This window comes from Dreissena polymorpha, chromosome 3 (assembly GCF_020536995.1).
Source record: "Dreissena polymorpha isolate Duluth1 chromosome 3, UMN_Dpol_1.0, whole genome shotgun sequence".
NCBI lineage: Eukaryota > Metazoa > Mollusca > Bivalvia > Myida > Dreissenidae > Dreissena > Dreissena polymorpha.
In genome coordinates this window covers 10,249,764-10,321,852 of record NC_068357.1, presented here as the reverse complement: position 1 = coordinate 10,321,852, position 72,089 = coordinate 10,249,764, and the positions used below count along the sequence as shown (strand labels likewise).

The following is a 72,089-nucleotide window of genomic DNA, read 5'->3' as shown; positions in this document are numbered from 1 at the left end:
TCATGAAATTTGGTCAGAAGTTTGGTCTCAATGATATCTTAGACGAGCTGAAAATGGTTACGTTTGCTTGAAAAACATGGCTGCCAAAGGGCGGGGCATTTTTCCTTATATGGCTATATATGGCTATAGTAAAATCTTGTTAACACTCTTGAGGCCACATTTATTTTCCGATCTTCATGAAACTTGGTCAGAATATTCATCCCAAAAAATATCGTAGACAAGTTAAAAAATGATGCTGGTTGGTTGAAAAACATGTCCGCCAGGGGGTGGGGCATTTTACCTTATATGGCTATAGTAAAACTTTGTTAACACTCTATAGGCCACATTTATTTTCTTATCTTCATGAAACTTGGTCAGAAGATTTGTCCTAATGATATCTTGGATTAGTTCAAAAATAGTTTCGTTTGCTTAAAAAACATGGCCACCAGGGGGCGGGGCATTTTTCCTAATATGGTTATGTATCATGCTTTACTAAAACATTGTAAACACTCTGTAGGCCACATTTATTTTCCGATTATTATGAAACTTGGTCAGATGATTTGTCCTAATGATATCTTGGATGAGTTCAAAAATGGTTCTAGTTGGTGGAAAAACATGGCCACTAAGGGGGCGTGGTATTTTTCCTTATATGGCTAAAGTAAAACCCTGTTAAAACTCTAGAAGCCATATTTATTGTACGATCATCATGACACTTTGTCAGAAGATTTGTCCCAATGATATTTGGACAAGTTTGAAATTGGTTCCAGTTGCTAAGAAAAACATGGCCACCAGTGGGCGGGGCATTTTTCCTTATATGGACTTATGAATCTTCTTGAAACTTTGTCAGTATATTAGTTTAAATGATATCTTGGATGTGTTTTTCACGTTGACATTTGAAGCTTTAACTTTGTATGATTCTAAATATGTGTCAATGCTGTCAGTTGAATTTTGAAATATGAAGTTTTACATTTTTTGTAGATTAAATAATTTGTAAAATGTTGCAGTTTCGTCAATCAGTTTTATAAGATATTGAGCTTTAAATATGATGCAGATTGTAAGATTCTTAATATCTTTCAATATTGTGGATAAGTTTTTGAGATATCAAGCTTTGAGTTTTATGCAAATTGTATGATTTTAAAATGTTTTAATGGTGTTGATCAGTGTAATGAAGATTGCATAATTTTTATGTTTTAATTCTGTCTATTGGTTTTCAAAATGAAAGACTTTGATTTTGTAAGTGCACTTTTATCTCCTGAAAGATTCTTTTCTAGTGTTTAGTTTATATTTTAAGGCTGTTTGCAAACTCGAAGTGAAAACAGTTCTATTACAATTTGGTAAGGACATGACATTGCATATCTGATTTTAAAATGTACTTTGCTGGCAACGTGTAATTTTCTGAAATGTCTTAGTAAGACTGTTGTTTGCAATCAAAAGGTCTGTGCTTCAAATACAGGGTAATGCATGTTTTTTGTCCAAATTTATGGCGATTCAGACATTGTTCTATGTAAATTTGGGGTTTGCTTGAAGGTTCAGTCTATTTTTATGTCCCTCACTATAGTAGTGGGGGACATATTGTTTTTGTCCTGTCTGTTGGTTGGTTGGTTGATCTGTTTACGCCAACTTTAACATTTGCAATAACTTTTGCAATATTGAAGATAGCAACTTGATATTTGGCATGCATATGTATCTCATAGAGCTGCACATTTTAATTTTCTGAAAGGTCAAGGTCAGAGGTCAAATATATGTGGCCAAAATCGCTCATTTTATGAATACTTTTGCAATATTGAAGATAGCAACTTCATATTTGGCAAGCATGTGTATCTCATGGAGCTGCACATTTTGAGTGGTGAAAGGTCAAGGTCATAATTCAATGTCATAGGTCGAATATATGGCTTCAAAGCGGCGCAGTAAGGGGGATTGTGTTTTACGAACACAGCTCTTGTTGTTAACTGCCTTTTTAGTCCCTTACCAGTGTTTCACTAAAGTCCGTGTACTTTGGACTCATTTCAAGTTGACATTTGAAGCTTTAACTTTGTATGATTCTAAATATGTGTCAATGCTGTCGGTTGAATTTTGAAATATGAAGTTTTTCATTTTTTGTAGATTAAATAATTTGTAAAATGTTGCAGTTTAGTCAATCAGTTTTATAAGATATTGAGCTTTAGTTATGATGCAGATTGTAAGATTCTTAATATCTTTCAATATTGTGGATAAGTTTTTGAGATATCAAGCTTTGAATTTTATGCAAATTGTATGATTTAAAATGTTTTAATTTGTTGATCAGTGTACTGAAGATTGTATACTTTTTATATGTTATAATTCTGTCTATTGGTTTTCAAAATGAAAGACTTTGATTTTGTAAGTGCACTTTTATCTCATTATGCCCCCCTTCGAAGAAGAGGGGGTATATTGCTTTGCTCATGTCGGTCGGTCTGTCGGTATGTCAGTTTGTCGGTCCGTCCACCAGGTGGTTGTCAGACGATAACTCAAGAACGCTTGGGCCTAGGATCATGAAACTCCATAGGTACATTGATCATGACTCGCAGATGACCCCTATTGATTTTGAGGTCAAAGGTCAAGGTCACGGTGACCCAAAATAGTAAAATGGTTTCCGGATGATAACTCAAAAATTCATACGCCTAGGATCATGAAACTTCATGGCTAGATTGATCATGACTTGCAGATGACCCCTATTGATTTTGAGGTCACTAGGTCAAAGGTCAAGGTCACGGTGACCCGAAATAGTAAAATGGTTTTCAGATGATAACTCAAGAACGCATATGCCTAGGATCATGAAACTTCACAGGTAGATTGATCATGACTCACAGATGACCCTTATTGATTTTGAGGTCACAAGGTCAAGGTCACGGTGACCCGAAATAGTAAAATGATTTTCGGATGATAACTCAAGAACGCTTTTGCCTAGGATCATGACACTTCATAGGTACATTGATCGTGACTCACAGATGACCCCTATTGATTTTCAGGTCACTAGGTCAAAGGTCAAGGTCACAGTGACAAAAAACGTATTCACACAATGGCTGCCACTACAACGGACAGCCCATATGGGGGGCATGCTTGTTTTACAAACAGCCCTTGTTAAAGATTCTTTTCTAGTGTTTAGTTTATATTTTAAGGCTGTTTGCAAACTCGAAGTGAAAACAGCTCTAGTACAATTTGGTAAGGACATGACATTGCATATCTGATTTAAAAATGTACTTTGCTGGCAACGTGTAATTTTCAGAAATGTCTTAGTAAGTAAGACTGTTGTTTGCAATCAAAAGGTCTGTGCTTCAAATCCAGGAAAATGCATGTTTTTTGTCCAAATTTATGTCAATTCAGACATTGTTCTGTGTAAATATGGGGTTTGCTTGTAGGATCAGTCTATTTTTATGTCCCCCACTATAGTAGTGGGGGACATGTTGTTTTTGCTCTGTCGGTCTGTTGATTGGTTGGTTGGTCTGTTTATGCCAACTTTAACATTTTGCAATATTGAAAGTAGCAACTTGATATTTGGCATGCAAATGCATCTCCTGAAGCTGCACATTATCATTGGTGAAAGGTCAAGGTCATCCTTCAAGGTCAGAGGTCAAATATATGTGGCCAAAATCGCTCATTTTATGAATTCTTTTGCAATATTGAAGATAGCAACTTGATATTTGCCAAGCATGTGTATCTCATTGAGCTGCACATTTTGAGTGGTGAAAGGTCAAGGTCATCCTTCAAGGTCAGAGGTCAAATATATGTGGCCCAAATCGCTTATTTTATTAATACTTTTGCAATATTGAAGATAGCAACTTGAAATTTGGCATGCATGTGTATCTCATGGAGCTGCAAATTTTGAGTGTTGAAAGGTCAAAGTCATCCTTCAAGGTCAGTTGTTAAATATATGTGGCCCAAATCGCTTATTTTATGAATACGTTTGCACTATTGAAGATAGCAACTTGATATTTGGCATGCATATGTATCTCATAGAGCTGCACATTTTGAGTGGTGAAAGGTCAAGGTCATCCTTCAAGGTCAAATATATGGGTCAAAATTGTTCATGTTATGTTACTTCTGCAATATTGAAGCTAGCAATTTTATATTTGACATGCATGTGTATCTCATGGAGCTGCACATTTTGAGTGGTGAAGGGTCAAGGTCATCCTTCAAGGTCAAACGTTATATACGGGGCATTGGGTTTCACAAACGCATCTTGTTGTGTATGTAATTAATTTTGCTTAATTTTTGTGATCCCCCGCCAACAGCGGAGGGATATTAATTTGGCATTGTCCGTCTTTCCGTCTGTCCGTCCGGCACTTTTGTGTCCGGAACCATATCTTGGAAGTGCTTTAGCAGATTTCATTGAAACTTGGTACGAGTATATATATATGGATAAGAGGATGATGCACGCCAAATGGCATTGTACATCCTTGATTAATAGCGGAGTTATGACCCTTTGTATTTGAAAAAAATGCTTTTTTTGTGTGTCCAGAGCCATAACTTGTATCCAGAAGTATAATGGCTGGGGATATCAATTCAACGAATTTGCTTGTTAAATCAGTTTTTATTTTCATGATAATCATTTAGTTCGTACTGCAACTTATGATGGATTGTTACTACTATCTCCAATTATTTGTTTGTCATGGGTCCGTCACCATTTATCTCTTATATAATACTTGAATTGAGCATTTCACAATCTGACAATCATGCATATCATTTATTAGTTTCATAATAAAACGTCTGACAAGGGTCAGATAATTTTAACATATATTGTTGTTATAATTTGTCATGTGTTGTATGAATAAATGACACTTCCATGATAGAGAAAATTTAAATATATTTTTAGAGACATTTGTAAAATGAAAATGAAATAACTATACATTTTACAGTGGCTAGTCGTACGGCTAGACAAGAGGCTAGCCGCACGGCCCCGTACGGGTAGACAATAGGTTTGCCGTACGGCTCTGTACGTATAGCCTTTCCTATGGATATTGTCTAAGTTAAAGACAACCATTTTCAGTGAACTGATATATTGCTTGTATGAAACCATATATTTATCCATTGTCTGAACGACAATTAAATTATTTGTGTGACTCCATTTCTGAGCAGTACCTTGGCCGTCATTGAATTTCATAATATCGATGCCGCAACTAATTAAAACAGTTTTCACTCCTTACATAGGAAAGTCGTCTTATCAAAGAATCAAATTAGAAACCGATTTAAATTGTGTGTAAGTCAATTTCTAGAACGTAACTTTGACGGCTGTCGTCATTAAATTTCAAAATATCGATGCCGCAACTCTTTAATACAGGTTTTTCACGCCTTAGGAACGTCGACTAATTAATGAATCAAATAAGCAACCGTATGACATGAAAGGAAGCCGTGAAAGATGAAGAATTTTTAAAGCGAGATTATACGATTTTTTCAAATATTTATTAATTTACATAAAATGTGTATAAAAAAAAAACAACTTATTAAACATATATTTGAACATAAACTTAAATAAAAGTTAAGAAGAACATGTGTCGATATATGCAAAATAAGCCAGATATTAAATTCTGAAATCGAAAATGTATGTACAGTCGAATTCGCCAGCATGTAAATCGTGCATGTACGATGTGAATCTAAATTTAGTTTAACGGTTCATTTTTAGTGTGAGCGTCAGCTAACGCTAATGTTTTTGCAAATCGGTATGTGCGTAGAAGCCTTAAATGGGCCTTTTCACAGATTTTGACATGTTTTTAAGTTTGTCATTAAATGCTTTATATTGATGAATGTAAACATTGGATTTTTAACGCTCCAGAAAAAAATCAAAAATAAAATTTAAAAATGGAAAAAAAGAAGCCCGTACAAGGGCTCGAACCAGTGACCCCCGGAATCCTGGAGTAAAAAACGCTTTAGCCTAATGAGCTATCCTGCCAAGCATACATGAGAGGTGTATTCTATACCTGATATAAGCAATCTTCGTAGTTTCACAAATTTAAACGATAACAACAGAACTCTCCAAATTATTCAATCGTTTCGCGTTGCAACGCTCTATAATTTTTAGGTTTTTAAATCGTGAAAAGATGCATATAATGGCTATATTAGACCATGGTGAATGTTCAGTAATACTGATTCCTCACAAATATCATAACTAAAACGAAAATTTGCGAATCTGAAACAACTATTTTCAATTTTGTCAATTTACCAAACCGTGAAAAGATCCCTTTAACTATGACATGGAAAGACAACCACTGTCCGTTGCAGCAGACTACACATTCTTCTAGCGTCTGCTAGGAAAGATAACCACCACATTTGCCTGTTTATAGTCCACCACTCACTGGTGCACTGCAGTTGGTGTATATGAGTAATAGAGTTTAACAGCTTGTAAGACGATATTGGCCAGTCTAGTGTTTATCATTGAAAATCTGCACATACTGGCTGCTTTCAGAGAAAACAGGGCTTAATGCATGTCAAATAAGATAAGCCTGTGCATACTGATTAGCTTGTGCAATGCAAACACGCTAAACAAGGACGACATGTCGTATTTTATAATGTTTAAAGGGTCTCTTGTACTGGGATGACAATTTATGCATAAGCATTTAGCCCTGTTTTCCCAAAACGAAGCTAAAAATTTATTTTTTATTAATGATTTAAAAAAAACCATCTGAACCTGTGCTTTAAGACACACTCTTTATAATTTTGAATGGATTGTGTCCATTCAAAACTTGCAATATAAAAAGCTATAACATAATTTTTTAAACTGATGTGCGTCTAAACTTATACAACAACGAACACCTACAGTGACGTCAGCGCTTTGATAAATTCCTGCAACCATTTATTCGCCACACGAACACTAACTAAAAATACGAATGCTTCAGTTATAGGCTACTATTCCATCTGTCCGCAACCGCATATCCGCATCCGCAAAAAATAAAACAAGTAGAAATGCACTGCACTTATTCCATTCATCCGTATCCGCACGCGAATAGGCGTCCGCAATAGAACGCTCAAGTGAGCATTCTTGGGCTACTATTCCATCTATCTGTAAATGTATCCTGTCCGCAAAATATACGGACGCTATATTCCATTTATCCGCATACGTCGAACGTATCTTTATTTTTGTATATGGATAAAACTAAAAATTATAATTATTGAGATAATTATAATGAAGGACAAGCTGCTAAGCGTGAATTTAAGTAGATATAAGGTACAAATCATCGTTCTGTCCGTAAAAGGATACAAATGGTAAATACCTGAAACATCTTCTTTTAGTGCCTTGGCTATGATTTTCCATACATTTAAACTTTAAAGTATAATCAGAGTCACGATATGCAGAACTGCGTTGGTTGTATAATTCCGGGTATTTTTTCACGAATTCGATAGATTTTCAGTTTATTTTTTAGATGACAGCTACTCTCATCGTGCTAAATGCCGTCCCTATCTCGTCCGCATCCGTTTGCGGATAAATGGAATATAGCGTCCGTATAACGATTTTGCGGATACTGACGCGGATACGGATGCGGATGCGGATTGGTGGAATACTAGCCTTATTTTAGGAAAATATGTACGAAATATCTTCGTCACAATCGGCTCGGGCGCTTATTTGTCTTTGCTGCATATTACTGATTAACAGCACTAAATGACAATTCTATACTTTATAAGCCGTACGGCTAGACAATCTCAATAGGAAAGGCTATAATACGTACAGCGCCGTAAGGCTAGCCTATTGTCTAGCCGTACGGGGCCGTACGGTTAGCCTCTTGTCTAGCCGTACGGGACTGTACGACTAGCCACTGCCTTTAGTTATTGGAGGTTCTTATGTATTATACCCAGTCGCAAGTGTTATAGGCTATACTCAAATCTTTTCGTCCGTCTGTTATTGGATACTGTGATGGGTTATGTATCACATTCAATGTTTTTTTTTTGTTTATAAGACAAAATCAGATTTTTTTTCAAAATACCTTCCTTTTAACTAATTTGAAAGCATTTTTACAGGTCCATTCTTGCGAAGCAATAATGCAAGTTAAAAAACTGGTTTTACAAGTCCCTATTCGATATTTATGACATAACTATGACTAAAATCTTCAGAATAGTTCAAAGCACGAAATGAATATCTTTCTGTTGGACATGAGGAAGTGGACCGAATATCGATGACTGGATCATTTTCCACGAAGGCACATAAAACTACAGTAAAGTTCCGCTACTTTCAGCTTGGTCTTAATAGCATGTCGGACTTCATAATTAACAGGGTATTTTGTTCTTTATTCAATACTTTGGGACCATGCAATCTTGAAAAATTGCAATTTACAGTGTTCAATGTGGTCTTAATAGCGGTACTCTTCTTGTACTAGGAATCGCTGCGTGTTTTAGTCATTATCTTTGAAATCCTTTTCGAAGCTATCATAAAAAACATTTATACTCGTGTCACGCCAGGGTGACATCACGTCAGGTTTAAACACAATAAGTAAATACATATTGTTATAACGTTTAAATATTCGTTTGACTTCTATTTTTCATTTCAATTTAATAATCCTATAAATGTTTTGTTTTTGGTTGTCATATCTATTTACCATTAACGATCCGCAACTGTTTTACCTTTACGTATCTTTGCAATGAAACTGTTATAGCGACAACTGTTTCATTATAGCTGCTTGCATCACACGGACACCACTGTTATATAATTCAATGATTTCTACAAGGATGATTCTATCCTACATTATCTCAATTGTTTAACCAAGGACATTGTGCTTTTAAAAGTTCCGGCGACTACAAAATCACGCAACAGGAGAAAATAACACGATACGTAGTCAAATAATGCAAAAATTCAAAAAAATATTAAAATAACATTAAACACATATTTAGTTCACCATTGTGTCATTCCCTCTGTAAAATGAATTCGACTCAAAATGTTATTAAATGTATTATGCAAGGAAACCATGCAGAGCGATTCATGCATAGGCCACACAAATACAAACAAATCTGATCGTGAGGATTTAATATATAAAGTTTGAGGTCGAGAAGATCTTAACCACAATTCTAATGCGAGTGTCGCAAGATATAACTATGCTCAAGGCCAACTCATTTTTTAGCAAACAATGTTTCGTATTTCAAGTGACACTATCTCAGGGACCCGGTATGTCGGTATAAAGTATCACAGAGTATACATATATAAAAAAATAATTGGGTCATGGGGACCCAGATACGAGGTTTAAAGTAAAAAAATGTATATGTTATTTGTCTGCAGAAATAACTAGATATATTAAGTTTTGAGTTATATATAGGTTGTTGAAGGTAATTCGCATAAAACACGCTATTTTTCAGTTGGATACTAGCATGGGAAAGGGAAGTACCCAACACTCCGGAAATATATCACAGACCCTATATTTAACCCAGTATGAGTATATATATATATATATATATATATATACATATATATATATATATATATATATATATATATATATATATATATATATATATATATATATATATATATATATATATATATATTTATATATATATATATATATATATATATATATATATACATTGTACTTCACTTAGTTATTTACTAAATACAATTAATGAAGCGCTAAACGTTCACGCACCATTAAAAATAAAAAGAATAAAATCTAATCGTCTATCCAGTTGGTTTACAGCGAAAATAAGACAAGAAATCAAAATTCGCGATTGGTTAAAAAAGCATCATAAAATAGATGAATACAAGAATAAGCGAAATCGTGTAACATTCCTAATAAGAAAAAGTAAAAGGCAGTTTGATAACCAATCGGTGAAGGATAATGCATTAGTTCAGCATCTATGGAATACTCTTAATGCTTTAACAAAACCACAAACTTCACTAACTCTTCCAAAAAAAATAAGGATAAATAATAAAGATATTGAAAATGTTGAAGATATTTTAGAAAAGTTTAACAATCATTTCATCAACATTTCCCATATAGTTTCGAAAAGAAAATATGACCCAAGCATTTATCAAACGTGAAAAACATTTTTGGACAAAAAAAATAGGAATTCATGTATTTGACATTCCTCAGATTACGATATTTGACGTTCGGAAAATAATAGACTCTCTCAAAATATCCAAAGCTTCCGGAATAGACAATATTGGCGCTAAATTTCTCAAATATTGTGGGGATACCATTGTAGGCCCGATTATTCTATTATTAATACTTGTATAATTGCTGGAATTTTTCCTGACCAGCTTAAAGATGCATATGTTTTGCCAATACATAAAGGTGCAGATAAAAGTGCTCTTAATAATTATAGACCAATTTCTATTGGGGGACCAATTTTTATTCTCCCAACAATTTCGAAGATATTTGAGAGACACATTACAAATCAACTTAAATCATATATTCAAAACTTAAATCATATATTCAAAAGCATGAACTACTCCACAGATACTAATCTGGTTTCCGCCAAAATCATTCCTGTCAAACATACTTGATTCGCCTTGTAGATTCTTTGTTACAGTTTATTGATTCTGGTCGCATGGTTGGATCAATTTTCCTGGATCTCAGAAAAGCATTCGATTTAGTAGATCATGACATTTTACTTGAAAAACTCAGCATGTACCATTTTTCTGACAATGCTCTTGCTTTGTATCTTATCTATACATATCTATACATATCTTGTATCTATACATATCTTATCTATACATATCTTGTACATATCTTATCTATACATATCTTGTATCTATACATATCTTATCTTTCTAATAAAAGACAGTGTATTAAAATAGGTTCCAGAAAATCGTCGTTTCAATATATCAAAACCGGTGTACCACAAGGCTCTATACTTGAGCCAATTTTATTTCTTATTTACATTAATGACATCACATCCTTCATTAAAACTCAACAATTGATCTTTACGAAGACGATTCAACATTACACGTATCGGATTATAACATTCATAATATACAATTACATTTGCAAAACGATTTGGACAGTATAGCAACATGGTGTTCCTTTAATAACATATCAATTCATCGAAACTAAACTAAACGTATGCTTTTATCAAAAGCTCGTAGTTCTACTGACAATCTTAGACTTAATATTAATGGCATTATCCTTGAACAAACCAAAGAATTTAATTTACTAGGAGTTACGATTGATGAGCATCTTACATGGTAATCTCACATAAACAGTGTAAGTCGTAAACATAACTTTAAACTGGCCTTATTACGAAACGAATAAACTATTTTATTAACTATGAAACAAAAAAACTATTTTACAACATATATATATATATATATTAACGACTATTGATTATTGTTGCGCATTATGGTGTTCAGCAACACAGTCACACTTACGTAAAATACATTCGATACAAAAACGAGCTGCTAAAATAATACTGAATAAACCATATTCAACTCCTTCAGCTCCCTTATTCAAAGAACTTGGTTTGTTGACATGGAATAACAGATGTACTTTCCTAATTGGATCTATTGTTCATAAGTTTTTTATAGGCGCAATGCCCTCTTATTTCAATAATGTTATACATATCTCAAATAACAATGTGTACGCTCCATCACACACACTGATATATCATCTATTCCGTTTAAAACAAATTATAGAAAACGAGCTTTTTCGTGTCGGTCACGAACCATATGGAATTCAATTCCAATAAGCATCCGACAAGTGTCTTCGAATACTACATTGAAAATGAAATTTAAAAAATACCTTCAAACAAACCATTGATATATATATATATATATATATATATATATATATATATATATATATATATATATATATATATATATATATATATATATATATATACTCATTTTTTTTAATTTAAATACTTTGTTGTGATGTGTCTGATGTGATTTATTTTGAAAGATTGATTTTTGAAAGATTGATTTTTGTATCAAATTTTGCATATTTTGCATTATCATAATTATCATCGTCATCTTTATCATCGTTGTCGTCATCTTCGTCGTCGTCGTCGGAATTGATAAGGAAGATATTATAACATTTAACTGTATAGTTAATTTTCTTCTTTCCCTTGTATGTTCGTATGCATGTTTCAATATGTATACTTGTGTTTTGTTACTGAAGACCACATTGTAAAAAAGAAATTATTTCTTAATGTGAATTCTTCATGAAATAAAGTTATTATTATTATATAAGGTTAATGTTAGATTTTGGGGTTTTGCATCCACCTTAAACTTATCTATAAGCCTAGTGATACTCGAATGAATGTGATGCACCGAAAATGAAAACGGGTATCATGCGGATGAGCATATAATTGGACTACACATATTTTTTAAAGCAAGTAAAAATTGACTAGCGGCCTCGATAGAATTTTTAAATTACATAACGCAATAAAAAAAAACGAATTGTATCAGGGTGTTTCACCCAAACCAATTGCGAATCAGTTGATGGACGGATAACAATACCAGTGAAACAAGTATAGTAATTACACGATAACGCGCGAGTTATGACTACCTACATTTAAAACAGGTTTGTTGAAGAACGCGCGTATTATTATTTAAAATATGTACGGATACTTTGCGTGTGGCCGGTTGACTCATGTGTTTAAATTTCACTTCCATTCTACTTTTGGTTTTCTGTTTTGTTTCTATAGATTAATGACCAGCAATATGTAATAATGTAAAATAAGCCGCGAAAACTCCGCGTAACATCCCGTACTGCGTGTGATGCAGCTAAGAACTGAATAGAAAAAGACATTCGCTATCTTCGATCTCATGCATTGAACTCTTTACCTCTACCTCTTTAGCTCCAACCACAATCAACGCCGTATATCTTTTTTACAAAGATATTTCTTGTTTCAATAATTCCATAATAAGTACTAGTTTTGATTAACCCATTTATGCCCAGTGTCAGAAAAAAGGCCTTGGCAAACAGCGTAGATCCAGATGAGACGCCGCATGATGCGGCGTCTCATCTGGGTCTACGCTGTTTGCTTAAAGGCATTTCTGTAAGAAATATTCTAAATATAGAAATAAATATACTAGACGTCCCTATTTTGGAAATACATTGATCCAATTTAGAAGGATGGGAGAGACCGCTAGGCATAAATGGGTTAATTTAATAAGAATTATTCCACCATAGCGACCAATTTATTAAGCATGAGCGCGATGATTCACGATACTATTAACAATCGAATCAAACAACTATGTCCGAAAAACCACTACAGCATGTCTGTTCGAAGAACGCGCGTATTAATATTTCAAATATATACGGTTGATTCGTGTATTGTTATTTAATTTCCATTATTCTTGTGTATTTCTGTTCTATATCTATTGATATATGGTCAATAATATCTAATAATGCGAAATAAGCCAAGGAATCTGGCGCAACGTAATTGATTTTGCATGTGATGCTGCTAAGAACTGCGCAGAAAAAGGCATTTGCTGTCTCATTGATATGACTCTTTATCTTTCATGAACCACAACCACAATCAACGCCGTATATCTTTTGTAAAAGATATTTCTTGTTAGTTTATAAATCACGCCGGTAATGCGAATACTTTGATAACGGATGGCACTTTGATAACATAGAACAACAATAACAACGCGCGAGAGGTTTACGCATTTATTTACTGTTGATTGGGTTTTCGGACTAGGAACATTGTTTGTCCGATTAATAGGGGTATTCCACTACGACCCTATTCCCCTCGATTTGTCCCGATTTCAAATATTTTGAGGTCGATTATATTCGTAGCTCAATCGGTGATTGTCCTAATTCATTCGTAGCTAGTCTTGGGCCGGTCGTAAGTGATTCCTGCAACTCGTGAGCTCCTGAACAATCGTGGCAAGGTCTTAATCGTGTTTACAATTTGGCAAGGACCTCCAAGACTGAATTTAATCGCAGTTGACTCGTAACAGCGTCGTAGTGCGTTGTTGGGCGTCGTATTGGTATCGTAGGTAATTCGCTACTCAATCGGGAAATCGATGATCACGTGATCTGTCTACGAATCAGCTACGACTTTATCAAGACTCTCACGAGTTCACCCCGAATGAGTTGCAAGCCCGCTAAGATTATCGCGATTTAGATCAAGACTTTCACGAGTTCACCACGAGTGAGTTGCGAGCCCGCTAAGATTCTCGCGATTTACATCAATATAAATAGATATTGGCGCCTAATTTATGGGTGCGTTTGGTGAGATCCTAGCTTAGTCGTTAATTACCGATCTGCATCGTTCATAGTAAAGTCGCAGTTGATTCTTACACATCGTCGTGAAGTCGCGACCCTATTCGCGAGACTTCAACCGAACTCCACGATTCGTCGTAACTCAATTGTATCAGTGTCGTAACTGAATCGTACAGTGTCACGAGTCTTCCCGATTCAATAAATGTGATAAATCGAAGCGAATCGTGGGCTTGTTTTCGTAGTGAAATAGGGCCATAAGGTATTAGCACTAATGAACATCGTGCAATATCGCCTTATTTTGACATATCCGTCAATCCGAACGCTATCCGACTATGTGCGGAAAACTACGGAATATCGCTATAAAATACTAAATCTAGGCCCCGCAAGCTGTATGAAATCAAAACAAAAATGGCTGACACTGTACGTGACAGGTTCGGTCGTTTTAAGAAAAGCGTTTTGCCATATCTTAAGAGAAAAATCGACGTAAGTGTTATTGTGGATCATAACTATGTGACAGGAAGAAAAAGTATAGCACATCGTAATGCGAAAAGAAATTCGGAAAACGATTGATTATATGAAAAAAGACAAATAAAATTCCAATGAAAATGAGCATAAAATTGCTGAAAAGTCCATTTTTCTAATTAATAAAAATACAACAAGTACGCGTTCGCTATTCGACGAGTTGACGCGTGACGTCACATGCACCTGCAAAGTTAAGACTCCGCCCACAGGTTGGCAAAAAGAGTTGCAATGCATATAGGTTACATTACCCCAAACCGGAACTCCTGTTTGCAGGGTTACATGCAGTCACCATGATACAAAGCACACATTGTTCAGTGCATGCTGCCTAGGATTTGTAAAATACATTGCAAATGGTACGTTTTGGTATCAAATTGAAGGATTATTTGTAAGCATTAAGAAAAAAAAGTCATTTTTGTGCTCTATTTTTTCTGTTGATGGTTCCCGGCTTTGAAAGTAGGTCATTTTATTTGAACCCAAAATTGCCGCCTCAACAGGTGTCAAAACCGTTGTGCCTATTCTTAGATGAATATTTTGAGTTACCGCGTATAGGATTTAATGACATGCATTTTTTTCTCAAAAGATTATGCATTTATCTTTCCAATGATGTATGATGATATAGTGACTATTCGCTTGATCAGCGTAAAAAATGATATCGAACTTCAACTATTTTATATGTAATATATATGGAAATTTATTGCGCATACGTAACCTTTAAGAACTGCCGACCAAGTTAGTCGTCTGACAGAATTTTGACAATTGACAATCGAAAAATCTCTGTATTGCAAAACATGACTGCCAGACGTCATTTTGACCCAATTTAGGCCTGTTTGCAATTGGGCTGTTGCACTTTGGGTCATAAGCGGGGTAAATGCTGGAAAATCACACCGAAACCTATTCCGGAGACATATTCTAAGACTACTTAAACACTCGGTATTGTTTTTCAGTGACATTTTGACATTAATTTGTATCAATCTCAATAATGAACCTAATGCATGTCGTTAGTTTATCTGTATTTATTACTATTGTTTACTTTTCGAGCCTTTTACTGTTAAAAATGTACGCCAATTTTGGACCGACACCGCTATCTGCCTTCGTTTTCAACCCCGTCAGGCAGATCTACTCAGAATAAAACTACTTTGCCTATTTTTCTTTTTCGGATATCTTGCTGAGTTCAATTAAAATCAAGTATTCAGCTGAAAACACAAAAATGATAAGAATATTATGCTTTCTTTCCTGGAAGAATGTTGTTGTGATAGACCCTGCGTGAAAAACACCAGGAAATCTGTTTTTAAGTGACCTCAATATTATTTCAAAACCAAATTGTGCATTTGTAGGCGGTATCGATATGGGTCTATAGCTCTGCCTGAACTGTCGTCCGATAGGTTTACAAGTCCGGCTGAAGTGACAGGCCATAAAAAACTGCACAGCATGACTGATTCGGAGACGGCCCTCAACATTCGCCCATTCGTGTCGAAAGGATCGGTGCCTTTGCAGGTTAGTACGCCGTTATTTTCAATGAAATCTAATTTAAAATGATTTCTTTGATATCCTGGCACACTTTTGTCACTAAAATTAGGAAAATTGAAGTTTTTATATTTACTGCAACTCTGAAACCACATTTTGTGGCATTAACTTTGCCAGTGTGCATGACACTGCGATGCCGGCGTGGTGACTCATCCATTTGCAGCAAATAAAGCAACAAAGGCTATTGAAAGCGTACTCTTATTGTATCTCACTTACATTAGTTGGCACCGCATTGGGTAAATGTGCACAAAAACCGTTTTTGTTTTCTCAGATTACACGGAATTGAGCACCCGGGCCAGACTGACACATTCCGGAGCCTGTCCGAGAAGAACTCGAGCCGAGGAATCAAAATTCCAGGTGTGACAGAAGACTTAAAGCTCACGTCTGACGATGAATTTTTTAGTCAGGAAGTCAAGTTTGTTGTTTTCCATGCAAACAATCCCTTTTGCTGAGTCAGATGACATCAGAAATGCTGCATCTATATGGATTTTACCTAAAATTTGCCAAAAAAAAATAAAAAAAGTTTGATCGAATCCTGTTCCTGTTCTTGATGCACAAATATTGCCATTCATGACTTTTTTCACTTATAACATCAGCTTTGTCGATTAAAATAGTAAGTGATGCCTTGTATGGAGTTTAAGTGCTGCATGTATGATGTAACAAAGTTCGGCTTTATTACCTTAATTCTTGACGCGAAACGCTGTGACGCGTGACGCTTTCAACTGCAATTTTCATGAATAAATCTGTGTGTCATTGTACGGGAACTTTGTGATCTTTCTCAAAACAGATTATAACTTTGGGAAAAACCCATTTAATTCAAATATAAAGGGGTTGGGTTCTCTTATAGGTTTCACAACCCCTAACCGGAACTCCTGTTTGCAGGGTTACATGCAGTCACCTTGATACTAAGCACACATTGTTCAGTGCATGCTGCCTAGGATTTCTAAAATACATTGCAAATGGTACGTTTTGGTATCAAATTGAAGGTATATTTGTAAGCAATAAGAAACAATAAATATCTTTAAAAAAAATATACGGTGTTGATTGTGGTTGGAGTTGGCGAAAAGTAAAGAGTTCAATGAATGAGATCAAAAATAGCGAATGTCTTTTTCTGTGCAGATCTTAGCTGCATCACACGCAATACGGGATGTTACGCGGAATTTTCGCGGCTCATTTTACATTATTACATATTGCTGGGCATAAACATATAGATACAAAACAGATCAAAGCGCTGAAGGCACTGAAGTTGTTCGCTATTGCATAATTTAAGACGCAATTCATTTTTCAAAATTAATCGCAAGTTTGAAATGAACACACGCCATTCAAATTTATAAAAAGAGTGTCATAACGCACGGGTCGAGCTTTGTTTGCACTTTTTATCATCCTATTTATTTCATAGAGATAGCGTAGACAAAATAACAACATCATGGTCCTTTTAGGACGTTCTGAAAGAAAAGAAAGTATGATGAAAATGGTAATGAGAACTGAATAAAAAAACAATTTGTAATCACAATCATATTAAATGAATATTGTTGGAATATCGAATACCTATTTCACTAAAATTATAATTTCATTGTGAAAATTTCCTGTACAAAACTTTTGATTTTTGACACCATATACAAATTCAAAATATACAATAAGATCATTGATGAAAATAAATAAAAAATAAATCTGCGAGCATTACTTTTTACTCACGAATAAGGTAGTCATCAAGGCAGCCCTGTTGACCCGTACATTGATCAACTAACAACACAGATTTGTCTTTTTGTCCACACCAAACACTAATATAATCGTTATGTTTGAATGTTTATTTTAATCGTGTACGTTGATCCGTCCTTCACCTTACGCTATTTATTCAACTTTTGGTTCCGCGCCTCAGAGTTACCGAAAAACTGAAACCGAGAACCGTATTTACCTTGAGCGTCTAATCAACATGGAGCTTGACCCGAAATTGCCGATAAACAAATCCCGATTTACAACGATTTCGACTTTATAACGCAAACAAAATAACAAATCTGTGTTGTAAGTTGATAAACTCGTATTTGTTTATTGTAGTAATGCGGATCATGTTCAGTAGCTGGGGTATTTCGATACTTTTACTCTTGTAAAAATCGGCACTGAACGTTCGGTCAGATCGAAGCCGACCTAGCATGTTTACGAGTTAGAGAAGTTTTTCTTGTAGTTTATGTAAGCAAGTAGCCGTTCGTGGTCATTTTTCGTCAAGAGGTATCCTTTCCCAACAAAATGGTACATAGTTTACGAAAAGCGACCGCCATTTAGGCACTTAATAGCTTAAACATGTTGATGTAGGTGATTTTCCTGTGTCAAGAGATATTAACCTTGTTTATATATATTACATCAGATTTTTTTTATTTATGAAAAAAGTTGTTTTATGACATATTGATAGTGTTAAAGTGACCAATACCTGTGTTTACGATGGATTATTATAATATTATGAATTTGAATAACAGAGTTTGGATATAAAACTGGAATGAAACTGGTGAGACTATATTTTCGATTTCGTTAAAATGTCGAATGTAATCGAATAACGCGATGTTTTGTTGAACAATTGATGGATTAAGTTTAAGAAAAGTGTCAGTGAATTGTTCTTTAACTTTTCGAAGGAAATCGATGTTGAATAAAAAGGGTAATTTCTAAATTCTTTGATGAATAAGTCGTTCCTTTGTCAGTCGATCAAAGAATGTCTATCCACATAGAATTGCCTGTTTACATCCAGTGCTTCAAAATGGAAAAGATGGATGGCGATGAAGAAATGTGTCCAGAATTTTAACTAGTCATGGGAGCAAATTAAACTTTACGAAAATATACATGTTTATTACACAAATTCGGTGAGTAGAACAATAATCAGTAGATGTTTTACTTTTTATGCTCCCCGAAATAAAATTTCGGCGAAGCATATAGTTGCCAGTGTGTCCTTCCTTACTTCTTTACTTCCTTCCGTCACTCTTTTGCTACCGTTTCTCATAGCACCTTCAATTCTTTACAAATTTGCTTCATATTTGGCATGTAGGTACCTTGCATGAACCTCTACCTTTTGATAAGGTTTGAGGTCACTGGGGTCAAGGTCAAGGTAAACGAGGCTAGTAATAGATTTTTCCGTCACACTTTTGTTACAGTTTCTCATAGCACCTTCAATTCTTTACCGATCTCTTTCATATTTGTCATGTAGGTACCTCGCATGGACCTCTACCTTTTGATGAGGTTTGAGGTCACTGGGCTCAAAGTCAAGGTCACCGAGGCTAATAATAGATTATTCCGTCACACTTTTGTTACAGTTTCTCATAGCACCTTGAATTCTTTACTGATCAATTTCATATTTGGCATGTAGGTACCTTGTATTGACTTCTACTTTTTGATGAGGATTGAGGTCACTGGGATCAAGGTCAAGGTCACCGAGGCTAAAAATAGATTTTTATGTCACACTTTAGTTACAGTTTCTCATAGCCCCTTTAATTCTTTACCGATCTATTTTATATTTAGCATGTAGGTACCTTGCATAGACCTTTACCTTTTGATGAGGTTTGAGATCACTGGGGTTAAGGTCAAGGTCACCAAGTCTAATAATAGATGTTTCCGTCACACGTTTGTTACAGTTTCTCATAGCACCTTCAATTCTTTACCGATCTCTTTCATATATGGCATGTACTTTCTAGGCATGGACCCCTACTATTTGATGAGGTTTGAGGTTACTGGGGTCAAGGTCATTGACGCTAATAATAGATTTTTCCGTCATACTTTTGTTACAAATTCTCATAGCACCTTCAATACTTCACCGATCTCTTTCATATTTGGCATGTACGTACCTTGCATGGACCTCTACCTTTTGATGAGGTTTGAGGTTACTGGGGTCAAGGTCACCGTGGCAAATACTAGATTTTTACGTCACACTTTTGTTACAGTTTCTCATAGCACCTTCAATGCTTTACCGATCTCTTTCATATTTGGCACGTAGGTACCTTGCTTAGACCTCTACCTTTTGATGAGGTTTGAGGTCACTGGGGTCAAGGTCACCGAGGCTAATAATATATTATTTTAGATGGTTATTAACACATAGATTGACAAAGCGCATCATCGGGGAGCTTCCATCAGTTTTACTGATATTCTTGTTTATTTCAGTTAGTAAAACGTGTGTAAAAAGAAGAGTTGTTTATAGACTAAAATTAACAATATCGGCGGGGAAATATGCTGAATCATGCTTCACGTAGCTGTTTCTACACATTTTGTAAATTTCAAGATGGCAGCCATTTTTGTTTTTTGGTATTGCACAGTGGTGAATCAAGAATTGTCTGTGTTCTACTTGAGTGTGTAACATTTGGAAAGCTGATTAAATTTGAATTGAGGCGTATTGTTACTCTTCTTTAGCGTGGAATTCTTAAGGCCTATTTCGAGTTCCGTAAACGGGAAAGATCACAATTGATATTACATCGCAATGTAAGATTCAGTTAATTTAATGTGTTTTTGCTTTTATTTTATCAATTAAAGACTACTGTTTTGGTTGCATCAGGAATAAATTAAATAACAAAAATATTTGTAGGATAAATAGAAAACTATGTTAGTGTGATTGTGTACTTAAATTTATCCCACTCGTCTCAGAAAGGCTTACATGGCTCGGAAAGCATCGCCATGTAAATCTTTCTTCACTCGTGGGATAAATTTAAGTACACAATCTTACTAACATAGTATTCTCTATATTTATTTGCAAACTTTATTTAAGAGTCAGCGTTTACGCCGACTACATTTTAAAAAGATATTTCATGTTATATTTAGTTGTTTTCGGTTTTTACGATTATAAAGCATTTTAAGGCTGTCTATGGTATGCAAGTAGTAATTGGTGAACACATGTCCATCGTTTATAAATTGAGAACTGTGAATATAAACAAGCTTAACCTTCTACTATTGCGTTGTTAGCACCCGTAAATACAAAAGATCGCCGCTACCGTTGAGAACAAAAAAGAACGTTTCCCAGAAATCCCCGCTATAGCAATGCCCGATAAACCACTAAAACAGTTTTGTTCGAAGAACGCGCGTATAGATATTTAAAATATGTACGGATACTAAGCGTGTGGCCGGTTGACTCATATGTTTACATTTCACTTCCATTCTTCTTTTGGTTTTTAGTTGGTCGCGTAGCGACCAGCTTATGTTGTCACTGAAAATTTCAAGTCGGTTCTGCTTATCTACGGAAAGTCTACTACCCGCCACACATGCCGTATCCGCGCGAGAAAGAGTTGTATATTTTATGCAAGAGGTTTGAGTTCTCCAAGTATATGCATTCACAAATGGAGACATTATATGAATATCGTGTTAAATGTAATAATTTCGAACGGAGCTTATATAGAAAAGAATCAATACACAATAATTTTATTATACGTGTCGCGGAGGAGATTGTTTATGAATGATTAAAATAGTCCACTTTCTGCTGCGTCTTAATGACGTAGAACAGGTCATTCATAATATGAGGATATTAATAGATTCGGGAAAACAACGCAATAGTATAAGGTTACGCTTGTTTATATTCTCAATTTATAAAACGTTGAACATGAGTTCAACAATAACTTCAGGGATACGATAGACAACAACAAAAATGCTTCCAAATCGCTAGAACCGAAGATAACAAAGTTGAACAACTAAATATAACACCAATGATCTGTTTCGTAACCTCGTTCATTTAACATATGTCTGGTCTAAAGAAAATTCCTGTTCACCTAGTTCACGGATAGCGTCTATATTATTTAACGATTATTTTACTGGCCGCGAACTGACCCTGATACCTTGCGCGTTGGAATGCAATTCATTAAAGTGAGGCTACGCTTCCACTGCTGGAACGACGGCTTGTTTAAAACTTTATACTTTTACATGTTTAATGTTCAATTTCGAAAACAATTTAAAATGGTTTTGCAAAAACGAATATCAGGATAGGGAAAAACGATATTTTTATAAACTTAAATATACTAGTTCACAGACAGAAATATGGAAGTAATTACTTAATATCAGAACATAGCCTTTAAGTACAAACGCTCTGGCAATCCTCTGAAAATAACAGGTGCCCGCACAAAAAGTATTGATGTCGAGAGTTGAGTGTAAAACTGTTCTATCTATCGAGCCTTTTCATTAGAGATAAAATTGTTTAATGCTGAACACGCAGGAAAACAGTGTAACAAAGACGCGGTCATGTTTCCAATATTCTAGTGGTATGCTGAAATCAGCCAATGGAGTAAATGAAGTGTATTCATTCGTGCCTAGCCGCGGAAAATTTTATTTGAATTTTATTGGACACTTACAAAGGTCAGGTAAGGTTAAAGTGACGTTAAACAGCTATGCCGAAAAAAGCCATTTTGTGCTCTACTTTTTCTGTTGATGGTTCCCTGCTTTGAAAGTAGGTCATACTATTTGAGCCCAAAATGGCCGCCTCCACAGTTGTCACAACCGGTGTGGCTATTCTAAGGTGAATATTTTGAGTTACAGCTTATATAATTTAATGACATGCATATTTTCAAAAGACTATGCATTTATCTTTCCAATGAAGTATGATGATATCGTGACTATTTGCTTGATCATGGTAAAAAATGATATCAAACTTCAACTATTTTATATGTAATATAGAAGGAAATTAATTGCGAATACGTAACCTATAGGCGTATGTAGAGAAAGTTTACACAATCATCGTTTTTAATGATAATCATGTACACTATCAAATATAATTTTACTAATTATGTCTGAATAAAACATAAACATGCAAGGAAATGCATATTTGAAACGATTATATTGTTGTTATTATTATTTGTTTTTACTAACAACGAACTCGGGAGTGGAACACAATCTAAGAGCTCAGTATGTGGTAACACAAAAATCTCTCTACTTGGCACTTCTTAGCGACCATTTTTAGTTAAAAGAAATATCAGAACTTGAAATTCTTTCAGAATTTATTAAATTTAATAAAAGAAAACAAATAAGGGTGAAAACAAAAACCAATAGGTTGATTTTATGTACGCGACATAGTGTAACTGATTTGAACCTTTATTTGTCTGAAAAAACTTACCTTCTTACACATTAAATAAATTATCTTGTTGAACGTCATTATTTTATGTAATTGTTCACACTAATTATGACACTCTGTGTTGCAGCATTTTTATCCCGGTGTTTAATTGCACCTTTGTTATTACAAACCGCTTATCTCGTTATGATCGGATATATACTGTCCAGACAACTACAAAGAAAACATGATGTCATAAACCCAGGGACCTATACTTGGGTCCCTGCATAAGCCACATGTTGCTGACGAGTATCTGGTCAGTAAACATAAGTTACGATACCTCCATGGCATCTATAAATTGGCATATTGAAGCAATCCTTTAAGTCAAATTTTAAAGCTAAAAATACTGATCAGTTGCTTCAATGAAATATTTTAACATTAGCAAAAATGAAGACATTTGTCGGAAATGGATAAACAGGAACTAATGTGTTCATGTATGAGCCAGTTTAATCTTAGTAATACATTGTTTAATAACAATACATTTTAAATATTGTGCAATTTTACGGCTCTATGAGAAGTGCCCCCTCGGAGAACTGCCCCCCAAAGATTTTTCACTGGGCGGAGAACTGCCCCCTCACTGTTTTTTATAGGGCGGAGAACTGCACCCTCACTGTTTTTTTTATAGGGCGGAGAACTGCCCCCCCTGCTGATTAATAAGGGGCGGAGAACTGCCCCCCCTGTCAGAATAGATGACCCGGAGAAGTGCCCCCTAATTAAAGAAATTTCGCGGCGATATATAAAGCGAGTATTATAATGACAATAACGCCAGTAACTTTCTTGCTATTATGTCTGGAAATTGAGTGAAATTTCAAAAGTAATATAAAGTTGTACAAGTAATAAAAGTTATAAAACGGCAAAAAAATACCTGCCTCGGCATGGACGTCGCCATCTTGATAATCACGTGATTTTCGTCTATGTGAACAAAGAAAAACAAATCACATTTTGCTAATAAAAAGTTTTCGCGGCTGAATTATTTGATATTTTCCCCGTAATTAAAACAAACAATTAGCATGCAATTTAATCCATCTTTATGCAAGCTGAAAACAATAATTTATTTGTTTGTTTTCGCCAATTACGGATTTGGACGTTTCAATATAATAAACCCGTATACGGCTTTATTCAAAGCTAACAAGTTCTTAACAATTAAGGTCGGTCCGGTTTACCAATTAAAAGATTAAAAGATCGCGGTGCTTATCGTTAACGGTAACAAGTTATCTGCCTGCCTAATTAGCTGCTAATTAAAGCAACTGTTACCGATTTTGATTGTTTGGCACGTCGACATGATCTGCTCAAAATGCAAACTGTTGCCGTAATGTGTGTATTAATGTGTGTTATTTTGTATATCACATGAATTAACTAAACAACATAAATAAATTGATTATAAATTCGACTTCACTTCACTTCACTTTTCTTCAGCTAAATTATTGCCTTTGCTTTGCCTATTAATTTACTTTTTTATACGTAAATTTACGTTTTTTTCCATGGGTCAATACTATTTTTATACTGTAAATTAATTCCGATGTAACTTTTCCTCCATAAGTACTGAGTTGCACGTCTATATTTAGTTGCGACACATGGCCAGTATTAACACGCACGCGTTTCCTGTGTGGATCTCGACTATGTTTCGCGTTCTTACTAAAACACGACTTTTACATGGCATTCATGTATAGTGAGTGGTGCAGATGCGTACCAAGGGCCTTACACAGTATTATCACATGCCTCTAGACAATTTGTGTTATTCACTTGTACTGAAATTAAATTGTTACTGGATAAAATGTGTACGGCGATAACGTAAAATTACCCGTAAGTATTGTTTTCACTACGTAACTAATATGACACCGGAGGGGGGGGGGGCAGTTCTCCGCCCCTACAGATTTGATGGGGGGGGGGGCAGATATCCGCCTACTATTGATTATAATTTATAATTGATGATAAATTCGACTTCACTTCACTTTTTTCTTCAAGTCAGCTAAATTATTGCCTTTGCTTTGCCTATTAATTTACTTTTTTATACGTAAATTTACGTTTTTTCCATGGGTCAATACTATCTTTATACTGTAAATTAATTCCGATGTAACTTTTCCTCCATAAGTACTGAGTTGCACGTCTATATTTAGTTGCGACACATGGCCAGTATTAACACGCACGCGTTTCCTGTGTGGATCTCGACTATGTTTCGCGCTCTTATTAAAACACGACTTTTACATGGCATTCATGTATAGTTAGTGGTGCAGATGCGTACCAAGGGCCTTACACAGTATTATCACATGCCTCTAGACAATTTGTGTTATTCACTTGTACTGAAATTAAATTGTTACCGGATAAAATGTGTACGGCGGCGATAACGTAAAATTACCCGTAAGTATTGTTTTCACTACGTAACTAATATGACACCGGGGGGGGGGCAGTTCTCCGCCCCTACAGATTTGATGGGGGGGGGGGGGCAGATATCCGCCTACTAAATTCTGACAGGGGGGCAGTTCTCCGCCCCTACCGATTTGATGGGGGGGGGGGGCACCTCTCCGCCACCTTTAAAATAAGGGGGCAGTTCTCCGGGGGGCAGTTCTCCGGGGGGGGGGGGCGCTTCTCCGGATACCCAATTTTACTTCTACGCAATTAGGTATCAGGGCAATCGCTCCTACGGACAATCGCTCCTACGCTCAATTTGACAGGGTGGACAGTCGCTCCTACGAGTTAATTAAGGTAAGTAAACAATCGGTTAGGTCATTTTTATCACATTTGACCCAATGATATATGACTCTGAACGATTTCTTAATCGGCATTTCTATGATTATTAAAATAGTGTGTTAAAGTGTTCGGCTCATGTTGAATCGGCTTACTGATAACAAGTTAGCAAATGCAATTGTCGGTAAATTATAGGTGTTAGACTTTGATCGGCGTATACTACGTTTTGCCGTGGATTCAAAATAATGTAGGAGCGACTGTCCGGGTTGACAAAATAATGAAGAAGCGATTGTCCGGGTTGGCAAAATAATGTAGTAGCGACGATAGGAACGATTGTCCGTAGGAGCAATTGCAATGGTTAGGTCAATCGTACAGTCGGATGCCACATTATTATGGACACTTATTTGGAAGATCATCTCAAATTCAATGGCACTTCTGTTCCCGATTACCCAACACTTTTTAACAGATATAATACACACTTTTTAGTGAACCAGAAATACAAAAATCGCCGTTGAATGCTGTTATAGAAAGAAGGTAATAATAAACAATTTATGGACTCGTACATTTAAAACGAATCACCGAAAATGTGCATCATTGTTCTAATCCCTTTGAAATATGAGCATCATTTTGTTTTTCATCGCATATTCAATTAAGACCACATCTCGGGGATTAAAATCTGACCATTATAGCGTGAAGTTTTAATTTATTTTCCTATTATTGATTGTAACGCTGAAGCTTATATATATTCCGCTCGATGTCTGCTTCTTTGGTACTACACCGGTACTCTCGCCGGTCTTTAACATATCAGAGTGCCAGATTTCTTAAAAGTCTCTATTACCAGACGTGTCCGTTATCAAAGTGTCTACAGCATCATGCATACCACACTTTAAACCATGGCCTGTCTTCGTTCATTTTTCATTAAACATTATTAAAATTTCAGTATTTTAGGAAAAAGTAATTAATCTACATGCTGGAATATCAAACACCTCGGCGAGAATGGTAACAATATAAATAAACGAATTTTAAGTTAAAGATAAAACTCGGATATCACAGTGGACACCCAGTAAACACATTACGTCGGATAGACGTCAGTTTACCGTCAGATTCTCGGTGCGACGTCGGCGATGAAAAACCAGACGTCTATCCCACTTCCTAACCTGACGTAAGTTAAACGTCGGAAAAAGTCGTCAGAATGACGTTGGTTTTTCAGCCGGTATTTGCAGATACTGTATATTCATTATCAATTATAAATAAAACTGGTATAAAACGAAACAAGAAATATCTTTTAAACAGATATACGACGTTGATGTTGTAATGTTTGCGACCAGTGAAAGGAGATGGAATGAAGCGACCATTATTTTAATGAAGGTAGTGAGTGATAATAAGATAATATATTTTACTGTATTAACAAATAAGAAATGAAGAACAAGAAGAAATGTGAAATTGTATGTTTTTTTGCCAATAAGTATTGTAATGACTAGGATTTCATAATTGACCGAGTAATACCTTAGTTTCAATAGGAAAAAACATATTCGCCACTGAAATTTATACTATGAACATAATGTTGGAATGAAATAAAAGAAAATGTGTTATAATGTGTAAAGATGTTAGTAGAATGTAAACATAAAAGACTCAATATTGCAAGCATCATAGTGATATGATTTTTTTGCAGAAAGACAGAACTTTATATAAAAAATGAACAAAACAAAGTACAAAGAAGCATTTACACTAATAAACGCAAATATGGATTAGAATAAATCAAAGACAGATATATTTCCAGCACTTATATATTTCCTTAGTATCGGGGGCAAACGCCCCCAAATCCCCTCTTTGTCGATGGTGGTAAACAACTGCGTACCGGTAAAGTGCAATCTAGCCTGTTTTTGTAGTGTTTAGTGTGACCGCTACCGCATGTAAACAATAGCTTCTTTTAATTGTAGAGACGTGATTAATGCTATACTGCTACGTAAACTAAGGAGACGCGTTTCAATATAATGTTCAGAGGATGTTTTGTATTATGACAGTTTTTTAACTATTGTAATTTACATGTAATTTACAATATATTCATATTTCAGTTCATGCATCCAATATTTACAGTGATTTTTGTATTATTAGCCAATTCACAATTCGGATTTATTCATTTCGGACCTATCATGAATGAAGGTCATCTAAGGTTAAGTGACGTTTAACAGCTATGCCGATAAATACTTAAATCATTGGTGCTATTTCAAAGTTACGGAAGGTAATGCAAACTACCGATTATGATCGCACGTACACAAAGTTACAGCTCTTATAATCTATTTTAAGAATATGTTTGCTCGCGCAATCGCAGACGTGCAAATATGCTTGCGCACGCGCACTTACGCTAGGGATTTCAAACAGGCGGCGACATATTGTTTCCAGACATTTTTAAATACAGCTCTTCACAATTTAAGCAAATACTACGTTTAACAGCAATGTTATACTATTTCAAATTAGGAACAGGTAAGCCGTAAATTAGATACTGAGTTGTGCAAGCATGAAAAGCTTGAAATGTTTTAATTTTAACCGCACGTCGATCGATTCCCAAGCCTTGTTGTTTCCCTTCCACCGAAATAAACAGCGCTCGGCCTTTGTCGTACTATTATATACAGTTGGCTAAATACTTTAGAAGATCGTAGGAACTTAAAGCACTATCCACTGGCAGGGAGTAGAAAAGTTAAATATGTAACCTTATTAAATTCGGTTATTGGTCATTTTCTGGCAAAACAAAGTCCATTTGTCACGATGTGAAAAAAGATGTTAAAAATTGAAATGATAAAAGCAATGGATGGATGTTTATTAATCTTGATTTTGAATGAACATGAAACACTGCCCATCGACAGACTACTGATGCGGATTTCTATATCTCTTATTCATATTCACCAGTCAATTCATTGCCCCGCCCCCTAACCCAAGAAAGGGGCGGAGTACTGCTTGTTGACCCCATGTTAATAGCTTTCTGATGTCCCCACACAATTTGCGTGCGAGGAGGGCACGGCTTTTAGGCTTTTGTTTGGATACCGGGACAATGTTCCCGTGTTTTTACATTTCAACATCCCCTGCACTGCCGTGCAACTGCGCGGGGGAAGGCTTATCTGTTTAAAAGTGAAAGTATTTTTTTTTAGAATTATGAAAGACAACTAAATGAGAATGCCATGTGGAATTTAATAATGTTTCTTAAAAACTTAATATGCTGATAATTTTTTTACTGCAAACACACTGGCTTGAAATATGTAAATATTCTTATGTCCTGTTGTTGCAATAGACATTGGCTTGAACGTCCCCGCACTGCCGCAGGGCGGGAGTATATCCCCGGGGTTTAACCATCCAAATGTGTGTGCAGGGCGGGGACTTTAATCGAATAAAGCTAGTCCGAAGGCTAGAAAAATGATGGAGCTATTAGATCCGCCTTTAGGCATGGATCCGTTGTTGCCCTTTAAAAAGCTTACTCTTTTCAATCTTTTTAGAGAATTTACTTCTACATGACCGAGCCAAAGTAATTATCTGGAACGCTGCTGTACACTGTTTGGTTAATAGTATATTGATATACATAAATCAAAACTAATCATCATGCATGCAAAATTGACAACCCTTAAATTGCATTTCAGATCACAATGACATACCTAAGGAAATGGAGGGATTGTCGCTCAGCAGTTCTTTCTATTGGTCAAATGTCACTTGCTTCAAGAAGTTCAGGCGATAATGATAGTGCAGAAGATAATATTGTGCATTATGAACATGAGCCTTCATAAACCTCAGTGAATTTAACAGATTCTTCAGGAATATCTGACTATGGTTTAAGTGAAGCAGTCTTTACATCAGACTCTGAATCATCAAGCAATAAAGATGAAGTTGAAGAAGGCAATCTGGAAGGTGAACTCCTAGAATGGCCTGTGGAAAGCAAGGTATCAAAGTCTAACATTGACAAGTTGCTAGCAATTCTTCGAAAAAAAAAATGCATGAAGGGTTACCAAAGAACAGTCGCACTCTGTTGCAAACTCCAAGAGAGATTCCGGTATTGATAAATGTGGTGGAAAGTATGTATACCTAGGAATAAAGGAAAGTCTTGAAATTATTATTAAGACAGATGCTGGAAAATTTAATGCAGAGTTAAACCTGGCATTTAACATAGATGGTGTTCCAGTTTTCAAGTCTTCTAATGCCCAGTTTTTGCCAATGCTGTTAAGTTGAGAATTGTTAACCGTTTATTGTGGCATTATTTAATGGTTCTTCCAAACCAACAAATATAGGAGAATTTCAAGAAGATTTTGCTAATGAAATTTCAGAGTTGATCGACACTGGAATAAGCATTAGAGATGTCGTCTACAGTGTCAAAATAAGGGCATTTGTGTGTAATAATTCTGCAAGGGCTTTTGTTAAAAATATCAAATCTCATACAGGTTATTATTCATGCGAACGTTGTGAATTTAAGGGATACTGGAAAAAATATAGGATAATTTTTCTTTCATACAATCAGATTTTGAAGAGACTTGATGACAACTTTTCCAACTTTGAATATGATTTGCACCAAACTGGATAAACACCTTTTATTTAGTGTGGAGTTCCCTGTGTAAAAGGTTTTCTTTTGGACTACATGCATTTGGTCTGCTCGGGTATGGTGAAACGACTCCTCTTTTCTGTTTAAAGAAAGGTCCACCATGCTGCAAACTTGCTTTCTCAAACATCGGAAGAATTGATGGATCTCCGAAAACTGCCATCTTAATTCGACAGACAACCAAGATCGTTAGTAATTATGGACAGGCGGAAAGCCAACGAATTCAGACAGTTTCTTCTGTACACTGCCTTGTTGTTTTAAGGAAAATTGTTTCAAAAGAAAAATATACGCACTTATTGTGGTGAAATATTTGTTGTGTACAATGTGCATAATAAAAAACATATTACTGATGACTCACGGTATTTTGGCTGTAGTTTGAATGGTATATCTGGCTTTCCTTTTGAAAATTATTTAAAAACAGTTTAGGGTTTGGTGCAAAATTCGAGAAATTTTATCAGTCAGCTAGCGAAGCGTTTGAAAGAAAGGGAAGTTATACACGTTTTTTTGCTGAAAAAAACTGACTTTATTTGTCGAGAGTCTCCGTTTTCCGACGTGCCCTTTATCAGGAATCGAAGTGTCTACAAAATAATGCATACCTCGTATATAATATGCTCTATCTTCGTTCATATTTCATTGAGTACTATCAACATTTCAGTATTGAAGCACAGTAATTACTCTACATGCTGGAATAGCAAAAACTGTATTGCGATATTTCTAAGTATGTTAATTTTGTTGAGATGGGTACTGATCATCCAGTTTATGCTGTTTTCCTGAAGTGTGTATGTTTTCGCTTATGTCACTGGCTTTATTTCTGATTTAAGCGTACATGCATTGCAAGATAATACAAGATAAGTTTTGATGCAAAGAATCAAAAGGTGTCGGGAATTTCAGTGTAAAAGGCACTCAATGAAGTTACATGGAACGATTTTTTCTTCTGTAAATATTAATCTATTGGCCGATTATTTTAAACAAAATAGAAAATGATACTGGTATAACCATTATCTATGATTTTGTGTTATAACTCCCAAATAACCATTATCTATGATGATGTGTTATAACCCCCAAATAACCATTATCTATGATTTTGTGTTGTAACCCCCAAATATTTCATAGTTCAGTTTATTTACATTTGTTTCCTTTTTTTACTGGCATCCGTGTGCAGTTTTCATTAATGGAACAGAACTGTGTAGGTTTTAAAAAATCTTGTTCATCTTGTAAGAGTAATTTCATATTTTTCTCAACTTCAATGGGAGATGATTATTAACTTATTCTTACGTTGCTCATTTACGATAGGGGTTGAGTACTCATTTATATGAAAACACTGTAAAAGTTTTAATGTGTTTACGACCCCCCCCACCCTCTCACACATATATTTTATGGGCATAATAAAGTTGGTTGCTAGGATAGTGGAACAAAGAACTTTTGTTTTTATACAAAACAAGAAAGTTACACCGGTTCGCGTATTTGCCTAGTCCCTGTGATCTTTTATTATTGCCCAGTCCCTGTGATCAGTTATAAATTAAAAGAATTAGCTTTGCATTATTGGCAATAAATGTTGTAGTAAATGTAATAGGCACAAATGCAGTACTTATTTACACCAATTTACACAAACAAATCAACACTATGCAAAATATTCTGACAACAAAACTTTATACATTGATCAGTAAAAGAACTTCTCCCATAAACGAAAAAAACGTATTACATACTAGTCGCCTCACTTCAGTGCGACGCCAATGACACGGCGAATCGGTATGTAACCATATTTGGCATCGCCGACTATAGTCTTGTATAGAGTTCATTATATATTCCATAAGTTACCGAGAGTAAATAGCTTGGTCTAATTAGGCTGGCATATGAACGAACGGTATCAGAAAAGGCTATTTTAGCGCGCGCTCTGATCTTACACGCTTGCTCTCAAATAAACAGTTATTTATTTGTTTCAGATACCATGGAACACTAAGCTTGAGGCTGCCGCTGCAAAAATTCAGAAACTATTTGGTCCGGTGTTTTTTTGTATCAGTTACTTTTTTAAACTTCTTTGTGTAATAAATAAGAATCATTGTTGCCGTTAGTTATATTAAAAACAGTTAAACAAAAGCCATGTTAACATGGCCATTCCCGCCGAAATGTGTTTGCTTTTATGAGAACATTTGTTTTAGAGAGTAGAATAATGTTTGTAAAACATGGCACTTGTGTCATCTGTGACAAAACGGATAGAAATTTACTATGAAATAAAATAAAGGGAGATCATTTAAAAACTACGACCGATAAAGTTATGGTTTATGTTCACTGCACTTCTCCTTGTTTCCATCTGCGTATATGTAATCCCTTCAGTACATTTAGAGCTATGCTCCGGACAAAAATTTACTTTGAAATTAAATAAAGGGAGATAATTCAAAAATAAAGGTAGATAGTGTTATGTCTCTTAGTTACTGCACTTCTCCTATTTGCCATCTGTTTATATTTTAAGTTTCAAGTAAATCCCTTAAGTAGATTAAGAGTTATGCTCCGGACAAAAATTTACTTTGAAAGTATATAAAGAGAGATAATTCAAAAACTAAGGTAGATAGAGTTATGGTTTTTGGTAACTGCAATTCTCCTAGTTGTCATCTGTTAATATTCTGAGTAGAAAGTCAATCCATTGAATAGATTTGGAGTTATGCTCTGAGCAAAGTTTCGGACGGAAGGACGGACGGCGACGGAGACTTTTACTATATCCTCTTCCGAAATTTCATTTCGGCGGGTATAAAAGAAAACTATTTGTGACATATTGCTTGTGGTAATTTCACTGGTGGTAAGCGTGTTCCTCTGATATTAATTAGTAAAAACATCATTTTGAATGAAAAATAACCAATTTATAGCGAAAACTCAACTTCTCTGAAAAAAGTTCACTTTAAAATAACAAGGTATTCAACTCAAATGACCCGAAAAAAATGTACATCGCTTTGCACAGCCATAACTTAATCAAGTGTGCAGCGATTTCCCACAGGAGGAAATCCCGTATTTTTGTGTATATATTCTAATATGATTATAGGTGCTACCTAATTTACGGGCAAAAGCTTTTTACTTTTTTTTGATAACCATGTATTTTTAATAAACATATGGACATGATTGTGTTCAAAATATTATAATTGTTGCAATAATTAAGTAATGCATCCAAAAAAAATCAATCTTAAAACGAGTAACATGTTCAAAGCTTAAAGATCTAGCATCTTAGTCACTGGGAGGTCTCTGTATTGATCCCTTAAGTGGGAGCATTCTTTAGATAACCCTAAAGACATACTATGGCAACCCATTTGGGTTGAAAGTCAAGAAGACCTACAGGTTAAAAAGAGAAATGTACGTCACGTACAATAATTGTACGTCAACATAAATATAAAATACACTTCGAAGTATATATTTGTACGTCAAAGTACAATTTGTACTCCGACACGCATGTGTGTACTTCTACGTACACATTTTCTCAAAATACTAGTCTCTTGAGCCACTTTTCCTTCAGATTCATTCATAATAAATGTTTAAAACCACTTTTAATTGAGGACTAAATGAATAAAAATATCAGAATGACAAAAAAAAAACACATAGAAGTTTCAAATATTTAATGCATTGAAATAGATAATATACAAATTTGAAGAAGATTCCATTGTAACCTTTTTAAAATTAAAATTATTCAGCATATTGTGAGTATTTACTGATCATGCGGGGCGGAGTATCACGACCGTCCAGCGCATTACTGTGTAGGAAATTCCCAACGGTAACCAAACAGTTACCAAGAATTAACGGGATAAATAATGTATTATAACCTCCCCGTTGGTCGTATTTTGTGATAACCATAACTCGCATAAGTCAGAGGTTAATTCCGTCACGCCAGGTCAATAAATACGCACAAAATCTATGAGCTAGCGGTCGATAGTCGCATAATTTGGTATAAATTATAATAATAATAATGTTTAATAAATACGCACAATATCTATGAGTAAGCGGTCGATAGTCGCATAATTCGGTATAAATAATAAAAATAATGTTCAATGTCAAATATCTCTAAAAGCATCAGACGTAAGGTGTCTTCTGATTGGCTAACACTCAAGGGTCAGTGAAAATTGTACGTCGAAGTACATTTCTCGTTCTACCTAGTAGGTCTTGTAGACTTTCGACGTCATGGTACGTCATATAGACATTAAGTACTGGTCCTACCCAGGAAACAGTTTGTTTCATCAAATGTCTCAATTCAACTTGACAGCTTGCTAAAGCAGTTGCATTTAGCATACAGTACACTGATTTAACATAATCAAAATCATGTGATGTGTCAAATCAATTTTGATTGACAAATTTGCCAGGATTTTTTTAATCCAATAAGTTTTAGACTATCAAATAACACACTACGTATTGAAAGTCATACCTGGAGCTTTCGTCTGTATATCACTGACTTCATCAGAAGAATGATTTCTACTCTTGGGAAATGTTAACACCACTAATTGTCTTCTTATTTATTATCAATGTATAATTATGTGTAACAGCATAACAACATACTTGTTTCGCAATTAAAATATTTAATAAATACAGGTATCTTGCAGGTTTCTAATTTTCTTTCGCAAACTATTGTAGAATAGTTTAAATTTTGTCGCCACTAAAAAACTAGCCATTTTGTAGCAATTCTAAAATCACAGTCTAAACTCCATACACTTAGCTCTATAGTTACAATTTGAATGCAAATATTAGAATGCAGCATGTTATATCATCCATATTTTTTTTTTAAACATTAAAATAACACAGAACATATATAAAAAGGTATGTGGTATTGTGTGGAGATACAAAACACTTCACATAATTTATTTGCACATAAAATAATAGTTACAAAATAAGTAAAACTTAAACACTGTCATCAACCTACATTTCAAGAATATTTACGTATATGAAATTACAAAGTGGTGTTATTGTATTACCTTTAACAAAATTAACATTGCTGGTTTTGTACTAGCCATAACACATTTATCATGGATTAACAAGTAACAACCAATTTATTAATTACACAATAGAAAGGAAATCATATTATTTGAATTATGCATTTACTAAACAAGCTATTTGCTACTGTTTAGAATTACACTATCTTACTAAAAATGATCACAGGTACTTAGAGTGCTTTTACTTACTTGTGGTAAGTTTTGTATTACTAGTTTGACAATTATCGGCAGACACTTGTCGATATACAGACAAAATTTGCATGGGAACTTTCATATTTTTTCAGCATAATTGCCTTCAAATTGTTAATTTAACAACCCTTTGACATTGTTTGCACATCTGATCTTATTATACCATAGCTAATTTTTGTTTATAGATAGACAGATATAGACTTTTCAAAGTTCTATAAAAGTTCACGCATGTTCCATCCAAGTAAACAAACAGAACCAATAAAGATCACCACAGATAATAAATGTGTGTATAGCTTGGAAATTTTGATAGTTCAGGAATCCCTCCTTTGTTGATTTCTGTAAACCAAAACTGTCAGTTTGTCATACTGTTGTATGATGCCCAGCTCTTGTCTTGGCAGAACAGCTTCTAAAAACGGAAAACCAACAAATATTTTAAAATTTGATCAATAATGCAGACAATTTATACATGTCTTTTTTGTTGATTTCGATTCTGGAAGATTTTTTACGTAAGATTGTGGTACGAAAATCCAACGGTATCGGATTTTGTGGTTTTAGGCCTAAACTAATTATAGTGATATGTAACCTTTAGGGATATCGGTCAAGTGCGAGCAGAAGAGGTGTAAATACGTAAAAAATTAAAGCTAAAAGACTAAAGAGTTAGATCGGAATATCTTTAAATTTTGTGAATAAATGTGTTTCTGGTGGATAACAACGACAACTTACCAGAATATTGCTCATGATCACACATAAAACTTCTTTCTGAGAGCGAATGGAAAATGCGTCACAAATTCTGACAAATAAACAGTAGGGTGTCGTTATTGAAATACCGCGAGAATACTGGAAGAATAGAGATGCCAACTTTTAATGTTTAAAACAAATATTTTTTTAATAAGCGTTTGTGATTTGTCAGGATAATAATATCAATAAGATATCGAAAAGATCAAAGCAAATCAATTCGACAGAAATCTGAGATTCGGCAATATATTAAAGACGGGTTATGTTCACGTAAATTGTGTTTGGTAAAGACTGTAACTATATGTAGTGAACCAGTCTTCGGCTTATACCCACTGAAGAAGAGCATTCAGGGGAGATAATTGAATAATGACTTAATTCTGGAACGGTTTCGAAGAAAAACAAATAATGCGAGAATATTTAGTGCGATTCGCTACACAATTATAATGTCATTGATATAACTTTTCCTGAGGTATGTATTTACATGTGATTTAGCATATGTCAAAGTGTTTTTGATTTGTTCAAGGTCATAAATAGCATCGCGAGAATATATGTCGCGTGGCAAATTTTTTTGAGACGTATCCATATGTGGTATTCTTATGTAATTTTATGTCTAAATTCCCATAAATATGAACGGTCAACGCCCGCTTCGCGGGCTTTTGCCCGTATTATAGAATATATACATTCAAAAATACGGGATTCCCTCCTGTGCGATTTCCATGAACTCGGTCTTATATAACGCAGAAATAAATTTCCTTTGTGGAAATGTACGTATCTTGCAATATGTTTACAAATGCTGGTACAATTTTTAGAAATATCACGATACACAAATTGCGTGACCTACTCGTCATCGAATTGACTTGATCCGAGACTGAAATCTTTACGTAGTAAAGGGCATTTTCCCTGCAAAGTTAACGGACCTCGGTACCATAATTCGACAAAACGCAGGAAAAAAAATTGTTACCGTTCTTGCCGTTACATTATGGATCAGAACTAACTGTCCAGGGCCGTTTGAAATTTCTTTTTACATACATTTCAACTGGTCAACATTTTAAACACACGAGTGATATTTGTTTTGGTCCAACGCGAAGGTGTGTCTTTACTCCTGAAGTTTTTTTATATACTTGAATCGGGTCTGATCGCTGACGGGTAGGTCACGCGAGTTGTGTATCGTGTTTTGTCTTAAAATTAATGATTTGTGAAAAATGTCAACAAACGATGTTCAGCATTACGCTCAATATTGTTGACCACAAATTTGCAGCTGAACGATAATGGTATATATCCCTAATAATTGAAACTACTTGCGTAATATAAGCATTTACATAAAAATATATATAATATAAAGAAGTGAAACTCCAGCTGCTGGAGCAGTATTGAATTTTCATTAAAAACAATTAGTTGGTCCTTTATTTAAGGCAAGTGACCGATTGCCCAAACAGTACAAAACAGCACAATACAGCACAATACAAACCAACATAAACACAAAATATGAATAAAGCTGGGGTCACCGCCTTGGAACGGTCAATGCAAAGCATTGGGGGTTTAAACCTGGTTATAGAGCGCTCAACCTCACACTTGGCCCAGCAATATTCATAATACATTCAAGTGTAAATAAAATTTAACGTCATAGCATTGTAACTCAAATTAAACAATAATAAAAGGGAATTAAAACGCATTCAATTTAATTACTATTTAATTACTCAATTGCATTGAAGATACAAGAGTAACAGAATTACAACTTTTTGACGAACGATCAAATAAAACTATTAACAATTGTCAACTACATTCCTTCTTTATAGAAAAGATTTGAGAATGGAGAATCATAGAGTTAATATCTCAGATAATCATCGCGCAAATACAGGAAGAAGCAGCAATAATGGGTGTAAAAATTCCATATTACATAGCTTGGTTGTTTATGTGACTGCTAAACAAATTAAAAATAATTAGCACATTTTTTCCTCTGTCCATCCACTTTTTGTTACGTACCTAATCTCTTGATGTCCAACTATTATTGAAAAATTAACATGCATTGATTTGATTGATTTGTGTCAAGCTGACGTCCATTACTTACATCTTCAGCAAAAAGTAAAACTTTATAGTAAACGCGATCTTATATTCACATAAATAAGTGATGTAACACTGGAAGACACGCTTAAAACAGGGTTGTTTAAAAAAGAATTTTTATTTTCCACTTTTAATAGTTATGTTTGGTACAAACTTTCTTTTAGTGTTATAAAAACCTAGACACAAATATTTATTATCACAAAATTAAGGAGTACACTGTTCTTTAGTGATGTAACTGGACCATTCACTAGTAAAAACACCTTTCCAACGTTTGGATCAATGATTTATTAACTAGTGTGCTTTTCTGATGGTGCTAGTAACATAGTGCTAGAGTAGATGGTATAAGCAAAGCCCAAATGCATAAATCATTGAGCAATACTAAATTGAAGCTTGGCAGGGTTAAGGATGTTTTTTTTTATTGTATTTTTGGTTGATCTTCATCCTGTTGTTAGAAAGAGTAAAACATCAGAGTGTTAGAATGTTATTTATCTCAGATATATATTTTTTAATATGATCAATGTCAAACTTTGTATGTTTTCAATTTATGAAGCTTTCTTGTTTTCATAATATTTCAACTTCATGGGATCATTCCACTCCCTTAATGTTTGGTATGTTCCTGTCCTCAAATCACTTATTTTAGCTATAATATGGTACTGTCCCTGAAACTCCCCTGGCTTCTCAGCCTCCAGCTTTCTTTTTCGGTAGTGCTTTGTAGATTTCGACAATTAGGTTCTATTGGGGCTGAAATTGACGAAGTAGGTGCAAGGCCAGGTCTTTATGCTTTATTTTTTTATCCCGTGGGAATTCATAAAATGTATTATCTACAGGAGTTGTATCTTAAGGAGCTTGTTATACATCCCCTGTATCTAAATATGTCGCTCTTGTTTAGTGCTATCATTTGTTGTTGATATGGTATAATATATATAAATATTATTTACTTTCGAACGTATTTTGGAGCAGGCTTACATAAGGTAATGTGCCTTGTTAAATTTTGGTTTTGTTTAAAGGTGTTTATCTAGTAACTTACCGTAATAGTCTGATGCTCGATTGTGTTGAATAAAAAAATAAACGTTACTTGTTTTGCTTTCATGCCTTTATTGAAGTGAAATTTACTTTCATATTATCTGCTATTTAAACCGCGCAAAATGCGGAGTGATGTTGTGGTGTTGTCCGTCCGTTCGTCTGGAGGCGGAGCTGTTTATCAGTAACTGCTGCATAAAATTTCAAAAAACTTAAAATAAATGTGTATCATCCTATTGCGGCGGTGCACGCGTAAATTATGTCGGGATCGACTCTAGAACTTCATATTGAAATTGAGAAATTTTATTCAAAGCTGTTTTCAGCCTGGAATTATCGCCTGCAATTTCACGAATCTTATTAATGTGTATTGTTATTCTGCAGTACAGTGGAAGTAGAGCAAGTTGAAGTTTTCACGAGTTTGTCTAGGCAATTTCAGAGTTATGGCCCTTAATTGATTGACATTTGTCCGTCCCGATATTTTTCTTAGAAAATTTTGTTTTAAACGAGATTATACGATTTTTATATGTGTTAAATTGTAATATATTGATAAAAATATGTTACAATAACACAAAATGGGAAAGAAAAATTAAACATTGAAGACCATCGAATTTCATAAAATGCAGCAAAGACAAACTAGCTCCGAGCCGATTGTGACGAAGATATTTCGTTCATATTTTCCTACAAAAACCGAAGCATTCGTCTTTTTATTAGGATCGGAGTTAGTGTTCGTGTGTCGTATGAATAGATATCGTTGCAGGAAATTAAAATGATCCGTAAAACTAAATTTAGATTCCCATCGTACATGCATGATATACATGCTGGCGAATTCAACTGTACATAATTTTTTTATTTCGCAAAATTTCATGTTGCGTGCAGCTTAACCGCGTTAATAAATGGCTGTACATAAACAACGAATTTTTGGCCAAGAACTCAGGCTTATTAAATCAAGTGATTCTATGTTTTTCACATTGCCATAAGCCGCTTTAAAAACTGTCTTTTATGCTTTAGTCGAAATTCTAAAGAAAAATTTGTTTTAAAAAAATTATTTAAAAAAAAAGCACCACTCACCGGTGTGTTTACATCAATTTACAACTATTTGTGAAACCAAATAAAGTCACGCGATCCTGTACCCTGGAGTTTATACCCTATCGCAACGCCGAAGGGTTTTGATACGTCTGATCATTTTCCTGACATACCGCAGGCGCAGGTGTAACAATACTTTGAAAGGCAGTGACTGCAATAAATTTACCAAACAGTAACGCAGCTTTGCATCATCGTGGGGTCATGAATACAGATTGTCCTTTACACCAGAAATAGATAATTGTCTAGACGCAGTGAAGTAGCTCTAGTAAGATGCGGTATATGTTTGTTTAGGTCACTTTTTGACTGTACTCTTTTTATGCACACGAACCATATTAAACTTGGTTTGGTGGATCCGTTGTCTAGTTGTACCTTTTGCTCAGAATGTTACGAACAAAGTCAAAGGTTAAAAGATTCTCCTTCACTTATGTCAACTTCTAATAAGAAATGTGCTTCCCGTTTTCATCCTTAACGATAACTTTATCCCCATTTAAAGCATATTAAACTTGTAATGTACTAATAAATAAAATTTTCGTTTACAAGTTTTGCTGTGACGCAAATTCGGACCGAAACTTTCGGAGCCTGCCCTGCCAAATTCTGAAAAGAGTGTTTCAACCCAATCTACAAAATGTCTTTTGACTTTAAATCGATCTTAACAATTGTGCTAGATGCCAAGTTCAGAGGTAAGGATGCAAATTAAAAATAGGACTCATCCATTCCCAAAACTTCTTGCCCAGAACTCTTTATAATGCCTCATATAACGAAGATCAGTTTCAAAACACTGTACTACATAAACAGTTTAAAAATTGTTTATAGTAAAGGCCAAACAACTCCTATGAACAAGTTAGTTCACATACATTGCTGGTAAATATGTGTTTTTATTTTATTCTTGTCAACACATTAATGCATAATTTCATAACTGCCTGCACATCAAACTGCCTGTCTAAGCCTGCACATCTGAATTCGTTCAGTTTGAAAATCGTCAGCGAATGAAACCTTCATCATGCATCTACCAATTGTTAAAGGATAAGGTTCACGATTGTCCATATCGGCCCTATATTTCAACAAAATATTAATGCAATGAAATATATAATCGTATTATATTTTCTGTTGTTCAACACTTGTTCTTTTCAGAAATATAAACACTAATTGTGCATGACTATTTTAGTACCCACGAAGATGTTTAATTTTTGGCTAAATGTCCAAAATGGTCATATTCAGCTCAAACGTTCACATAAAAAAATGGTCGCATACATGCCACACCACACTATTGAAATATGTTATCAAACATATTGATCCTGTTTGTCCTTAAATAAAGACTGAATGTGTGGCATGTGGAACGATAATATATGAATAAAGTAAATGCAAGTAAAACATTTAGGCAAAAAAGTTCACATTGATATGTTAGTTTTTTGTTTTAATCGATCATAGAATCCAAAACACTATCCGAAATAAATAATTTCAATGGACGCAACTATTCTCTACTCGTACTGATTTTAGCATCATTCGGAAATACTTAACTTCCATAAATATTTATGGGTCCGTGGTGCAGTGGATGTGATCGTAGATTATCGCTCCGGCGAATGCTGGTAAAAAGGTGTACAAGCCAACATTTGTATGCCCACCTTCGAAGAAGAGGGGGTATATTGTTTTGCACATGTCAGTCCGTCGGACCGACCGTCGACCAGATGGTGTCCGGATGATAACTCAAAAACGCTTAGGCCTAGGTCAAAGTCACAGTGACTCGAAATAGTAAAATGGTTTCTAGATGATAACTCAAGAACACTTAGACATAGGATCATGAAACTTCATAGGTACATTGATCATGACTGGCAGATGACCCCTATCAATTTGCAGGTCACTAGGTCAATGTCACAGTGACTCGAAATAGTAAAATGGTTTCCGGATGATAACTCAAGAATGCTTACGCCTAGGATCATGAAACTTCAAAGGTACATTGATCATGACTGCAAAGGATCCCTATTGATTTTCAGGTCACTAGGTCAAAGTCACAGTGACTCGAAACAATAAAATGGTTTCCGGATGATAACTAATAAATGCTTACGCCTAGGTTCATGAAACTTCATATGTACATTGATCATGACTGGCAGATGACCCCTATTGATTTTCAGGTCACTAGGTCAAAGGTCAAGGTCACAGTGACTCGAAACAGTAAAATGGTTTCCGGATGATAACACAAGAATGCTTACGCCTATTATCATGAAACTTCATAGAAACATTGATCGTGACTGGCAGATGACCCCAATTGATTTTCAGGTCACTAGGTCAAAGGTCAAGGTCACAGTGACTCAAAATAGTAAAATGGTTTCCTAATGATAACTCAAGAATGCTTACGCCTAGAATCATGAAACTTCATAGGTACATTGATCATGACTGGCAGATGACCCCTTTTAATTTTCAGGTCACTAGGTCAAAGGTCACAGTGACTCGAAAATGTAAAATGGTTTCCTGATGATAACTCAAGAATAATTAGGCCTAGGATCATGAAACTTCATAGGTGCATTGATCATGACTGGATGATGACCCCTATTGATTTTCAGGTCACTAGGTCAAGGTCACAGTGACAAAAAACGTATTCACACAATGGCTGCGGCTTCAACTGAAGCCCCATATGGACGATGGTCCACCGTCGCCCAACTAAAAATAGCATGTAAAACCATGTATGCGCATGCTCAGTGGCGGGCGCAGTAAATGGTTAAAGTGAAAGTAGATTTCGCCGCCATTTTGTGTGGTTGGTAAAATGTGATTTGTGTCCAAATAATTAGACGGTATCTATTGTATATTAACCCCAAACTTATGTTGTCATTGCATATATTTTTATTAATGGGCTTCGACCCGTAGCCTTGTGTTCGCCCTATATCATGTTCGCCTTTGGTTCTGTTAACCCTTCGATTAAGTGAAAGTAATAAACGGATAAAAAACATGTTTTTTTTAATTGTATTATTCATAACAGTAACACAATTGTATTGGTGGTGTCTTGTACATATTTGATATCTGATACGCAAACATATTCTTGAAGTGAAATATTTTGCCAGCAATAGTTCTTCCCCATTGTAAATACACAATTGCATACATGCATCATGCAGAGATCTCCCTCTGGTTTAGTTCAAACCTGTAAATTTTAGTTTGATTGCATAGGGCTTATTTGAAAAAGCTGTCAATTATGTTTCCTGTGCCTAGAACCAGTATTTAGTGTCTATAGGGAAGATCTAAAAAAACGCTTCCACAGTGGGGATCGAACCCGTGACCTCCTGGTCGCTAGGCGGACACCATATCCTTCACGCCACGGCTACCCCAGGGTTTGTGGTAACGGTACAGTTTGTCAAGGTATTCCGAATCATTAGGCATTCTGAATCAACAATCAACATTTTCATTTAAAAAATCTAACGTTTGGTATACGATTCGAAAGGTTATTGTTGTTTCTAAAAAATTAATCCCCCAGCCTGTAAAGAATGAAGATTCATTGTTTTTGATGAAAATGTTGATTCAGAATGCCTTATGATTCGGAATACCTTTACAAACTGTACATGTACCCTGAGGCGGGGGAATAGGGCATCATTTAAAAAAATTGGACTTTAAACCAAACATTTGAAACAATATCATATGTTTTTTTAATCACTTGATTAGTCTTTATTACCGCCAAATTAAATACATAACAATTCTATTTAGTTTTAAACATTTTAACTTGACAATTCTGGGTCTAGGGCAATCAATTTGCTTGAGTGTCGGGTGAATTTTTTAACTGGGGAAAAATGAATACTTTTTTGTTGGGGGAATAGGGCCTTATTTTGGCCAAGTCTTGAATCGTTATAAGACGGTATATAATATTATATTTACCTGTCAATAATATCTGCAAGGGGAGTTAGACAGTATAGAAAGATATATGCATGTACATGGTCACTCTTAATGTCACTCAAATAGATAAAGTTATCAGTATTTGTATATAATGGTATGTTTTTTATGAGAATAAACTTAAGGTTAATAGTTATTTTTTTGTATAATAAAACAAAGCATGTGTAAATATTGCAATAAAATATTCATTTTTAACACCATTTAACAATATCTATACACATTCCTTGGTATTTTCCCCTAGCATAACTGCTTCAATCACATAATCATTATTTCAATCAATTAACTGGGTCCGTTATCTCATCATCTCTTAATAAATAATATATATTGATAGCCACCTACTTCGTACACATTTCAAACTAATATTTCAGACACCAAACGCAAACGCTGACTGCAGACCCCATGAAGCCGTTGATGTCAGAGGCACGTGCTAAGACCGAGCGGAAAGTGACGAAGACAAAGCCGAGGAATTACTACTCTTGCTCGCTGTGCGACCGGTCGGTGATTGACCGGCTGCGTCATCTAGAACAGGAGCACAAAATGGAGGCTGGGACATTCAATTTCGTTTACACAAGAGGGCCGTTTCCGGAAGGTCAGTGTTAAATTGTGTTCATTTGTTTTTTGTATTTATTTTCTCATATTTCTATCAATGTCTAATACAAAACCGTACCAAACGATTTGTATTTTTTACATTAAAACGTCATTTACATGTCGCGAAAACTTCAGGAAAGGTGACCAGCAGACTCGCCACTCATGATGACTCGGCATAGGAGGATGAGAAGGCGGAGGATGAGGAGGAGGAGGAAGAGGACTTTTCGTTCCTTACGTGGAAATACTGCCTGAGCCTGGAACCCAATGCAAGGGTGATGCATGGTAAGAGAAGCTGCAAGTAACAATATGCATTGCTTATATAGTGTAAAGTCTCGAGTCCGTTTACGGGGTAGAACCGGTACTTGGTGCATTAAGCCCTGTTTTCCCAGATTTTTTATTATATACATTTCAATTGATAGTCATTATTATTGCAACATGTATATATATTAAAAAGCGTGAGGAAATATATATATATGTATATTAAAATTTAAGATAATTATTATTTATTTATTATACTTTGGAATTACTGGTTGTTAGTTAAATTACATGCGATTTCACCATCTAGCATAGAATATCATCCAATAATACTTGTTGCAGTTTCAATCGTTGACTCATATGTAGACTTCATGTACCTGCGGAGCAGGCCAGGTGGGTTGGCAAACGAGGCGAAAACACAAGAGGTCAACATGAAGATCAACCGGTTCCTGGCCCTGTCTGACTACTTGGAAGGAGCGGTGTTGAGTGACGTGCTGTTGTGGAAGGGCCATATGGAGGTCCACAACAGAACCTCAACACCACTCACCAGCTGAAGACGGCGCGGTCTGCACTAACGGCAATCAAGAACTTCCTGAAATGGTGCGAGGGAATTGTCTAGCGCACGCCCGCGCATTGAACAATTTAAGCGTAAACATAGGATTTGATTTATGTAAATTATTCTTTCTTCTTGGACATCTCCTTATTATCCCCCGCCATAGGGGGAGGGATAATGTTTTGGCATTGTCCGTCTTTCTGTCCGTTCTTCCGTCCGTCTTTCCGTCAGTCCAGCACTTTTGTGTCCAGAGCCATATCTTGGAAGTGCTTTGGCCGATTTCATTGAAACTTGGTATGAGTTTATATATGGATAAGAGGATGATGCACGCCAAATGTCATTGTACACCGTTTGTTAATAACGGAATTTTGGCCATTTGTATCTTGAAAAAATGCTTTTTTGAGTGTCAAATATAACACTTTTGTGTCCAGAAGCATATTGGCGGGGGATATCAATTCAACAAATTTGCTTGTTTAGCTTTATTTTTTTCAGGCCGATCTCCTTCCCACAGGCTGCCTGACCTCAACCCGCCTGGATATGAGCCGTCGCGAGGTTGTTCGGAGGGGAGAGGAGAGTGCGGCCATCCTGAAGGACGCAGACCTGGAGCGCCACTTCACTGAGAGTGAGCATGTAGTGAAAACGATCAAGCTGTTCCAGGAGACCCCGCTGGCACACCTGAAAGATATTCGGGGAATAATCATTAAACTGATAGCGCTCTATAACGCCTCCTGAACCGGCAAGTATACAAACCTGAGGGTATGTAATATAAATAAGCCTAGTATTGATTCGAAAAGATAACCCTAAATTACTTTTCAGACCAGAGTTGTTTTTCAGTAGCAATTGCATAGAATTGCATGAAACTTGAAGTTAATAGGCGTTAAAATTGGGTTTATTTAAGTATACAATTAAGCTGTTCGCCTGGTAATTGACCGACTTGTCTTATGTATAATATTTTTACCAGATTGTTACCTTGAAGACAGATAAACTATAATGCAAAAATTTATTTTGACATTACAAATTGGGGAAAGGCCTTGAAGCCATTGTAAAATTAAACTGTTATGGCCCCTTAATTGATTGAAAATGTCAAATTTCTGTCTGCATATGTTGGTGTATGAATTTAGTGAAACTCTAATTAAATCAAATTTTTTATCATTTTTCAGTGGTTCTTGCATAAGTGTCATCAGGATGATTTGGTCATTTAAGAGATGTACCCTTTATAGCTCAACTTGAGTAATGGTTGCTGGTCTTTGTCTGTTTTGCGAGGTGTGTCTATATGTCAACATTTTTATCTCCTACTAAACCCTTGGGCAAAGCTTTATGAAACTGGCAGGAATATTTCTGGTATGAAGCTCCTTCAATGTTGCTCCAAGAATTGTATTCCATGAAATCCTTGTTGCCGTGGCAACCAAAAGAAAAAACTTAAAAAATCTACTCTGAAACTGCAAGGCCTTGGGCTGAGATATCTAGCATGAAACATTGCGTGGTAGACCTTTACCCGTGGGCAAGTGGATTTTTTGTCGAGCCCACTTATAGAGAGCTCGACATATTTGTCACAATTGGCGGTTTGGTGTATGTGGGTCAGTCCGTCAGTATGTAAATCCGTGTTAGGCTTGTCTGGAGCGTAAGTCTGTTATTGATTGGAGGAATTTCAAATAACTTACCATAAATGTTCACAATCATGACACGACCGGTCATTGCTAAAGAAAACGTCAATATCTCAAAGGTCAAGGTCACACTTTGAGTTCAAATGTCAAAAATTGCCATAAATGACCTTGTCTGGGCCATTATTATGTCATTGTCAGAATTTAAAAGCATGTGTTCACCATAATTTGACGGTGTTTCATGGGAAGGAATAATGTCGAAATCTCGAAGGTCAAGGTCACACTTTTGTTCAAAGGTAAAAAATGGCCAAAAATGAGCTTGTCCGGGACATAACTGTGTCATTCATTGTAAGATTTTAAAATCATTAGGCACATTTTTTCACCATCACTCGACGGTGTGTCATAAGAAAGAATTTTGTCAAAATCTCCAAACTCAAGATTACACTAAGAGTTCAAAGGTAAATTGGTTGGACTTGTACCATGATTGTTCTACCTATGTTCCTGGGGTCAAAATTTGCTCCACTGGGGAGGGAAATGTAATTTCCTTATAAGTATATTGTAAAAACTTCCAAAAAAATCTTTTCATAAACCACAAGGCCTAGAGCAAAAATATTTGGCATGAAACTTCATCTTGTGGACCTTCACCAAGATTGTTCAAGTATCATTGGATCATATTTGCCCCACCCTCGGATCAAATTTGTTTTCCTTATATAATATATATAATGAACACTTAAAAATATTCTTCTCACAAACTGCAGTGCAAACATACATATTTTGCATAAAACATAATCTGGTGAACTTCTATCCAGATTTTTAAAATTATCGGCTGGGGGTACCAATTATAAATTCATTGAATATACCTGTTAAGATTTATTTGCTTTCTGGTAATGCAATAACTTGCAATGTGTTTAAAGTGATTGAATGGTTCAATATTAACATAAAATTAAAAAAGAAAAAAACTATTTCATACATCATATAATACTTATAAAAAGGCATAGTTGTAATGCTTTCAAGGAAAAAAATGAATAATTGCTTAATTTTCAAAAATATGAATAAATCTTTAATGTTAAGGATTCCTCAAAAAGGTTTTACGTGTGCACAGAATGTTATGGTAATCTCTAAAGCATTCCCATTACAAAATACATCCGATGTCTATGGATAAGTTGTTTTTATGCCCCCTTTCGAAGAAAAGGCGGTATATAGTTTTCGCACTGTCCGTCTGTCTGTCAGTCTGTAACACTTTTCGTGTCCGCTCTCTAATTCAAATAATTTTCATCCGATCTTTGCCAAACATGGTCAGAAGTTATATCTAGACAATATCTAGGTCGAGTTCGAATATGGGTCATGCCGGGTCAAAAACTAGGTCACGGGGTCACTTAGTGCATTTCAAGGATTTAGCATGTTGTCTGCTCTCTAATTGAAGTAGTTTGCATCAACATTCATGCGCCTGTCAAGTATCGGGCATTCAGCATGAGAGTCGCATTTACGCCGCAAAACACCCTCTCACACATCAAAATCTCATGCTCTCCTTTTTTTATAAGCCCGTTTTCAAAAACGGGACGTATTATAGATTCACCCTTGGCGATCCGATCTTCACCATACTTGGTCAGAAGTTGTGTTTAGACAATATCTAGATCAAGTTTGAATATGGGTCATGCCGGTCAAAAACTAGGTCACTAGGTCACTTAGTGCATTTCAAGGATTTAGCATGGTGTCTGCTTTCTAATTGAAGTAGTTTTACTCGATCTTTACCAAATTTGGTCAGAAGTTGTGTCTAGATGATATGTAGGTCAAGTTGGAATATGGGTCATGCCAGGTCAAAAACGAGGTTACGAGGTCACATAGTGCATTTCAAGTATTTAGCATAGTGTCCGCTCTCTTATTGAAGTAGTTTTCATATGATCTTCACCAAATTTAGTCAGATGTTACATTTAAATGATATCTAGGTCAAGTTAATATATGGGTGATGCCGGGTCAATAACTAGGTATCGAGGTCACTAAGTGCATTTCAAGCATTGAGCATGGTGTCTTAAACCTTCGAAACTGCGTTTCTTGTGACAGTTTGGCGCTCTTGTTTAAAACTGACCATGCATGAAACTATTTTCACTCATATTTTTTATGTAATTTAAATGCCAAAATTTAGAAAATGCATATGAATGGGAAACTAAACTGTAACAAGTAAATAGTGTAACAGTTACTGTACAAACAACCCATTTTTCAAAAGATGCGTGTTTTTTTTGTAAACTGTACTGATGGTTTTGCTAGTTATGACATAGGTTGTTGATAACTGGCGTTTGTTCAGCTAAGTTCATTATCTCTTTTAAAGCCATTATTTTGTTATCATGGTCATTGATGTGAACAAAAGCTAACTGTTATTTTTACAACATCCAGTAAAAATACCCATATTGTAAATCTCAAGGGTATTACTGCTCTAATGTTTGGTCAAGAATGCATCTAATGGATAATCAAACTAGTGGTTTCACTCAATTGATTTTTGCATATATAGGTAGGAGAACCTAGAGATTGAGCTGGAGACAGTGGAGGCGCTGACCTCTGTATGGAAGGGGCATATTGATGGGCATGTTTCCCAACCGCCCATCACACACAGAATGTAGCTTGTCGTCTTCCGCAGTAAAAACTGGTTAGTGCTCCACAATGCGAGACCTGGTTCATATGTATGTTGCTGGAGTATTAATTATTATTATCAAGATTTTCTTGTTTTATATTTCTTGATTATTTGCTATTATATCCCCACAAACGGAGTATAGGGTGGTTTTAGGAGTGACCTTGTCTGTCTGTCGATCGCTCCGTAATGAGTGTCCCCTCTCTAATTCAAGGTGTTTATCGGATCTTCACCAAACTTGGTCAGAAGTTGTTTGTAGATGATGTCAAGGTCAAGATTGAATACGGGTCATGCTGGGTCAAAAACTAGGTCACGGGGTCACTTAGTTCGTTTAAAACATTCATCATGCTGTCCGCTCTCTAATTTAAGTAGGTTTCATCCAATCTTCACCAGACTTGGTCAGAATTTTATCTAGATGATTTCGAGGCCAAGTTTGAATATGAGCAATGCCGGGCCAAAAACTAGGTCACAGGGTCACTTCGTGCGTTTTTTAGCATGCAGTATGGTATCTGCTCTCTAATTCAAGTAGTTTTCATCCGATCTTCTCCAAACTTGGTCAGAAGTTTAATCTAAATGATCTCTAGGCCAACTTCAAACATGGGCCATGCCGGGCCGAACACCAGGTCACATGGATTTTGACTTTAGGCCCTATAATACTGGCTTGCGACACCTGTCGACAGGCTTTCAACATTGATCATAACTGGTAAAAGACCCCTTTTGATTTCCAGGTCTCTAGGTCAAAGGTCAAGGTCACAGTGACCTGAAGCAGTAAAATGTTTCCCGGATGAAATATATAATGAACTATTGATACTTAGGTGAGAGTGATTACATGAGTATTCAAACAATGGCTGCCACTACAACTGCCAGCCCATTAGGGGGGCATGCGTGTTTTACAAACAGTCCTTGTTGACATTAGGAGCCGTATTCATCAATAATAAACTCAAACTTGGACTCAAACTCAGACTTTGACTCAGGCTTAGACTTACTAAAGACAGACTCAGGATTCGTATTCACGAACGCATTTGGAAATAGACTTCAATAAGATTGTGTTTTTTAATGACGTCACGACTAAGCGAACTCTCTAGTAGGGAAAACGCGCCAAATAGTGTCAAAAATAGTAGCGGACATGTTTGCTATAACTTATTGAATGGAGTGTTTGGCAGTTGAAGACAGCGAAACGAAGCGCCAGCAGGTCCAGATTGGTCCGAGCCAGAGATTGTTTTTAATGCGCTGGTTCGGGACCGTTGGAACCTTCTATCCGCGAGTATAAGGGGATCGGAGCCGAAAAGATTTTGGTTATTCGAAGAAAAAAATGGGACGAGGTGGCGAGTAGAATATCAATGTAAGTTATATGTTATTATCGTATCTGCCTTATAGTTGTAATATTTTATTTAATACCTTACTTTTGGATTTGCTACCGATGTCGTTTTTACTAGCGCCGAATAATGCACTATGTAAACAAGGGTCATAACCACTCAGCAAATTGTACTTACGGATTTTGGATGTGATTGTGGAATGTGTTTTAGTTTCAAACATTTGTTATGATTTATGGTACGGTTGCACGTTCTTTGTTTCCAAAATTTGCACGAGTGAATTGTTATTTAAGTATTAATAATGAATATTTGTGGTTTCACGGATAAGTTTACCATTTAAGGAGGTCTATTGTTTTAGTTTTCATCTCGTACCCTGTTAGATTCGTACCCATGTGTGTTTTATTATTATATGATTACAATCTGCACATTTCCAAACGAACTTTTCGTTTACTACACGTTTACATTGATAACTATTACCCTGTATGTCGTTTATATTAAACTAATCGACAGTTATGATGGCAAACATGAAATGTAATGTGTTTCATAAATACTGCTATACATCATACAATTGTTTTTATTAAACTTTCAGAAAATTTGGGGTCGCAAAAACTGGTGAACAGTGCCAGAAGAAGAACCAAAATTCCAAGGCTCGGTGTAAGTTAATTACTTTTTTGTTATGCTTTCATTAAATTAATTTTCTTGAAAAACTATAATCAATTGCAATTAGTTTGTTTCAATATTACTACATGTCAAACCTAATATGTGTTTTCTATGTGATATAATCACAATACCTACTTACTTATATTGTTAAAATTTGTAAAAAAGCTTATGAGCATTTTCATTGGTTAATGTATGTTTAATGATACTGTATTATTTTGCTGAAATGGTGCTAGAATATATACAGCTACGTCACGCATTGAAAACAATTTTCAGTTTTTTTCGTTAAATTTAACTTAATAATAATTGTTTAAATGCGTAATTTAATTAGTGTTATAAAAAAGATCTGACACTTGTCAATTCATATGATTATTGATTAAACTCATCAAGGAAATATGTAGGTAAGCTCACCAAAGGTGCACTAAATAACAATATTCATGAACTCGTTCACAGAAATATGGTATGAAATGGCAACTTGTATCAGAGTCTTTGTTTGTTGTAAATATAGCAGGGTTTGGTATAAGGACAATTAAAATAAAACATTAAGATCATTAATTTAGATCGGCTAATGAACTCAGAAGTTTGTGCATTTAAGGAAGTATTTCTATTTCTTTTTGTTAGATACTTTAAATCTCTTGACTATTTCAATTTTGTTGTTGAGTTCATTTATTCAAGGAATGAGTGCAAATACAGACATTGTATTTCTTGGTAATCAACTAATTATTATTATTAATGAGCATAAGTGTATGTGCGTAAGTGTTTTACAAAGTTATATGTTTGAACTAGAAATGGCGCGGCAGAGGCCGACGCGTATCCCCACGCCGAATGTTTGACCTAGATGTGCCCCAGGGTTGGTAATGGGGCCATGCATAGCTGAGATTGACCGTATTGTCATAAGAGAAGTTCATCATCAATTAGAAGTGAATTGGTGTAGAAATGAAGAAGTTATAGTAAAAGGCAATTTTGGGTGGGTGTGACATATGTGGGCAGGGCGCCCCAGATCGATCGGCCGCGCTTGAAATAATACATCCGTTGCATCGTTTTAAATTTGTAATCGATTCACGCTTCTAATCGATTAAAACAAGCGACGACAGTCAAATGATTAGTAAACAATATTTGCAAATTCGGAATTAAAATCGGTGAAACGAAACATATTTTTTAATTGTGACAACAAATAGCGATAATTACGGGGATAATTGGTCGATGGCGATTAAATAATTATTTCATCAAGCAATGTTCAATCTAATTGCAGAAAAAACGGCGTGAAAAACAAACCAGCCGACAATATTCGCAGCGATTTTCAATGACGATGAAATAATAGTTGGCGAAAAAAATAATGAAGAAATTGGTAAAGCACTGGGATATTAAAGAAGTTTTCCGAAACATCACTCCTGTCGGACACTGATTGAAAAAAAATGCTCTAGGCCACGATGTCGCAGACGTGAATTGACATGTGGTTGACAATACACAGGGTCGAGTGTGTACACAGTAATCTCGTTATCGATTTTCCTGCTTGATGGCCCGATTTGCACGCGTTTCGCACTCGCCGGAAAACATGTAGAGGCAATTTGTTTTTGATGAAGTCGGATAAAATAATCGCCATTTTTTCTCGCCAATTTTAAGAAATAATAGCCAGTTGGATAAAATAATCGCCATTGGCGATAATGTCTGGCAGAAGATAATGTCTGGCAGCCGCGTGAGCACTGCTAGTAACCAGTTTTTTCCTTCGGAAAACCTGGTTAATAAAAGCTGTTAAATCACAAATCTTTGATAATCACACACAAAGAACTGAATGACTGAACAAGAGGGCCTGATACAGATAGGCCCAAAGTCGCTCACCTGAGATAACAAGATATTATTGGGACAAATCTTCTGACCAAGTTTCAGGAAGCTTGGAAAATAAATGTGGCCTATAGAGTGTTAACAAGGTTTTACTATAGCCATATAAGGAAAAATGCCCCGCTCCCTGGCAGCCATGATTTTCAACCAACCAGCATCATTTTTTAAGATGTCCCAGATATAATCGGAATTAATCTTCTGACCAAGTTTCATTAAGATCGGACAGTAAATGTGGCCTCTAAAATGATAAATATAATTATAAAAATAACAAGATTTTACTAAAGCCATATAAGGAAAACTGCGCCGCCCCTGGTGGCCATGTTTTTAAAGCAACCAAAACCATTTTCGAACCTATTCAAGATATCATTGGGACATATCTTCTGACCAAGTTTCATGATGATCGAAAAATAAATGTGACCTCTAGAGTGTTAACAAGGTTTTACTATAGCCATATAAGGAAAAATGCCCTTGCCCATGGCGGCCATGTTTTTTAACCAACGGACATCATTTTTTTTAAACTCATCAATGATTTTATTAGGATGAATCTTCTAACCAAGTTTCATGAAGATTGGACAATAAATGTAGCCTCTAGAGTGTTGACAAGATTTTACAATAGCCATATATAGCCATTTAAGGATAAATGCCATGGTTCAAACAGAAATCTCAAACCTAAATTCAAGCACTTTTCAAGGACTTTTCAAGGCCAAATTTTTATTTTCAAGGCCGAGAACCATACGTTAGTTTCCATTATAAAATGCAGGTTCAACTGAACATGGATATCCATTTGCTTGGATTGGTCTTTCTTGTTTAAACTTTCATCAAAAGACACTGAGTACGGTCCATTTATAGAACTATCAAGTCAAGTTTTGAAATGTTCAGCTAGCCCAAAAACGGCCACACATGCTGTCTTGCGGTCTCCGCAAGTAAATTTCTTTGCAATGGTACTGACATGGCACACAACCTGAAATAACTTTGTAATGTTTTTAGTGGAACTAAAGGATTGATGTGTGCAAACGGTATGCACTTTCAACATATCATTTTTTGTAACAAATTTGTCTATGGATTTCTGCGAGTTTGATACTGCTGCTGATGGTTGCGAAGGTCCTGGAATTTGAATATCTTCTATCTGCACACTCTATGTGGCTGTGCCTTCCTGGTTCGACACAAATGGGCTGTTGTTGTTTATGTCTGTTTTAGATTTAACAGTTTTAACAATAGTACCTTCCTGTTTCACAAAAAACACATCCCAGGAACCCTGTTTGCTTCTCAATTTCATGTTTTCTTTGTGGGTTTTCCCTTTTTCGTGGCTTTTTAAAGCGCTTTTCCCCATCCCCCAGACAATGGTTTTCATACTGACCCGACAATGTGCTTTTTGAATGTCATTTGTTTCTGTACCCAGGAATATTCACTTAAATACCCTGGAGCCGTATTCATCAATAATAAACTCAAACTTGGACTCAAACTCAGACTTTGACTCAGGCTTAGACTTACTAAAGACAGACTCAGGATTCGTATTCACGAACGCATTTGGAAATAGACTTCAATAAGATTGTGTTTTTTAATGACGTCACGACTAAGCGAACTCTCTAGTAGGGAAAACGCGCCAAATAGTGTCAAAAATAGTAGCGGACATGTTTGCTATAACTTATTGAATGGAGTGTTTGGCAGTTGAAGACAGCGAAACGAAGCGCCAGCAGGTCCAGATTGGTCCGAGCCAGAGATTGTTTTTAATGCGCTGGTTCGGGACCGTTGGAACCTTCTATCCGCGAGTATAAGGGGATCGGAGCCGAAAAGATTTTGGTTATTCGAAGAAAAAAATGGGACGAGGTGGCGAGTAGAATATCAATGTAAGTTATATGTTATTATCGTATCTGCCTTATAGTTGTAATATTTTATTTAATACCTTACTTTTGGATTTGCTACCGATGTCGTTTTTACTAGCGCCGAATAATGCACTATGTAAACAAGGGTCATAACCACTCAGCAAATTGTACTTACGGATTTTGGATGTGATTGTGGAATGTGTTTTAGTTTCAAACATTTGTTATGATTTATGGTACGGTTGCACGTTCTTTGTTTCCAAAATTTGCACGAGTGAATTGTTATTTAAGTATTAATAATGAATATTTGTGGTTTCACGGATAAGTTTACCATTTAAGGAGGTCTATTGTTTTAGTTTTCATCTCGTACCCTGTTAGATTCGTACCCATGTGTGTTTTATTATTATATGATTACAATCTGCACATTTCCAAACGAACTTTTCGTTTACTACACGTTTACATTGATAACTATTACCCTGTATGTCGTTTATATTAAACTAATCGACAGTTATGATGGCAAACATGAAATGTAATGTGTTTCATAAATACTGCTATACATCATACAATTGTTTTTATTAAACTTTCAGAAAATTTGGGGTCGCAAAAACTGGTGAACAGTGCCAGAAGAAGAACCAAAATTCCAAGGCTCGGTGTAAGTTAATTACTTTTTTGTTATGCTTTCATTAAATTAATTTTGTTGAAAAACTATAATCAATTGCAATTAGTTTGTTTCAATATTACTACATGTCAAACCTAATATGTGTTTTCTATGTGATATAATCACAATACCTACTTACTTATATTGTTAAAATTTGTAAAAAAGCTTATGAGCATTTTCATTGGTTAATGTATGTTTAATGATACTGTATTATTTTGCTGAAATGGTGCTAGAATATATACAGCTACGTCACGCATTGAAAACAATTTTCAGTTTTTTTCGTTAAATTTAACTTAATAATAATTGTTTAAATGCGTAATTTAATTAGTGTTATAAAAAAGATCTGACACTTGTCAATTCATATGATTATTGATTAAACTCATCAAGGAAATATGTAGGTAAGCTCACCAAAGGTGCACTAAATAACAATATTCATGAACTCGTTCACAGAAATATGGTATGAAATGGCAACTTGTATCAGAGTCTTTGTTTGTTGTAAATATAGCAGGGTTTGGTATAAGGACAATTAAAATAAAACATTAAGATCATTAATTTAGATCGGCTAATGAACTCAGAAGTTTGTGCATTTAAGGAAGTATTTCTATTTCTTTTTGTTAGATACTTTAAATCTCTTGACTATTTCAATTTTGTTGTTGAGTTCATTTATTCAAGGAATGAGTGCAAATACAGACATTGTATTTCTTGGTAATCAACTAATTATTATTATTAATGAGCATAAGTGTATGTGCGTAAGTGTTTTACAAAGTTATATGTTTGAACTAGAAATGGCGCGGCAGAGGCCGACGCGTATCCCCACGCCGAATGTTTGACCTAGATGTGCCCCAGGGTTGGTAATGGGGCCATGCATAGCTGAGATTGACCGTATTGTCATAAGAGAAGTTCATCATCAATTAGAAGTGAATTGGTGTAGAAATGAAGAAGTTATAGTAAAAGGCAATTTTGGGTGGGTGTGACATATGTGGGCAGGGCGCCCCAGGGTTGGTAATTGTGCCATGCATAGTTGAGATTGACCGTATTGTCATAAGAGAAGTTCAGTATCAATTTGAAGTGAATCAGTGTAGAAATGAAGAAATTATAGTAAAAGGCAATTTTGGGCGGGTGTGGTCTTTGTGGGCGGGGCCCCAGGGTTGGTAATGGGGCCATGCATAGTTGAGATTGACCGTATTGTCATAAGAGAGGTTCAGTATCAATTTGAAGTGAATCGGTGTAGAAATGAAGAAATTATAGTAAAAGGCAATTTTGGGTGGGTGTGGTCTATGTGGGCGGGGCGCCCCAGGGTTGGTAATGGGGCCATGCATAGTTGAGATTGACTGTATTGTCATAAGAGAAGTTCAATATCAATTTGAAGTGAATCTGTGTAGAAATGAAGAAATTATAGTAAAGGCAATTTTGGGTGGGTGTGGTCTATGTGGGCGGGGCCCCAGGGTTGGTTATGGGGCCATGCATAGTTGAGATTGACCCTAATGTCATAAGAGAAGTTCAGTATCAATTTGAAGTGAATCCCTGTAGAAATGAAAAAATTATAGTAAATGGAATTTTTTGGTGGGTGTGGCCTATGTGGGCGGGCGCCCCAGGGTTAGGATTGGGGCCATGCATAGTTGAGATTGACCCTAATGTCATAACAAAAGTTCAGTATCAATTTGAAGTGAATCCGTGTAGAAATGAAAAAATTATAGTAAATGGAAATTTTTGGTGGGTGTGGCCTATGTGGGCGGGGCGCCCCAGGGTTGGGAATGGGGCCATGCATGGTTGAGATTGACCGTATTGTCATAAGAGAGGTCCAGTATCAATTTGAAGTGAATCCGTGTAGAAATAAAGAAGTAAATGTAAAATAACCTAAAAAAATGAGTGATAATTTCTGACGCGGCCCCACCCCAACCGCTATAAGGGGGTCAGATCAAAATTCCAAATAGTGCAGGGTCGCACATATGCTCATAGCTACCATGTGTGTAAGTTTCAAGGTTCTAGTGCTTTTAGTGTAGGAGGAGATAGTGGCCAGGACGGACAGACGGACGGACGGACGGCGAAGATAACCACAATATCCCCACCTTTTTTTCAAAAAGCGTGGGGATAATTAATTTTTGCGTTTAATTTTTGCAGCTTCTTCATATGCGTTACAAAGCAGTGAGCGTGCCACAACAGCCAGCAGTGAAGAACATATGGTAAATAAATAGATTATCATTTATAATTATGCAAACCATTAACCATATGTATAGAACATTGAAAATGCAAACCATATGACTTATATTGTATGCATCACATTCAACATAGTATACAATATAATAGAAATTCACCCTTATATAAAAACAAAATAAAAGAAAAAAACATGCATTAAATTAACATTAAACATTGTGTTTGAAAGTTAACACTGGGATTATTATACATTAACTTAAGTATAGTATATTAACATTAGTTGTCAATTTTATTGCATTGAAAACATCACTGGATTAAATTAATTTAGATTTTTTAAGTGACACTATATTTTTTCATGTGATTTCAGAGTGTACCAGTCATGAAAGTAGAGGCATTAAGTGTAAAGAATGTAAGTTTTGGATATCTTAAAATTTAGATTTCAAATTGTCTGGAACAAATCTTGAAAATTAAATATTAATAAATTTAACACTTAGATAGCTCTAATTGAAGGTATTGCAGTGCATACAATTAATTTAGAGTTAATAATTAACTTGCATGGATGGAATTCCAGTTCTTAAAACTATACTGACAATACCATCTGACAAAGCAAGTACTGTATAATGTTATTATGTAATATGCAACAAAAGTCATGCATTTGTTGAAACATAATTAGCATCAAATATGTTAAAACTAAGTACCAATGCATAGTACCAATGCATACATAGATTATGTGATATATATGTATTAATTTTTTAACCTTTGAAGATCATAATATGAGAACAAGTCCATTTATACAAATCACACTTTTTATCCATTTTTGCAGCGCTCACAAAGAAGAACGACAAGAGATCACAAGCCGATACCTTAACAAAACTTACAGGGAAACCGATGGGAAATAACTAAGAAAAATTAGAATAAGAAATAAAAAAGTTGACTGTAGAAATTGAAATAATACATTTGGAGAAAAAGATGTGTTTAGTGTCAATACGTGACCAAGTGCTATAACTCTGACATGTAATATACTAGTAGTAGATTTATTCGCCTTTTTGTAATTAAAAGGATCTTATTATTGTTTGTGCAACTACTTCATAACTCTATTATTTCTAAAATAGATAGTCTATATTAGAAATAATAGTTATGGGGAAGTTGCACACAAAATAATAAGATTTTTTTTTAATTCAAAAAGGGGCATACTATTATTTCTATGATAAAAATATGATTCTATCCCTTTTTGTACTTATAAAATTCCAGTCAATATTTGTGTGCTTTAAGAAATGTAGGTTAAATATTACATTGGTCATTGTATTATGTTACTGACATATAAAATACATTCTACATTCAAAGAGGAATATTACCGGGTAGTTGAATGCGGTGTCTTGGGGCACTTCTTGATATTATTTGCTTACAAGATATACATCATTGATAATAATAAAATTCTTCATTCAATGAACTGAATGAAATTCCAGAATAATGGTAGATACAGTTATGTGAATTTGAAATTAGACATCAACAAATCCTGGCATCATGCTTTCGCCCTGGCCAACTGGCAGTGAACTTGAGTGAAGCTCGTTATTCTGTAGCTGGCATCATACACAGCCTGTTAACATAAAACATGTTATATTACACTAACAAAATAAGACATATTTTTGTACATTTTTTCTTAGGTATTTGATAAAATGCTGATAAAATGTTTCTTATTTTGCTAATGGCAAACTGTTAAAATTAACATACAGTTGTTTCATTAAATTTGTGTTTAAAGTAAAGTTGTATCATATAAAAAGGATTGCATTTAGACTTGCACATAACTGACTGTTAAGCCATACCTGAACGTTGATGGTGGGAACGCCCTTTCGCCCTATGTAGACTTCTACATGGTTTACTGGCTTCTTGATATGCACATGCGTCCAATCGATGCACCCCAAAGTACTTGTAAAACCTGAAAGTTGATCATTTAAAATTGACCCATTTTTTTGGAAAAATTACAATATTAATAAGTAAATAGATATTGATATAAATGGATTATGATCGGTGCATTTATGTGCATTATATTGAATGAAAGTTCTGCCTTATGTCAGAAGTGATGCAATATGCTGATGTGTCTTAACTTGATAATCAAATTTAATGTCATCGTTTTACTATTGATTGAAAATGCAATAATATGTGCATTTGAGAATAAAATATTATTCCTGTTGTTGAGTGTTTTATTAATTTACAAATAAAGTGCATTACAACAATGCACTTGCCATCAACAAATGCATATTCTACAGCATTTGTCGCAAAAATACATTTTGTATTGGAACTCAATTACAACATACAAAGACACAAGGACAGATGCACATATGGATTCAGGTGTACCCTATATCTTCTTAACAGGGTGTATAATATACACATTAATTATAGCACCTTTTTAAAATTAATAAACCTTAATTAACATTACATTTAAGATCAAGAATTTAAAAATAACTAAATAATCGTCATAATTTATTTTGAAAATGTTTGGAGAAAAAAAAAATCCCCGACGTAATTTCGAACCACCGACTAGTCGGTCAAATCTAATCACAAGCACCGATGCGCTACCAACTGCGTCATAGCAGTGTAACTTTATTCGGCATATACATATCTATAGGTAAATTCCTACATCTATAAATAGATTTGTAATAGTAATGAAATCAAAAGTTATGCATAGTAAATGTCTTGTAAACGTTTTCTAATAGGTTTCCCTTTTTAGTGAATATCCATTATTATAGTTTATGATACATGCAAATTATATGTTATTACTTTTTCATTCAAACAACAAGTATTATCCATAAAATTAGTGCATGTTCACGTTCATTAAGTTTGGAGATTATTTTCACAAAAGACAACAAACAAACGCGGAAAATTATGAATTTGACAGTTGTTTACAATAAATAGATCTAAGAACAATTGCAAAATGCACACATCGCAAATGACTCACGTATCAGCGATCGCACCAAGTTCTTGTTTCGCACGAACGGCGTCGTACCAGCTGGAAATTAGACAACTTCAACTCTCTATCTGTCAAAATATTATTGACCTGTGCACAGGTTTACATAGTTCTGGCTACCATAACTTTAAATGCCGCTTTTTTATGATTTTTTCCACGTTGCTCGGGAAAGTACACACTGCCAGGGCGACCGGAACTTGCAGAATCCGCATCGTATTGCGGCTCAACTATTCCTTGCAAATATTGCAAAGAAATACGATTCCCGGTCGGGTTAAACGATACCGTTTGTAAAGTTCAATATCCCTATAAATCTCCAAAGGGTTGGTACGATCTAGATACACTCTTTCAATAATATTATTACGCAAGGAGCTCGTGCGGCGGCCATTTTGTAAAGTAAACGCTCAAACGACGTTACGTCATGATTGTATAGCGTAAGTCTAAACATTGTAGACTTAGCATTTGAGACTTATCTTACTGAGTCTGAGTCTAAAACTAACCATTTTATGTTTCGTGAATTAAGTTTTGTAAGGCTGAGTCTGAGTCTGAGTCAGAAACTGGAGCTGAGTCTAAGATTTGAGACTTACGTACATTGGTGAATACGGCTCTAGGTTATCTGTATCTAGGACCATTTTAAAATGGAGGGGATGGTGTTGAAGATGCTACGGAGAATGAAGGGAAACATGGCTTGCAAGAACCTCATCCTTATATCCTGAAGAAAAACATGAGCCTGTCCAGGACCACTTCGCAAGCAATGACCCACAAGTACTCGACATTGCTAGAACTGCTCTGTGGGTATGTTGCTGGTATGTTGCTGGAGGTGATGTTTTTGTTTGAGATTGGAAGAGTGTTGCTTGTGTGCGCTGGTAATCACAAATTTGTTTAAAAGTTTAAATGATAAAGAATTAGTAACTAAACATAATAAGTACAAAAGAATTACAATCACGGTTCTCTCCATAAACCCCAATACCCTTCTCTCCATAACAGGGTGCTGGAAGATGCTTACTGCTATATTGACTGCTTCCGAGCGCTTCCTGTACCTAGAAATTATCTCCCAGGAGCAACCTCCCCAAGGTGTGACAAGAGTCTTTAAGGTAATTGACAGAGGGTGCAATGTGAAGTATAAATGCATAACGAGCCAAAATGGAAAGCTTAGGTTTGGAATAACTCGTCTCATGGTCAAAGTCACACTTAATACTCAATTTTCACATACCATTATATTTGCAAGAAAGCTCATTCAACAACTCGCCACAATTAGGTTATATGCACAATTCATACTTTCAGGTCAAAGGTCATAGGCCACTAAGTAATGGTCAAGATACTTTGTGTCTGCTCTGTAAATCCTATACCCATTGAAATATTTATTTTAAATCTCACTCAAATGGTGACCATATTGTTTCAATATGCAAAGTTTGGATTTGGCATCACTCACACTTGAAGATAAATATTCATTTGCCACATTAGTATTTTGTTTTTTCTTAGTAAATTACATATCCCATTACATTGTTCCAAGAAACAAAACACCAATGCTCACCACAATTAATTAATGCGATTTGCAAAACTAATCAGGTTCAAACAAGATAAAAGGTTTGAACATTCAGTTCTATCCATTAAATTTGTATCCGCTCATTATTGTCCCCTACCGGTTTCACCGGAGGGGACTTATGGTTTGCGCTCTGTCTGTCAGTCTGTCTGTCTGTCAGTCTGTCTGTCCGTCACACTTTTCTGGATCCTGCGATAACTTTAAGTTCTTAATATTTTTTCATGAAACTTGCAACATGGATAGATTGCAATATGGACATTATGTTCGTTATTTCATTTTGTTCCTACGTCAAAAATTGTGGTTGCTATGGCTACCAAAAAAACATCTGAAAATGGTGGAATTTCTGACAATGGTGGAGCCGGTAGGGGACCATATTGCTTGACAATAGCCTATTTCACTATAAATCTAGTTGGTCCATCTGTTGGTAGACCTAATCTTGTCCGATTGAGAACTGAACTTCAAAGGTCAAGGTCACATTACCATTTTCTTTATTTGACAGCCTGGTCCAAGGGATAGCTTAAGTTATGTTTGTTCCTCAGTCTTCAGTATTTGGTCTAGTTGTTGCTTACCTTAAGAAAAAAAACATATTCATTTTTACATAGATACCTTTAAGTTCAATGTCACAAAGTCAGGTAAAAAGTATTTTTCTATATGTGATAGCTTTGTCCGAGTCATATTATAAGTTCTTTTTGTCTTCACATTGGGTTTAATGTTTGTTTATGACAGGACACAAATCTGATACTCCACTGGTCAAGGTTGCTAGAAATTGGATAAAATGTCATTTAAAGAGGACATTGGTGTTTCACAAACATTTCTTGTCATAAAACTTGAATTAAATGTTCACTGTCTAGATTTGTACAGAAACCATGTGCCAACACTCACCCAGTTAATTCTAGTTTCTATTGACTTGTTTAAAGCTTAGAATGCTTCTTACCTGTTCAGCATGTCATAAAAAGAATAAATACCACCTCAAATATTTCCTTTGACATATTGCTTTCATATTTTGCATACTGCTTTACCAACATGACCCCAATCTATAAACAAGAGCAGACAACTGAATCAAGCATTTTGTAAGAATTATGGCCCTTTTTTCACATAGAATATGAATATTATTGATAAATCTATATTAAAGTTTGCTTACAACCTCAAATATTTTCTATGTCCTTTGACATATTGCTTTCAAATTTTGCGTACTTCTTTACCAACATGATCACAATCTATAAACAAGATCAGACAACTGTATCAAACATTGTGACAGAATTATGGCCCCTTTTATACGTAGATAATTGAACATTTGGTTAAGTTTTGTGTTTCGGTCCATTTGACTCGTAAAGTATCATAGCTATTGCTTTCAGACTTGGAGAACTCGCTAACTATCATAAGGGGACTGTACAGGGCAGGTTGCATAACTCTGGTTGACTTTTTAACGGAATAATGGCCCTTTTTATGCTCCACGAAATAAATTTTGGCGGAGCATATAGTTGCCAGTGTGTCTTTCCTTACTTACTTACTTTCTTACTTCCTTACTTCCGTCACACTTTTGCTACCGTTTCTCATAGCGCCTTCAATACTTAAACAATCGCTTTCATATTTGGTATGTAGGTACCTTGCATGGACCTCTACCTTTTGATGAGATTTGAGGTCACTGGGGTCAAGGTCAAGGTCATCGAGGCTAATAATAGATTTCCTTCCGTCACACTTTTGCAACCGTTTCTCATAGCGCCTTTAATACTTTACCAATCGCTTTCATATTTGGCATGTAGGTACCTTGCATGGACCTCTACCTTTTCATGAGGTTTGAGGTCACTGGGGTCAAGGTCACCGAGGCTAATAATAGACTTCCTTCCGTCACACTTTTGCTACCGTTCCTCATAGCGCCTTCAATACTTTACCGATCTCTTTCATGTTTGTCATGTAGGTACCTTGCATGGACATCTACCTTTTGATAAGGTGTGAGGTTACTGGTTCAAGGTCAACCAGGCTTATAATAGATTTATTAGGTGTTTATTAACACATACATTGACAAAGCGCATCATCGGGGAGCATCCATCAGTTTCACTGATATTCTTGTTTTTATCTAAGTAACTTTGAATATTTTGTTAAACTTTTTGTTTAGATCCACTTTACTTCTAAAGTATCAAGGCTATTGCTTTCTAACTTTAAATACTTTCTTACTATCATGGTGGTACTGTACCTGGCAAGTTGAATTTGACCTTGACTTTTGAATGACCTTGACTCTCAAGGTCAAATTAATAAATTGTTCCTTAATTGCCATAACTTCATTATTTATGATTACATTGGATTCATACTTTGACACAAAATAACACTTACATGACATACCACAATGGACTCCACCCAAACCATCCCCCACGCCCCACCCCAGAATCCCACCCCCTTCATTTTTTTTTGAAAGATTATCTACTAATCGACCACAAACCCACATCATACCCCCTCTCAATGATGGCTTACGTTATACTGCCAAGCACTCGAATAGTCGAGCACTCTGTCCTCTGACAGCTCTTGTTAATTAGTTATGTACATATTTACAATATATAAAGCAAGGTCTGTGCTTTGAGAAACATCCAAAGAAGTTCTTATTAACGCATAAATTTATTTCAGAGAATAAAATTCCGTTTTAGCTGTCGAAATGCCCTTTAACACATCTTATATGATTCAAGAATCAAATTTTTGAAAATCAAAGCGACATTTCATTCTGGTTCTTGCCAAATTCGCCAATATGAATGTATTCAAGAACTATAATAGTATACAATTTGTTCAGAGAGTCGTGAAATAAAATGAAAATGTGTTGGTTCTGGTTGCGATTTTATTTCACTTGTGAGCATAGGCAGTATATATTTTCACTCATTTCTTTGATCATTTGTAAATAAACTCACTATGGTAGGTAAGATTTAATTAATAGTTTAGCTATGGCATGCCTTTTTTGTTTGTTAAAAAAAAATTCATTTTTGGTAAACCTTTGATTAAAGTCCATTATTAGAAACTGTCTGAGAAGTTTGGTTCAAATTATGTACCAATATATTTTTTATTACCTTAAATATCGCCTTTTTCAACTTAATACATTCATTTCATTGATGGATAACCTTTGAAATGTCCCAGGTAGAGTCTGAAAGTGATGACACATGTTGTAGAATGCTTATAATTCTTTCTGCATATCTCTAACACTTCCATGGATCTGTATACACTTTCAACACAAACACACCACATAAAATACTTTTGACCCTGACATTATAATGATTAATACCTTCATAACTCAAGAGTTATGGCCTCTTATTAGACTGACATTTAAGATTTTTTTCCATTCGGAGCCGTTTCTCAGTAACTATTGCATGTGAATTAGCTTAAAATAAATATGATTCATTGTACCAATTTTTACCAAACCAAAGCATTGAGATTGAATTTTACAATCCTGAATTGATGGTAATATACATACAATGCACTATTGTTAATGATGTTGGGGGGGGGGGGGGGGTCACCAGCAGGCAACTTATGAATTGCTTGCAGTATAATGTGAGCCTTGTTAATTTATTTTTGTACAGAAAATGAAAATCATTTTTTTTCACCATAATTTAACAGAGTATCCATTGCCTTTTTTTCAGTGCTTCAGACGGCTGGTGATGCATTTCAAGAAAAGCCATCATAATCTTGCAATGGCCTGTATACTTAATAAATGACAAAACAACAACAACACTGTATTGTTATTATAATTTAATACATAACTTTCATATTTGCAAAAAAGGTATATGATGGAAGTTCAACGTTGTTATCGATGTGTTTTGATTGCCTTGCTTTTTATTTCTATGTCCACCACCACTATAGGGGGGGGGAGGGGCATATTGTGTTTGCCATGTTGGTTGGTTAGTTGGTTGATTGGTTTGTTTGCTCCAATTTTAACATTTTGCCATAACTTTTGCAATATTGAAGATAGCAACTTCATATTTGGCTTACATGTGTATCTCATGGAGCTGCACATTTTGAGTGGTGAAAGGTCAATGTCAAATATATAGCTTCAAAGCGGCGCAGAAGGGGACATACTGATAGTGTTTCTGACAAACACATATCTTGTTGTTTCATGAATTTCACACTAAAGTGTTAAGAAATACGACGTTAACATCATAATGACTCTTTATGAACCATCGAAACTATGTATTTTATGAAACAAGAAATTAAGCGTATAAGGATTTTTGTAAATCTGAATGTTGAAGGAAGTACTGGCGTCAACATTGATCCTTATGAACCTAAAATTATTCCAATCAGAGAGTTGTCTAAATGAATTTTACTCTGTGTAAGACTGGGACATGAGAAAGACAATGGAAAAGCGTTTGACATATTAGGTATTCTTATCTTAAAACAATCGCATTCAATATACGGAGAACTAGACAGAGAACACTTCATTATTTTAACATAATTTGATACCTACATAATTTTTTTTGCTTGTAAAATATAAGTACGAGTCTATTATTTCAACTTGAAATGTAATTGAAAATGTGCTCTTGTCTTGAATTACTTCAAATCAGGGAATAATAATCAGATTATTTAATTTATAGTACACTATTGTACGAATATTAAGAAGAGCTGTGGTTTTAAAGTACTCGTACACGCCTGTAGATATAGAGTTTATTGATGTGTCTGTATGCATACAGTCATTGCTTGGCAGCATGACGTATCAATGCAAAAATAGCGTCATTAACAGTTTCTTACGAACTTCCTACATACCCAAATGCTTGACACCGTATAGAAAACTAAGTTTTCGTAGCTGATGATACATTCACAAGAAAATTGAATGCAAATGGTACTACACAGTCTAAAGTATACCAATGGAAAGATCGAAGATCCCAAAAGGTGCCTGGTGCTGCTAAAGAAATGAGCAGTGTGAAAATTCGGAACAGGCGATGACATTTTCTGATTATGTGTTACATCAAGGGTATTTGTAAGTAAAATTTATTTAATTACAGGTGTAAGCACATGTGCTTCGTGAGTGTTTTTATCGAATACTTAACAAAATTAATTAAAGTTTGGAGGATATTCATCATTTCAATGTTGATGCCCTAAAGGGACAGGAGCGATGAACCAAAAAAGGAGCTGGGTGCAGCTACCTCCTATTTTGCTCTTCGTTTTCCCTAAGTATTCAAAGTTTGTTTTAGCCTATACATTGTGAAATGTGTTTTGTTATTATTAAACCGGTTAACGTCGAATAGACGCGATTTATATGGGTAATGCTTTTAGATAGAAACGAATTGAGCAAATTACAAAATTACAAGGCCCGGACTAACGAATATGCAACGGAGAAAAAAACGCACAAAAAAGCAGATTTTGGTTATCCGGTGATTAAAGCGGGTATATACGATTTTTTATATGTGTTTAATTGTAATATATTGATAAAATATGTTACAATAACACAAAATAGGCAAGAAAAATTATACATTAAAGCCGAATTTCATAAAATGCAGCAAAGACGAATAAGCGCCATGAGCCGATAGTGACGTACATATTTTCCTACAATAACCGAAGCATTCGTCTTTGTATTAGGATTGGAGATAGTGTTCGTGTGTCGTATGAATAGATATCGTTGCAGGAATTCAAATAAACCGTTAAACTAAGTTTAGATGCACATCGTACATGTATGGTATACATGCTGGCGAATTCGGCTGTACAGCCGTTTTCAATTTTAGAATTAAATATCTGGCTTATTTCGCATTTTTCGACACATGTTCTTCTTAACTTTTATTTTAATTTATATTGAAATATATATATAATAAGTTTTTTACACAGTTTATATAAATTCATAAATATTTGACAAAATCGTATATACCCGCTTTAAATTTACCTGCTCTGCCGCTCAAGACTCTCGCAAACGATGTGTGAAGCGTAGGAAACACACAATGACCGCACAAGTACGGGTGATGTAACGGGAAAAAACGAACGTTTAACGGATATGTTCCGGATAATTAACGGTCGGCTAACGGATATGACTATGCGAGTAACGGACTTCTATCGGATAAAACGGCAGTGAAATGCATTAGTACCGGACAAAACGTTCGCCCAACGTGAGAGAAACGGAAAAGTACCGACAACCAACGTACAACGTTCAACGATGAAAAAGAAGGGCACATCCTCAGAATCATGTGGCAAAGCTTCAGGTTCTGGCAGGTTAAGGTCTCCGTTCTCAGCTGCTGCCTTCAGGTCGGACTCGTTCCACAACTGTGCATCGGATGCAGCAACACGGCCTCCAATGTCAGCCCAGACGAACTTGTAGTCAGAATCCACCAGAGCTAGCAGGACAACGGTTAAGTACTTCTTGTAGTTAAAATACGTAGACCCGGATCTTGGTGGACATTTGCAGGCAATATGTTCGCCATCAATAGCACCAAGAGTATGGGGGAAATTCCAGCTGTCCCTGAAGCCGTCCGCTATTCGCGTCCAATCGGCAGCTGTTGTAGGCAACGGCATCACCTCGTCAGCATACTCATCTATGACTGCTCTACAGACCAGGCGTATAAAAGATAACAGTATAATAAGCAAGCGTGGATTATAAGTGTATGACACATGTAGTAGATAATCCATGACTTTAAGCGAGTGTATGATAATGTAAAAATATACTACTTCATAAACAGTGCTTATAAGTGTGTGCATTTCAAGATATGCGCACAAAAAAGTACTAATGACAATATACAATTTAGGAGGTTAGTGTTGAAGTGCGCGCACTCATCTATTTGCCTTTTATCCTATACCAATAACTTAACACAATGCAATTCATATAAACTGATGATAGACGTAGACATTTAAATATATAAATATATTAAAATGACTAACAGAAGCCTTTTTAAATTTATTTTAACACTTTAGTAAATTAAGCGGTATTTATTTTTAGCACGAGAAGAGAAATAGTGTTGTGGGGTACCCTCCAGCCGAATCGCATATCACGGTACTTTGAACCTGACACAAGATCCCGCAGCGCAATTGCTAGCTTCATCCCTGATTCAATTGGAAGTCTGTAGTTGTGGCGCTGTTTCGTTATCCTTTGGCCCACTCATGCGAGAATCTCATCAAACATCTCGGTTGGCACTCTCTTATGAAGTTGATAAATGCGAAATGGATCTCTTGAACAATGCTATACAAACTACCGGTACATGTACCGCTTGTAATTGATTTATCACGTGTGTTATGTATCTTGAACACGGGTAAACAAACTACTGGTACACGTGGCGCTTGTCATTAATATCACGCGGGCGACATGGATCTCTTGAACATGCGTATGTCAACTAACGGTACACGTGCCGCTTGCCATTAATATCACGCAGGCGACATGGATCTCTTGAGCATACGTATGTCAACTAACGGTACACGTGACGCTTGCCATGAACATCACACAGGGGACATCGATCACTTGATAATGCGTATGTCAACTACCCCTACACATGAAGATTGCCATTAAGCACACAGGCGACATCGATCTCATTAACATGCGTATGTCAACTAACGGTACACGTGACGCTTTACATTAATATCACGCATGTGACATGGATCTCTTGAACAAGATTACGCCAACTAAAGATAACGTGACGCTTGATATTACTATCACACAGGCGACATGGATCTCTTGAACAAGGTAACACCAAATACCGGTACACGTGACGCTTGATATATCGCGTATGTGACATGCATCTCTTGAACAAAGGTACGCCAACTAAAGGTACACGTAACGCTTGATATTACTATCACACAGGCGACATGGATCTCTTGAACAATGCTATATATGTACCGCTTGAAATTGATAAAACACGTGTGCTATGTATCTTGAACACGGGTATACAAACTACTGGTACACGTGGCGCTTGTCATTAATATCACGCAGGCGGCATGGATCTCTTGAGCATGCGTATGTCAACTAACGGTACACGTGACGCTTTCCATTAATATCACGCAGGCGACATGGATATCTTGAGCATGCGTATGTCAACTAACGGTACACGTGACGCTTGCCATTAATATCACGCAGACGACATGGATCTCTTGAGCATGCGTATGTCAACTAACGGTACACGTGACGCTTGCCATGAACATCACGCAGGCGACATGGATCTCTTGAGCATGCGTACGTCAACTAACGGTACGCGTGACGCTTGCCATGAACACCACGCAGGCGACATGGATCTCTTGGGCATGCGTATGTCAACCGCCGTTACAAGTGACGCTTGTCATTAATCTTAAAGTACTAGTACATGTACCGCTTGTAATTGATATCACACTTGCGTTATGTATCTTAAACATGGGTTAACAAACTACTGGTACACGTGGCGCTTGTTATATGTCACGCATGCGACATGGATCTCTTGAATATGGGTATATAAACCAGCGGTACACGTGACGCTTGAAAGATATCACGCATGCGACATTGTTCACTTGAACATGACTATGCCAACTAAGGTACAGATGTCTCTTGTAATAGATATTACTTGAACATGGGTATGCGAACGTTCGATATGCGTGCCGCTTGTACTTGATATGGCACATGAATTTATGTAACATACGTATGCAACTACCGGTAAATGTACCGCTTGTAATCGTGTTACCAGTTATGACAATGTTTAACCGTATAGTAAATTTCATTGCCATTTTTAAAACCTAGATATGCCAGATACAAATTTTCTAAAATAAAATTCATTTTAATTATTAAATACTTACCTGCTATCCCTAGCTATATCTCCCCAGGTGCGTTAGCTTCTCCAGATATCTTCAAGTGCCGGAATTCGGCCACCTCCTCTACTGAAAACAGACTCAGGTTAAACATAGTACAATGCTACCTAATCGGAAATCAAGAACCGTAAATCATCTTACTTTTCATACAATTATGAAAATATTAAACGATGAGCGGGGTTGAGAGGTGGGAATTAAATTATAGCAGGTAAGTATTTAATAATTAAAATGAATTTTATTTTAGAAAGTTTGTTTTAATGTCATAAATACATACCTGCTATCCTTAGCTGATTTTGTAGCTATGGCGGGAGGTTCTCGTTATATTTTCCCATCATAGCAAAAACCCATACTCAGGTTTTTTTCAGCCAGAGATAGTAGAAATGTGTCCTCATACAAGCTTCGTTAGTACAGTATTGTACTAAGTTTCTGAATAGGACC

At 35.5% G+C, this 72,089-nt stretch overlaps 1 protein-coding gene and 2 long non-coding RNA genes across 9 annotated transcripts in view; 2 read left to right on the top strand and 1 right to left on the bottom strand.

Annotated features, from left to right (window-relative positions):
- Window positions 1-4,728, top strand: part of LOC127872973 (cell surface glycoprotein 1-like) — a 17,528-nt gene extending 12,800 nt beyond the window's left edge. For all 5 annotated transcript variants that reach the window (XM_052416493.1, XM_052416494.1, XM_052416495.1 and 2 more), the window contains one exon: window positions 1-4,728. This exon is cut by the window's left edge and continues 2,009 nt beyond it. The gene's annotated coding sequence lies outside the window, so the exon portion shown is untranslated.
- Window positions 4,729-51,440: 46,712 nt separating this feature from the next.
- On the top strand, window positions 51,441-60,622 carry LOC127873382 (uncharacterized). 3 transcript variants are annotated; one of them, XR_008046123.1, is made up of 5 exons: window positions 51,441-51,541; window positions 56,207-56,271; window positions 58,399-58,460; window positions 58,799-58,840; window positions 59,255-60,622. It is a non-coding gene; the product is annotated as an uncharacterized LOC127873382 (long non-coding RNA). The 3 variants fall into 3 exon arrangements; XR_008046124.1 differs by lacking the exon at window positions 56,207-56,271 and adding an exon at window positions 51,893-51,957; XR_008046122.1 differs by lacking the exon at window positions 51,441-51,541 and adding an exon at window positions 55,755-55,855.
- On the bottom strand, window positions 58,535-60,917 carry LOC127873383 (uncharacterized). The gene is made up of 2 exons (XR_008046125.1): window positions 60,255-60,917; window positions 58,535-60,028 (listed from the first exon to the last, which is right to left on the bottom strand). It is a non-coding gene; the product is annotated as an uncharacterized LOC127873383 (long non-coding RNA).
- Between the last annotated feature and the right edge of the window lie 11,172 nt (window positions 60,918-72,089).